The sequence below is a fragment of the Nesoenas mayeri genome (assembly GCF_963082525.1).
Source record: "Nesoenas mayeri genome assembly, chromosome: 2".
Classification (NCBI taxonomy): Eukaryota; Metazoa; Chordata; class Aves; order Columbiformes; family Columbidae; genus Nesoenas; species Nesoenas mayeri.
Genome location: NC_137543.1, coordinates 102,762,176 through 102,834,264, shown reverse-complemented (window position 1 = coordinate 102,834,264; position 72,089 = coordinate 102,762,176). Strand labels below are relative to the sequence as shown.

At 40.2% G+C, this 72,089-nt stretch overlaps 1 protein-coding gene across 1 annotated transcript; it reads left to right on the top strand.

The window, feature by feature from the left end:
* Window positions 1-25,454: 25,454 nt before the first annotated feature.
* On the top strand, window positions 25,455-70,035 carry TPPP (tubulin polymerization promoting protein; the record flags this gene model as incomplete). The annotated part of the gene is made up of 3 exons (XM_080340573.1): window positions 25,455-25,765; window positions 56,371-56,524; window positions 69,841-70,035. The coding sequence occupies 3 exons, from the start codon at window positions 25,455-25,457 to the stop codon at window positions 70,033-70,035; spliced, it is 660 nt and encodes a 219-aa protein (XP_080196699.1).
* Between the last annotated feature and the right edge of the window lie 2,054 nt (window positions 70,036-72,089).

Genomic DNA, 72,089 nt, shown 5'->3' with positions numbered 1-72,089 from the left:
ATGCTCTGTAAGGAGCTGTACGGATCATGTACAAGTTTCCAAAGCTCTAAAGTGGGCTTAACTGAAGAAATACCTTTGTGCAAAAGCACATTCAATGGTTTTTTCCATGTGAGATACTTCTTCCCTTCCCCACCTTCCCTTTTTACTTAAAATCGTGCTCACACTACCTTTGACAGGAGTGTCCTGAATTATGCCACACTGTACATTCTTTTTCATAGAAATAACAGGAAAAAGAGTGTTAAGCTATGTCAACCCCCTTAATTTCATCATGTCAGAGAAAAGTGTTGCCTTCTTTTTGCGTTCAGTGTTGTCTTTGTGGGTTTGGGGCTTTTTCAATATTTTAGCTTTAAATGAGTTCTGTGGAGAAGTAATAGACATGCATTTGTATGTTCATTTTATTATTGAACATTAATATGCTGAGGGCATGATCAAGCAGATTACATTCCTTGCTTTGTTGACTTTGGGAAAGACTCAGGCTGTCACAGACTGGCAGTCAATTTGTTGGAACAGCAGCTTTACAGTATGGCATATTGTACTTTCAAATCACTTCTAAATTGGTTTATAGGAAAAAAATGAAGAATTGACCGCAGCATTACCTTTTCTCTTATGGACCTGTGCCCAGAAGATGTGGGCTCTATTTCCCATTCCGTTTTATGACTGTGACAAAGTTACACATGCCTCAGCTGTAATAAGTAGCAACCATAAAATGCACAGTGCTTTTCATAAAAAGACTAAGTTTTCAGTAGCTTGTAATTTTGAAATAGTTTGGACTGAAATCTTATATTAGACATATTTCAGCCACTAATAAAACTCGTTCATAAGGGCAACCTTGCAGAAGAGTTTGGCTCCTCCACTGTTTAAAGTAGAGAGGGTCATTTGCCCATGTTACAAGTTGTACTTTTTTCTTTTTTTTTTCTTTAGAAGACTGTATTTATCAATACTTTGCTGTTTGGGGAAGTGAAAAATTAGGGGGAGTTTCCAGATCCTAGAATAATATGTTTTGTTTATGCTAGAATACATTTGCCCAATTATGAGACATCAGTTTCTAAATGTTCAGACGACTTGCAAAAGCTTGAAACTTAACACAGGAAGATGACCATGGGCTACAGGGGCTGAATTGGCCTTTCTCTGATGGTTTGGAATCCTGGTGTGCTAATTGACAGCATATGGAGACTTTTCAGTTCTCCCTCCTCTGTTTTCATTGGCACTCTGGTGCTATGGGACAGGGAAGCTTAACTGACTTGAATACAGAGGTGAAACTAGTAGAAGACAATGAAACCCAGGAAGAATTTAAGACTCCAGAGGTAGCATGCAGTTCTTCTGCAGTGTATGGGTTATATGTGTATGGACCCCTCTCTTGATTCAGGGGTCAGAACCAATAGCCCTGGTTGTGCAGTTATCAATGTACCCCATCTTTCCTTCCTGCCATGAGAAGCAGCACAAGAGTGGATTATCAGACTGGTGGCCATGAAACACAGTGCTCTAATTAATTATACAAAAAATTATTCTGGACATGAATAACAGGTGGAAGTGTTCTGAGACAGGCATTATGTAACCTGAATTTTTTAGATGCTTCTGGGTGTCATTCAAACTATGAAGAATGGCAGTGCAAAGTTTAATGGCTTTGTTGTACATCCAAATATTTTACAAAGATTTCTGCCTATAATGCATGACACTGTATTTATTTTTAACTTTTTTTTTTTTCCGTGGCACCTTTCTACCTGGCAGACCAGTAGTGCTGTTAAAAAATCTTTTTCGCTTGTACTTAATAAACCAAAGTAACATTCTTTTAAGCCAATTATTAATGAATCATTTGCTTACAGCAGAATATAAATATTCACAGAGCCAGAGCTTTTGAAACTGAGTTACACAGCTCAGTTGAGATGTTGGCTGCTAAATCACAGCTTTGAATACATTCTAGTCAATTGTCTTAAGGACTTTGATGTCCTTATAAACCTGAAGAAGTAGCCCCTCTGATTCCAGTTATTCTCACATCTCTCTGCCTTATGAGACAAATTCGTTTTCCTGGCTCATGTGAGAAGTTCTGCTACTGTAATAAAAGAGTGTGGGAGCATATAAAAAAATTTCCAATGTTGAAGATTTTTGTTGTTTTGTTTGATAATTTACTACTAATGGGTTTGGTGGTTATGGTTTCATTTGTTTGGTTGGTTGTTTTGTTTAGTTGTGTGGTTGTTTTTATTTGTTTGTTTGGTTTGGTTTGGTTTGGTTTCCCAATACATCAAGTATCCCTCTGCATCTTTGTGATACAATCAGAGCAGTAGTTATTGTTCTTCTCCTAAATGGGATATATACCCAACATAAAAGCACAAAGCTGACAAATTACGTACTGCTTGCTCTGGGTAACTCAACTGACATGAATTTAGTGACCATTTAACCATGAGCATTTAAATGTGATATGAGACTATTCTAGGAAATGCCTGATCCCATGCTGGGATCTGGTAATGCAAACAGTGCAACCTTGTTGTTTGTCAGACTTGACTTGTATGGCTGCTTCACATTTGAATGTCCTCTAGCAGTCCCTGCCTGATTAACTTCAGTTTGATGCCAAATATATTTTATTATTTATACCTGTCTGCTCTTATTCACTGCAGGAGTTCTACAGTCCTAGAGCAGAAGCAGCAGACCACTTTTCCATGCCCCAGATATTCCCATTCATTGTCTGACACAAAGTAACTGACTTTTAGCAGTACTTTGACAGATGAGTGTATGAAATTGACTGTTTGAGATGTGAATAGATACGCCACTAGGACGTCCTGTTACAGTGGTGATAGAAGTAGAAGTCGTCTCCTCTAAGCACCTGAAGACAAGGGTCTCTTTCTTGATCAGCTTCAGCAAATTTGACAGAGTATGCGCCTCTGCCTTGAGCGTAAACAGTCTGCACCTCTATTGGGCAGCAAGACCTACTCTTGCATTAGCTTTCATTATCAAGCAGAAAATACACTGATTTTACTTTAGTTGACTGTTTGCTTTGTATTTTGTAGTTGCTTGTCTTTTCTTTGTAATAGATGAAGGCCTAAATTAAGAGTGGGACTCAAGTATTTGAATACTTCTAAGGAATAACCACTAAGTGGCAAAATACAACTTTAGAGCTAAATCAAGTAATAACACAAAATATGAGAACCTTTATTGTATTTGGCCCTTTGTTTCTTGTCATGTTGAGCCACATGCTATCTAAGCAGTACAGAACAAATTCATTTTTCAGAGAATGTCCTGAGTTGGAAGAGACCCACACAGATCACTGAGCTTTGTTTTGCAACTGACTTTTCTATGGCTTTATTTAATTGCAGTACATAATAAAGTTAGGGAATCACAAATGAAATGTTAACTCATTTTATACTAATGTTAAGATTCTTAGTTTTAGCAGGGCCAGAACTTCACATGTTGATTCTAGGCTGAATTACAGTAAGTCCACATGCAGTACCAGTGTCTATTCATGCTGATGGGATGAACTCCGACAAAGTTCTGTTTGTCCTAATGCCACTAGAAAAAGAAACTATCACAACTAAGACTGTTGGACAGGCTTATATTATTGTCTCTAGCCAAGAAAAAAGATGACAGGTGGTAGCTGCTTGGATAACAATCACTTAGTTTTAACACAAATCTATGTCGCTTATCACTTCATTTCCTAGTCAATGAACACTTGTTAACAGTAGTCTGTTATAAAATGTCATAGTAAAAGAAGAATTCTTACTTTTACACAAAGAAAATGCTTGTGGAATTTAGTGCCAGGGCAGTCAGTGACATTTGAGGTGAACAAATGCGGGAGTTTAAGAAATGCTTCATATGTTTCCACATCTCCTGACACAAAGTAATTTAAGTTAAACTAAACAATAATATACCCAGCTTCTCAGATTCTAGCAGCTAATTGCTGCGAGTACCTGAAGGGCTTCTTCTGTTCTGTGGGCAGATTTGTAAAGTTTTTTTCTTTCATTTTGACTTCCCCACCTCTCCCTGAAACATTTGAGAATGTAGGTTGCAAGAAGAAGAACAGGGCTGAAAAAGTATTGCACTAAGCAAATAGCTTGACATGGCCATTTCCATATAGAACCACAGAATCATTTTGGTTGTAAGAGACCCTCAGGATCAGCGAGTTCAACCATAATCTAACTCTGGCACTAAACCATGCCCCTAAGAACCTCACTTATATGTCTTTTAAACACCTCCAGGGATGGTGACCCAACCGCTTCCCTGGGCAGCCTGTTCCAATGCCTGACAACCCTTTCCCTGAATAAGTGTTTCCTAATATCCAATCTCACCCTGCCCTGGCACAACTTGAGGCCATTTCCTCTTGTCCTATCACTTGCTACTTGGGAGAAAAGACCAACACCCTCCATGCTACAACCTCCTTTCAGGCGTGATTTATACTTCTCTTGAGAGTATTTTAGGGCTCTGAATAACTGTTAACAGTTATAACAAAGACAGAGTGAAGTTGGGACTGTATGTAATGAATTGACTAAATGAGCAAAAAGCAACAACATATATTTCAACAGTTAACTGAGGGAAAAAGAATTCCAAAAATTAATAAGGCTGCAGCAACTACTTTAGTCTTTGTCCATTGTATGAAATGATACAGGGTATAGATATTTAGAAGTGTTTAAGTTCCGTGGGCTTTTAAATGTGCCATCTGTAACTATGAAGTAATGGCTTTAACTACGAAGTCACTTCACATAGAGCTAACACATTCAGTGAATGAAGGACCTGCCTTAAAAACTTTTTGTCACAACATTCACATCACTGAATGCTTCCCTCGTAAAGTATTATTTTTTTTCCTCTGAAGTAATGGCTTTGTGCTACAATAGCTCTATGCCTCTCAGATATCCTTCCTGTAAAAGGGATTATCCCAAGCTTATGGCTGCAAAACAGATGCAGAGGGAGAATGTGCATGCTGCTAGCTGCTCTAAGGAAAGTCTGTACAAAATACACTACTGGAATCCAGGTTTCTTAAATCCTGATCCAAATTATTTGATCTGCTGCAGAAGTTTATCCTTTTCCAGAGCTGTTCTGCACTGCTCTACTTCACTCCTTTTCAATTCTTGGTAGGTGGTTGGGGAAGATAATATCATATCATATCATATCATATCATATCATATCATATCATGTTAGAACAGCATTCCATCTGAAAGAAAGCATGTGATAGAGTACTCCCAAAAAGGGTCTGTGTGCAACAGAGAAGAGTGAGATAGGCTGTTTTTAGCTTTGTAGCTTCTAAAGTTTTGTGTGGTCTGATTCAAGTTCAAATTTTCATCAACGTTTTTTGATGGGAGTTTTGGCAAATAAAAATAAATAAGGAATTCTATAATGGTCAGGCATTTGCAGGACTGTGCTCTGCACTATTAATGTGATCAAGTTATTTCATTAACACATGTGCACGTCTCCTGAACTCCGGCTTCTATATTTGCATGATTATATTATGAATTCATATTTCAATAAAATTGATGAGCAGCACTGATTCCATAAACATAATTAGATTAGGTTCTACACAAAGCTACAGGACAGCACAGCACAATGCAAAATACAGAATATCCTAAGTCAAACTTCCTGTGCATGACAATGGCCCTTTATGCTTGTTTACATACTTGAAATTCTGCCACATCATTTATACAATTAAATATTCCTTGTAATTTTATACATTAAAAATATATTTGCACTGCTAGTGGGATTCTGGCAGGTAGCTAGTTTTGCCTTCCTGTAAATGACTGAGACTAGACACATAGCTGTATATTGTACATGTAAATGGACTATGTGTAACATAGCATGACATTGACAATACGTATGGTCCACATACATGTACAAATGACAATATATTTTTTACTATTTCTGTAACTTGAAAAATTGTACTTGATTTTCACCAGATGAAAGACTGGAGTAGACTTGATTGATTTTTTTCTGTAAATATTTCAATAAGTGGTTAAAAAGTGCAACAAAAACAAAAAAACAAAACACCCTATTTTTCCAAATGAAGTGACTACCTGGCATCATTTTGATGGAAGTTTCAACCAAGTTAATACTCCTTGATTCACACAAATATTCTGATTAAAACTTACAACATTTGCAAATTACAAGCAAACTAAAGTGACCTTCAATAACAATAATGTGAACTTGGTCGAAGTGGCTTAATGTATTAACAAGGGAGCTGCCTAAGCAGGAGAGAATTCTCTGTCTTGTAGAGAACTATGAAAGGAAGGAGAAAAAAAGAAAAAAAATATTGAAAATAACAAAACCTTTGAACAGAATTCATATGAGGATAAACATTATAGAAATAACAGGGATGGGCAATAAGTACAGAAACTTGAAGCTGCATCAGCTGCAGGAAGCAGATCTGCATCCCACCCAGAAAACCTTGTCTTGAAATGAAAGAAGAACTGGCATGTTGGCTGATCAAGAGAATGAAGTAGGGAAATATGAAGTTTTATTTTTAACAGATCTGTATACTTCTCCTAGTGTTAATTAAAATCAGTATTATTCTGGAATCCAGCATGAAATTTGGTTGTGCTTTTCTTATTGTGAAGCTCTGAAAAGGAAAACCACGGGGCCAGTTTTTCTACTTTCTGTTGCCATTCACCCAGTGGCAAGAATGTTCAGTCCTTAAATTTGGGCTTGTAGGAATTTTGCATTCTGAAAGTCCCTGCAGGACCCAGGGTATGGCCAGTGCCTGCATTCTGCTCCATTCCTGGATTCCAAGGAACTATAGTCCTGCTGCAGTAGCTTGGGAATATCTAAAGAGAGTGTGTCAGGGAGAATGACACTTGATCAGCCATGTTTTCAAATGTTTATTTAGAAGAGCAACAGGGAATTTGAAATGCTAGGTCACACTGACAAATCATCAGGTCAGTTCACATGTGAACTCACATGTGACCTTCCACCAGGGCTTTTTCCTAGAAGAAAAGATAACATCCTTCAGTTACAGCTATAGCCTACAAACACAGTTGTGCTAACCTCTTGGGAAAATGCAGCTAATCTTAGGATAAAATAGTGAGATTTCAAGGTCATGGTCAAGGGTTGGGGTTTTTTTTTGTTTTTGTTTATTTGTTTGTGTGGGTTTTTTTGTTTGGGTTTTGGATTTTGATTGTTGTTGTTTTTATTTGTTTGTTCAGGGTTTTTTTTGTTGCTTGGTTTGGTTTAGGTTTTTTTTTTTTTTTTTTCCCTTGTAGTGGAATAGACTTCCAGAGGAGATTGAGCTAATCAAGAGTTGGAATACTCTCAAGATTTGCTGTGAGGCCCTATTCTGTGGCAGAGAATTACTGTCTTGTCAGTGTAAAACTAAATAGATTATTTTCTGGACCGAGAAAAATCATTCTTTGTGCGGGGCTGAGAGAAGGCTTCTGGGAGCTCTAGGGAATTCATTGTAAAGTGTAATTGTATCCTTGTATCATGTAAAGTAAGTGTACTGAATGCTGCAGAAATCCACAAGGTAGATGCATGTTGGCATTAACGTGATTTTATTGTTCGAATAAATGTCAAAGGCATACATAGCAGTTGATGATGGCACTCTTGAGTTAAAAATGAAAATAAATGCCGACAAAGAAGAACTGCCCAATCTCCCACTTCAAAATATGGAAGGAGTTAATCTGCAGACAGGAGTAAAATGAATCCATAGTTACATTGCTTTATTAAGGTAGTGTGATCATATAGTGGGTTGATCTTGGCTAGCTGTCAGGTGTCCACCAAGCCACTCTTTGTCCTTCCTCAATAGGAGATAGAATAAAGGCTCATTGGTCAAGATAAGGAAAGGGAGATCACTCACAGGCAAAACAGATTCAACTTGGGGAAATTAGTTCATCACCAGTTAAGTAGAGCAGGGTATTGAGAAACATGAACAAATTTTAAAAGACCTGCCACCCACCCCTTCTTTCATCCCTGACATAACTTCACTCCTAGCTTCTCTACCATCTCCCCCCTGAGCAGTACAGGGGAATGGGGAATGGGGGTTGTGGTCAGTTCATAACAGTTTGTCTCTGCTGATCCTTCCTCCTCACACTCTTCCACTGTCCCAGTGTGGGGTCCTTCCCATAGAAGACCATCTTCCATGAGCTTCTTCAATGTGGGTCCTTCCCACAGGCTGCAGTTCTTCACAAAGTGCTCCAGTGTAGGTCCTTTCCAGGGGGTGCAGTCCTTTAGGACCACACTCCTCCAACATGGGTCCCCCAATGTGGTCACAGGTCCTGCCACAAAACTTTATCCAGCCTGGGCTTCTCTCCATGGGGCCACAGGTACTGCCAGGAGCCTGCTCCACTGCAGTCTCTTCACAGGGTCACAACCTCCTTCAGGGACCATCTACCTATTCCTGTGTGGGGTCTTCCATGAGCTGCATGGTGGATATTTGCTCCACCATGGACCACCATGGGCTGCCAGGAGACAACATGTACATCACCATGGTCTTCAGCACAGGTTGCAGATTAATTTCTGCAATGGTGCCCAGAGCACATCCTGCCCCTCCTCCTTCAATGACCTGGCTGTCTGCAGAGTTGTCTCTCTCCCAGCTGCTGCTGTTGTGCAGCATTTTTTACCACTTCTTATATATACCACCACAGCATGCTACCCCTGGGCTTAGCTTTGGCCAGCTGTGGATCCGTCTTGGAGCCAGCTGGAACTGGCTCTGTCTGACATGGAGCCAGGTTCTGTCATTTTCCCACAGAAGCCACCCCTGTAGCACCTTTGCTACCAAAACCTTGCCACATAAACCAAATACAGATAACCTTAAAACGGGCTTTTGTGATTTTATAATACAGCTTTATAAAACTTAGTTTGGGAGCTTGTCCTGGTTTTGTTAAAAACAAGTTCCTCTTTTAGTGAATTTTGCCTGTCAGCTAAAGCCTTCATATTAACTGCATTTTCCTGGAGAGCCAGATACATGTTTTGGTAAACATAGCAATGGAATGCAAACTTATTGATAAGCATGGATGGACATCTCGCGAGAGGGGCAACAAGAAACAAGTGACCAAGAAACTGACCAACTGTGTATAACATTCCATTCACGTGAATACTTCATATAAAAATGGGAGATCACGAGGATCTCGTCCCTTTCCCCTTTTGCCTTTGCTTTTTCCCTTCTGCTTATGGCCGACATTAGGAGAGGATCTTGCTAGTCGTCCCTGCGAACTGAGGCCTAGTGAGAGACTGAATCCAGCTCTGGTTGGCTGCAGAGTCTAATCCAGGACTTCAGGTGCCGGCTCTGCAGTTGCTGAGACTTTCAAGATTGGTTTTGTATATTTTGTATTATTTTCTCTATTCTTATTAGTAGCATTAGTAAAACATTGTTAATTTTTCCAACTCTCTTCTCTCTGTCCTTCTTTTCCTCCCAATCACCTGTCCTGAGTGGGAAGGGGGGAGAGGGAGGGGCAAAAGGGGGAAGTGGGGGGGAGAGGAGGTTAACAATACATCTGCCAGGGTTTTATTGTCACCCCACAATCTAAAACCTCGACAGAGCTGTAAAAGATAAGTGTCTTGAACAAGAAACATCAGTTGAAGAACAAAATAAAACATTTTTTCTCTTCCCCACTGTGGCCCCTGGAGGGTGATCTACCTAGCAGATGGTGAACTGAAGGATGGAAAGAAGACGAGAGAAGATTAGGTTGGCAGAACATGCTTGCCCTGAAGTATCTTTGATTTCTTCTTAAGACTCATTTGTCTTTACCAAAACTGGATGATGGCACATTTTCAACAGTACACATTCAGGACTGGAAACTAAATTCATAATTTTAATTAAACTAAATTGCTAAATTAAACCTCTATTTGAGGACAGGGGTCTTCAAAGCGTGACCAGAAATTAAGTGTCGTTATGTTATTTGATGAAAATCCCATCTCCACATACTACATATAGCACAAAGCCACAATGGCAAGCAGAGGGCATATACCACCTCTCTAGGAAGCTTCTTCCTATTCTGGGAATCTTGTGATTGCACAAGATGTCCTATGGCATGTTTAGGGGACAAACCAAAGGCAAAGAAATGGAGGGACCATGGTGTCTGGGAGAGGAATGAATGCAGGTAAATAGAGGACTAAAAGGACAAAAAGGGTTGCTCGTGTGTAAACAGGTCGCTGGTCAGTACGGTTATCTGGCCATACCCTGCACCTGATCATTACCTGCTGTCCTGCCTTCTTAAATTCCATTTCTAAATATTTTCCTAGATGAGGGGGTTCTCTGTTCTGTGTGGATGTGATATATGAGGCTCTAAGTGTCAGCAACTGGAGTTAAACCATGGACTATAGGGCCTGCATATCACCAGTGTCATTCATTGGAAAGACTGGAGTGAGTAAAAACAAGTGCCAACAGACTGCAGTGTGAATCAGGGGTCATATGTGTCTATGGTGCAAGCAATTAGACCAAGTGAGAGTACAAATATCAAGCCAAACTAGGTGGAAATGAGATCAAGAGGCGTGGGCACAAGGTGCATCTGTGGGAGTGAGGCAACTGGAGAAGCTCGCATCCAAAGGGACCAGGAGGTCTATGCTGAGTGATGAAGAGGCTGTAAGACCTGAAGGTCAACTGAGACACTGCATGTGTATGTGTGTGTCTGTGCAGGGGGCAACTGGCTGGGTGGACTGCGTGTCTAAGCTATTGGGTGGTGTGTGCCTGGTTACTGGAAAGGTCCACAAAGTGCACGGTTATGTGCTGTTGTGTGCAAGGAAATCTGTGCCAGCAGCATGAGTGGGACTGTGACAGTCTTGGGACTAGTGTGGCCAGACGTCAGCAACTGCGGAGACCTGGGATCCATGGCCATTTACTGGATGGACTGCATGTCTAAGCCTAGCTACTGAGAGATCCACAGTGCATGTGTTTGTGAGTGAGGAGGTCTGTACTAGCCATTGGAGTAGGGCTGCTGGCTCTGGGGGCTCATGTCTAGGGTACAGCAGCAGGGGAGATCAAGGATCCAGGTACCTGCAGATCCATAGTGTGTGTTTGTCTCTGAGCGAGATCTGTACCAGCAACTGGAATTCTCCCTCACCTCCACAGGTAGATTGTTTTAACTGGATTCCAGCACAGCAGCTGTCAAGTTATGGTCCACCAAGCTCTGCCAGGTCATTGGAGTCTGGTTACAAATGAAGGTATGAGGATGCACAACAAGAGTTCATTAGATTTCTGCTGACTCCTGTGCTCTAAGATTTTGCATGGGGTTACTCCAGATTAGGGTAGGCCTGCTCCTAGGCCAGCGGCAAGCTAAAGGAACGCGAGGTTTTATGCAATGCCTACTGCACTGCACAGCCCAGCCTTCCACGTGATTTTTATTTACTTTATGTCAACAACTACAGCTTAAAGCACAACCTACTAGCAATCCGGACCAGACCTGCCAGAGCTCGAGAGCCCACAAAGGACTGCGGTGCCACTCGTTCTCCGCTTCTCCATCGGGAGTGGGGAATAGGATGCTCGGGATGGCGGAAGCTGGGAGACCTGGCCTCGACTTCCCCGCCAGCCGGGGAGGAGGGTGACGGTCCCGCCCCGCGCCGCCCCCGCTCCCGACTAGGGGAGCGCTCAGAAAGCTATCAACTCTTGGCCTCTCCTCCACCTGCCCTGGCCCACCTGCTGCCCAGCACCCGGCAACACGCAGGGAGGAGCGGGCAAAAGCGCCGCCAGGCGCAACCAGCCATTTAAGGCAGCAAAAGCAGCAGCTGCTCCTGCGTTATTCATTACCGCAGGCTCCGCCGGGGGCGGGAGCGGCCGCGCGCCGGACAGCCCGCCCGGCCTATGGAGGCGAGCGGCGGAGGGGCGGGCAGGCGGTGCCGGACGCTTGCCAATGCCTGGGCAGCGAGGGCGGAGCTTGCCGGAGCTGCCGCGCCGGCTTCACACGGGCTCTCGGTAGCGCCGGAGCCTGGGGCAGTGGCAGCTTGGGCTGACGGGACCTGCCGCCACTCGACAGCCGACGGTGAGTGGGCACCCCTTTCGGGGCGGGTGGGGGGTGTTTTTCTTGCCCTCTCCTGCCTCGTTAGCGCGTTGGCTGATCTATTTCTGTTCGGTTAATGAAGGCGCCGGGGGAGGAGGGGCTGGGCGTGCTGGAGGAGCTGCCCTGGGCTGGTGGTGCCCGCTGCTGCCGCGCGACCAGTGGCCCGCCCCTAGCGGAGGGGCGCACTGCGCCCTGCCTTGCTGCGTGTGGCTATTATGTAACGGCCGCAGGGGGCTGCGCTCGAGGCGGCGGCAGTAGCAGCTTTCCTCCGCAGGATTAACCCCCTCGTTGTCTCCCCCATTCTCTGCGTCCCTTCTGTTCTCCCGCAAGAGCCTCAGGGAAGCGGCTGGACCGGCAAGGAGAGGGGCTCGGTGCGGAGCTGCTCTCCTTTACCTGCCCGGGGGGATGGGCCCCGGCACCCTCATCTTCCGCCGCCATTGGGGAGGGGAGACGCGGCCGCAACCTGCGCGGGGTGGGGGAGAGTGTTTTCCCGCTCCTGGCGGCACTGCCGCGGTAGATCGGTGGACGAGCGATGCTGGCGCCTGGCTGTGGGCGGCTGGCAAGCCGGGCTCTGCCTGTGGGCGTCTCCCGGAGGAGCTAGGGGAAAGATCCACCTTGCGCACACACCAAACGTTCTGCTATTAGCCATTATCTAGATACAACAGCAAAGCCTCTGCAGCTGCTTCTTCGTGTTGTTATGCAGAACAAGCGGTCCCCTTTTATGGAGATCGATGGGTGAAGACGATTTGCCTTTTTTTTTTTCTTTATTTTCCTGAGTGCCCGAGTGTTAGCTGAAGGCTGTCTCCGAAAGCTGCTCCTATACAGCGTCCTCCATGAAAACTAGCATCAGGTGTGGGAGACTGTTTAGGGACTGCAGTTTAACACCCGCAGGTATTAAGCCAAGTGCAGTACACACGGGTGAAAAAAACTGGGAGCAGACAAAATTCCGTGAATTAATCTGTGACTTAGGCTACATAGATTGAAAAAAAAAAAAAAACAACCACTTCCCAAAACAGCAGCGGTTGCAAGTGTTTCTTGAAGCTTGGGGAAAACCTTTTGTACCTGGCTGAGAATCTTCCACGGGAAAGCTGGGTGTATCCTACACGGTGCTGAATGCGCAAGTGAAAAGTGTGTGTCTTAAACGTTCGCAGCTTTGAATCTTGCAGTAGGTGCTGCTGACAGGCGATCTCCCATGTTTTGCAAGGTCTACATGAGTAGGTTTAGGGGGAAAAATTCTTTCAGATTTTACAGAGGAGTGCGTAACTGCTTATGTTTATTTAAATGGCAAAGAGAAGGAGGGGCAAAACCAACCCCTAGCCTGAAATGAAACACATGGGATGAGGCAGTTTTCACTGACTTCTACTGGGCTTTCACCCTGTTTTATTAACTAATATAATTAAATAGCATGATTTAGAAGGTTGGCAAGTGTTAGCATGATAATGAAACGGGTTTTTCTTCCTGTGCTGTGAAAACTTGGTGAAAAAACAGAGATACCTATATACTTTAATAGTCTCAGGTTTAAAATAGCATGGCTGTTTATCAAATGTGTATTATTTATTTTTAACATGTCAGTGGCCATTTTTTAATCCTTTTGTGATGAGCCACTCATTTTTCAATATTTTTTTTTACAGGCCCTACAGCAACTCAACCTCACCCCTCCAAAAAACAAAATTAAATACTGCTTTGAATGCTTGTATATCGGCTAGGTCACAGTCATATGCCTTTAAATAATCCATCGTTTGTAACTGCTAAAGTGTATGTCCAGTATTAAATCATTGTACAGTGTTATGGTTAGACAGCATGCTGTGTAAGGATCAAATTGCAGATAAAGTTCACATAGGCATCTCCTTCAGTGCTTGCACTTGAACCTTGTAAATGTAAGAAAAGATCTTTATAAATGGAAATATACATCCAGCAAGTAGTTGTTTCTGTGCCAAACTTAAACTGGATTTGCTGTGGTGAAAATAATGTATTTTAATTAATTTTTATAGTAGATATATTCATTCCAGTTACTTTCTGTAGGCAGCTGTATGATAGAAATTATTTTTAGTTCTTATGCCTTGAGGTTAATTTGAAAAAAAGCAGACTCTTTAAGGAGGGAGGCAGGCAGTTATGTCAATTTATGTTAAGATTAGTGTATTCTAACTATAGGTAGAGGCAATTAATTGTACTTACGCATCTAAGAATGCTTTAGAGAATAAACCATACAATGTTTAAACATGATAACTTGCTTTCAGATGATAAGCTAAGATGAAAATTAAAATAATATCAGATATTTTTCTTATTTTGCATACTTTGATTATGTGAGTCTTCAGTGTGAGAATGTAACTGTGTTCACAAGCCTGTATCACTCTATGAAGAAAAACTTAAGCAAAGAACAGTCTTTCCTGTGGTGTAGTCACTCAATGATGTCATGTCCTTTCTATTTTACATGCATACTGCTTGCAGACCTTGCATAAATGAAATGGACTCTTTTCAGCAAGCAACAAACAGGTTTTTTTTCCTTCCACCCATTTTTATGTTGTGCATAACTGAAATTAAATGAAGGTATATAATTTTCACCCCTACTTTTTCTCTGCCGTGATGGCATGATTACTTTGGGCATAAGTACTTTCAGGTGCCTCTGTCAGTTAGCTGAAAAGAACTTTGCTTACTGTTTATATTGCCATAGTGTCTAGAAGCTGTGATCAGAGACCTTAACTAATGTGTAAGGTGCAATATAACTGTGGAATAACTTGGGCCTGGCCCCCAAAATATGGTGATTCAAAATGGAACACCACACTGTAAGCAGTACAAAAAAGGGAATGCAGCTGTTGTTAAGCAGCTTACGTTGGTACGTGTGTGTGCATTATTCAGCTGTGGATTTTATCTTTCTCGTATGTTAGAGCAAAGGGGAATGTAGGTCTCAATATAATACTCTCACAGTTCTCTGGCAGAAGTTCTGGTATCAAAGTGCAATCTCGGGGCATGTGAATAATGGCTTCGGTTTGGGGGACTTTTAAAATGTGTTTAAGTTGACTAAATGCTGAAAGTTGAAATAAAAATTAAATAGCCTGAAGATAAAATGTTTTTCATTGGGACAATGTAGATTTTTTTTTTTTTTTTTAATTTTACCATTCTTTAAATTTAAGGTTGTTCTTTAAATTTTTGAAATGAGAGTTTTCATTTCAAAATCAAAGCATTATACAGGAAAAATTGCTTTGCCTTATTCCTCAATGTTTTCTATAAGCTGTTCTAGCTCTTTCTTCCTCTCATCTCCCAAACCCACAAAAAATATGTAGTAACAAATACACCTTCAGAAGAAAGAAATTTCTTAGTGAATTCATCACTCTGCCCAACCTAAACTGCCCATACGTATAAGTACTGCAAGAATTTCCCATTTTAGTGTAGTCTGGTTATTAGAATACTTTCAAATAGTAGTGAAAGTAACTGTATATTGAGAGGCTGTTATTGGTAAGACCATACATCAGGGCATAAGGAGCACATGGCCTGTACATGTGGTACAGGACAAGTATGCATATTCTGCCAGGTTTCAGGACTGTTTTTCTGACTGGACGTTTATCTGAAGTGCTGACAGAGCAGAACAGACTGATTTTGTGTGTGTGTGTGTGTTTGTTTGGTTTGTTGTTGTTTGTTTGTGGGGTTTTTTGTTTGTTTGTTTTGGCTTATATCAAAACAGATGGGACATTTTTCTCTATTGTTGGTTGTTACATGTAGCGGGTGAGCAATTCAGTTTGCACCCACTAAGAGGGAATTTTAACTTTGTCGGGGCTCTAAAGCAGATGTGGAGAAGCCTAGGTTCTTGCTCTTGCCAGTCTTAAGGTTCTGTCTTCTTTTCCTCCTCATCTTTCCCCTGCCTCATAAGTGTCCTGATACGAATTTAACCTTGTCCTGAATAGAAACCTAGGAGCTAGAAACCAAGAGGACACAGACCAAAGCTTTAATGCATTGTGTGATAGATGAAAAGACAAAAATGAATCTGCAGTATAACTGTCTTAAGTAATCATACGAAGTTCATTCTTAACCAGTTTGGCTAATCTCAAGAATATGCTTGTGTGTCAGTGTTCCAGTATTGGAGCATTCAGCAAAATGAGCACAGAGGAACTTAAAAAAAAGGACATAACAGTTTTTATTTGAATCTGAGTGTTGCAGTCCTAGTTGAAAAAAGTTCTTAAATGCACAGTTCAGGAATGGTGTTCTACTGGATCAGTGCTGAGGAAATTCTTGCAATGGAAATTCAGATGCTAAGAGGTCTTGCTCACGAAAGTGTTATTTTGTTGATGACTCTGCTTATTTTCAAACCAAATCTGCATCTGCTTGTCTCATCTGATCTTAGCTTTGGCAGGACCATTACCCAAACATTTCACCAGACAGGAGCTTATAGGTGTGAAAGAACTTACTGATGATTTAGCAAGGCAAGTATATTGTACTGAGCTCTGTGTAATTGAAAAACATCTCAAAGGTTAATTTTTTTTTTTTAATTCAGACAAAACTGAAGCAGCAGGCTTGAAGAACATTAGTAATCTTTAGACAATCTAATCTGACTCATCTATTAGTTACTTTCAGTTAGTTATCCAAGACCAATAACATATATTTGATAAAAATCTTTCTTTCAGCGATGCTTGACTAAATATATCTTCTTTAAGGATGTAAAGTATTTGTAGCTATTCTTGGAAGTTACCTTTAGTGTTTCCAACGGTCGATTACCTCTCCCTAAGGACGTCTTATTTCTAATTTGCACTAGCATAACCTGAATTTTCAGCCATTGAGTTTTTTTCATATCTTTGATAGTAAAGAGCTGTTTAGCATGTGATGCAGTTCCTCTACAAAGGCATTTCAGTACCTCACTCAAGTGACTTCAGTCACTTGACAAATTACATTGGTGGAATTCTTTTAAGTCTCTATAGGTGGTACACAAGCCCCCCTTTCTTATTGGTGTTTGAAATGATCTCCTTGCTGTACAATCTCTGATCTCATTTCATGGGGTGAATCTTCATTACTCGTGGCTTTGCAGAAATATTTGGAAAGGGTTCTATGGAAGTTCTGATTAGTAGTCTGCCCTGGGTGGGGATGGCAGGAGGGGACATTGTCTAGTGTATGAAGAAATGGGGCAAAGCAAATTCTACAATTGTAATATTACAAGTTGGGGAACCTGTACTCAACTAATCCTAAAGTGATTATAGGCCTAGCGTGCTACTTGAAGCTGTAAATTAAATGTATGACTACTGCGGAGAGCAGCCGTTGTCTTCCAGTCTTTTTGGTTCTGTGATTCCCAAGTCCTTTTTTTTTTGATAGGCCATGAAAAAAAAACCTCATCTAAACAGATGAGGCTCCTCTTTTGTTGTGCCTTAATCAGCACTTCTGTGAAGGCTCTTGCAGACACTGTCTTGTACCCTTGCCTGTGTGTTTATTTGCAGAATATGTGTCCAGATTATTTCTTCATCTGCCAATGATAACAGCCAAACAGAGCTCAGAATGCATAATTAGTAAGTGAAATCTTCAAATGGGCTAGTCATATAATGGAAAAAAATGCACAGTAAGAGTTCACCAGTACCTGAATGTGTGGTGGATGCTTGTATTTATGCTTTTGCCTTCATAGTTGAAACCTTGATTTCAGTATATTGTAAAGCTAGGTAAGAGTTATTTAGTTACGCAAAGAGTTGTTACGTGGTTTTAAGTGTTGTCAGGTGAACATGTGTCTTTTAGAGGAAAAACGTTCTAATGGAACTATTGCTGATAAAGGTGCATTTATCTGTGTATAGGTGCTTCATTTATGCATATATAAAGAGGTCATATTTTATTAAGTGGTTCTTTGGAACAGAGAAATGTAATTTACTAAAAACTAAACTTAGTTTTGTATATAAATATGTGATATTGTACCAGTAACTATGTAGGTGGATAGTAATAGTTTTTAGAAATAGAATAAATAATCTCTCTACTTGATAATGTATTTTCTAAGGTTGTTCCTTTAATGGCATGTATAACTTAATCAGGGTCTGAAAGACTATTTGGTGAGGAGGAACATTGAACAACTTGAGTAATCACCTTTTTTGTTACTCTTTGTGTGTCCTGCAGAAGGTTGTAATGTAGCTGTATGATCTACCCAACTTTCTCCTTCTCCATAGTGCTAGAAATGAGTATATTGTTAAGAGAAATCAAGCTTCAGCCATGTAGTTCCTCATAAAGCCTGTGAAAGGATTTAGTTTAAGTAAAGATGGGTTTAAATGTAGATAAAGTTGTGTTAGCTTTGATGGGTCTGCAGTGTTTTCTGCTCATTTTCCTTCTGTGTTATATTCTAGGGAAAATGGATGCCTCTCATTCACCTGAGCATCAAATGGGGACAAATAAGCCCAGAGCAGAACTCAGAAGAGATATGTCTTAACTCTGATTCCTACTGATAGCTGTAATGGAAGTTTAAGGGAAGCTTTAAGAGCATTCTTCAAAGCCTTGCATTTTATTAGGAGGATGTTGCATTTCTCCAGCTGTTTATCCCTTCCCTCAGCTTGGATGTTTATGCAAAAATGTGGGAAAAATATTCCATCTGCTGTGCTTTGTCTCTGCTGTTTTTATTTGGCATAAATAATTACAGACAAAACAAGTGAGAATTCCCTTTAATGGTGATGCTGTAACATTTTTTAAATGTGGGGAAGATAGATCAAGTACTAAAATAAAACAGATGCAGTTAGATAAATTAAAATGTCTTGCACAGTTTGATAGCATTATGGATCCAATTCACTCATAAAAATGGCACTTCTCATGCTCGTGGAAAAGTTACTTTTTTGCTTGAATCGGCTGTAGGGTCTTAAGAAATTTTGGTTGGTGGCTAGCTGTGGTGCAGTGGATAGGTTTTACCAACAGTGCAGAAACATATCTGACAAAAATGGTACCTTAAGCACTTGCATGCTTACCAACACTTGATGTGCAGTAAGGATTAGCAGAAGAATGGAAGGTAAAAACAGATAACAACATAAAACTCATAAAACTACAAGGTTGTGTGCCTGTGGGCAGAATTCTTTGTAGTATTCCTATTTTCTAAAAGACAATCACCTTTCAGGTTTAATACCATCTAAGAAATAAGGAAGGCTGGTGGTTTGGCTAGGCTGAGGAGCTGAGAATGTAGGTGTGGAGAGGCTGAAGGCAATGCATTTATAAGAGAATGGCACAGAAATAGGCCTTTTTGTGAGGTTAAAACAAGTAAAATTGTTAATGTTGACATATGGGTTTTCAAATCTTTATGTAATACTGGACTTATCTCAACTTGCTGGCTGTATTAACTGCATTGCAAGGGGTCTACCATCTCTCTCTTTTCACCCTACTGTGTTTCTAGTTCTCCATAAAATCAGTAGGTTCCTGGCTACTGTTTTCTTGAGCATTCATTCAAATGTGAACACATACATGAAGTGCTATCTGACTGAATGTAGAATCCTGTTTTTCTTGGGCAACTAAATACATGTATAGATGCTTTTGCAGATTAGTCTTATATTTTCCCCACTTTGGAAGGTCAGGGTGTAAGGAAGATCAGCTGGATGAAATTCATCCATAAGCTAGGAAAAGCCTGCATAGTCATACTTGGCTTACCAGCTCACAAAAATGGAATAGAGTGCTTGAAAGATTTTGTTTGTTTGTTTGTTTTGTTTGGTTTTGTTTGTTTGTTTGTTTTTGTTTTTTTAACCTGCTGGTAACATTTTGCAGATAGTAGAACAGTATCTTTGCACATAAATGTAGGGTTTGTTCTGTGGATTACCTACTTTCCCTTCTCACTTACCAGATCAGGCCCAGTCAACATGGCTTTATGAAAGGAAGGTCCTGTTTGACCAACCTGATCTCCTATGACAAGGAGACCTAACTAGCAGGTGAAGGAAAAGCTGTGGATGTTGTGTGCTTAGACTCCAGTAAAGCCTTTGACACCACATCCCACAGCATTCTCCTGAAGAAACTGGCAGCTCACAACTTGGATGGGTGAACTCTTCATTGGATAAAGAACTGGCTGGGTGGCTGGGCCCAAAGTGTTGTGGTGAATGGAGCCAAATCCAGTTGATGGCTGATCATGAGTGGTGTTCCCCAGGACTCAGTATTGGGGCCAGTTCTGTTTACTCTCTTTATCAGTGATCCGGATGAGAGGATTGTGTGTATCCTTAGTAAGTTTAGAGATGACTCCAAACTGGGTGGGAGTGTTGAATGTTGGGTGGCAGGGTTGGAAGGCTCTACAGAGGGATCTGAACCGGGTGGATCATTGGGCCGAGGCCAGCTGTATGAGGTTTAACAAGGCCAAGTGCTGTGTCCTGCACTTGGGTCACAACAACCCCAGGCAGTGCTACAGGCTTGGGGAAGAGTGGCTGGAAAGCTGCCTGGCAGAAAAGGATCTGTGGATGTTAATCAACAGCCGGTTGAACAGCCAGCAGTGTGGCCAGGTGGCCAAGAAGGCCAACAGCATCATGGCTTGTATCAGGAGTAGTATGGCCAGCAGGAATAGGGAAGCGATTGTCCCACTGTACTTAGCACTGGTGAGGCCACACCTTGAATCCTGTGTTTACTTTTGCCCCCCTCATCATAAGGACATTGAGGCACTAGAGAGAGTTCAAAGGAGGGTGACGAAGCTGATGAGGGGCCTGAAGCACAAGTCTGATGAGGAGCAGCTGAGGGAATTGGGGCTGTTTAGCCTGGAGTAAAGGAGGCTTATGGGAGACCTTATTGCTGTTTACAACTTCCTGAAAGGAGGTTGTACCATGGAGGGTGTTTGTCTCTTCTCCCACGTAGTATGTGATAGGACAAGAGGAAATGGCCTCAAGTTGTGCCAGGGGAGGATTAGATTGGATATTAGGAAAAAAATCCTTCTCAGAAGGGGTTGTCAGGTAGTGGAACAGACTGCCCAGGGAAGTGGTGGAGTCACCATCCCTGAGAGTGTTTAAAAGGCATTTAGATGAAGTTCTTAGGGACATGGTTTAGTGCTAAGGTTAGGTTAGGTTATGGTTGGACTCAATCCTGAGGGTCTCTTCCAACCAAAATGGTTCTATGATCATGGACACAGGAGGTACAATAGAATTGCTGAGTGGCAAGGAGGTTGCAGAAAGACTGCCTGGGTAATCTCTATTTTGAATTACATCTTTGTAATTATTTAGGATACAGTTAAGGTACCGTCTCCGCTCTACTTTCTGACAAAAGCTCTATGGTGTGACTGTAAGCAAAGCAGAACCTTGGACTGCATAAAAACAATAGCAAAAGGAATCGTAGAACAGAAGGGAGTCAAGGACAGAATTTTTAGATTTTTACTTCTTAGTTTTCTGGGGCACATGGTAGAAGACGTTAAGAATTTAGGGAGGAATCAGGGCTAAAATTGAGAACTTGAGCAGATATTTCATTTTAGGCCTACTTTATCCAAGTTACAGTCTTTAGGCTCAAGATGAAGAATTTGCACTGCAGACTTAGGGTTTTAGCTAGAGGATGACCCTGATGGTCAGTGTAATCATAACTGTGGAGTTGTATTGCGAATTGCATTGGAGCTAGGTGTTGCACATGATAAATAAGGTTGGCATATGTGAAGGCAAGGATTACAGGAAAGAGTAGATGTTAGTAATAGCATTATTGCATTGCAACTGTGCCATTGTGCTGTTGAGGCTTTTCTCCAAGTTCAGCGGTCTGCTGAACAGAGGCTTGCTTGATGCTTGAATGCTTTCTACCATTAAAAAGTTTGAACTGAAAGTTTTCCTTAGTTCACAGGACATTTGACCTCATTTTTTGACCAACCTTTCTTGGTTAGTAAATATTCTAAAAACCCCTGGTTTTGTAATACTTGCTGCAAATAAAAGGAATTCGGCTTACATTCAGAGGGAATGTTCCTAGCCTAGAGGCAAGCTAGACAAAGCAGATGAGAAAGTATATGATATAATCCAAAAAGCTAGACATTCACACTTTTGATAGTGGTGGTTTGGTTTTTGGTTTTTTGGGTTTTTTTTAACATTTTTTGGTGTGAAGATAGTAAACTGTGTTAATACATTTGCAGCTAGTAAGACTGTATTTTCTCCCTAGAGGCAGAATGCTGGTTCTTCAGAGCACTCTGTACAATCATATACCTGCTTTATGTGGTCTAATAACTAAAGCAGTGTACAGTATGGGATGGGTCCCAGGGCCCTCATTATGTTCTGGACTTTGGCAGCAGAACAGAAATGTTTCTTCATCTCTCTGCTTTGGTTTCCCTGTCTGTGACATGGCAGCATTGCTAACTTCTGTTATAAATACTAAGCTGTCTGCACTTCTTGAGCAGATTAGACATGCACTAGTTCTCAGAGACAGAGAAGGTACTGCAGTGAATTCTGACTGCATCAGATACATGCATATTCTGTAGAGTTGCCTAAGCTGCTGAAATTGTTAGCAAAAATACTCTGGGTTTAAGTAAGTCTTTGGGTCTTCCTTGTTGGTGCTGGGAGATTAATTACTTCTAAGAGCAATTCCCTCAAATCTAAAGCAATGCTGTACCAGAATTCCTTCAATATGTTGACACCTGGAGAGGATGCAGATAAGTGGAAGTGTAAATTAATATAAATCTTTCAGTAGAACTGACAGTTGGTCTGTACTGAGGCTCTGGGCTTATTTATATGTACCTAGTATTCATGAAGCTACAGAGAACTGACAGCCAGAATTCACAGAAACAATAGCTGCTTGTCTCATAATTATTATTGGAAGAATCCAGGTTAATACATGACTTCATCTAGGGGAGTTTTCTCAGCTGTCTGCCTGCAGATGAGTATGTATTGTAGTCTCTGGCAAAAGAAAGTTTGATATGAGAATACTTCTTTTTCTAATGGGTTAGGCATATGCTGAGAACATAGATCTGTACTTTCAGTCTGGTTTAGCATGAGTTAGTCATGACCTCAGTCAGTTTGATCTCTAGCTTAATCTCTGTCTTCACCAATATCTCTGTCTATATAATGTGCTGTATTATCTATTGCAGAGTGAGAGAAGGGACCAGAACAGGTATTTTTGTTATACTAATATGACACAGACTATAACACAACATACCATAGCATAACACCTAGTTGTCTAAATATTCAGTTGATTTCTGGAATTCTGTTTTTTTGGGACAGTTGTTCTTTCACAAGCCTTCTGAACTCTAGCATCTGCTTATACCTCTTTCTTAATGTCATATATGGCTGTGTTTGGTGATGTGGACCTGCTAGCTTGGAGCCAGCAGTATTTGGAGAGATTGGGATCACTGGCTAGTCCCACCTTCCTTCCCTGTGCTGGCTCTGGAAATGTGGTATCTAATTGTGTACATATTAGACTTTCTGGATGGTGATGAAAGGTGTTTCTTTGGTTAGCTGTAATTGTTGTACTCGGCATCTACACAGCTCATGCTTTTCGATAGCAGCTTAATTTTGTTTTACAGAATTTAATAATTGGTATTTTGGAGTAGTCACTGTATTTTGTCACTTCCACCTGTCACCCTGTTGTGGCCTGTCCACAAATTACTGTTAGCCTTTACTTCAAGCAGAAGCTAGCATGTACCTTCTGGTACCTTTGTCCTGGAAAAAAAAAGGGTGAGGAAGACTCAAGACTGCATTTGATCTTGAATTTTTGGCAAACAGGTTATTCTGTATTTCTCACTGGAAGATTATTTCTTTAACATAGCATGATCTCTGTCCTCATCTCTTATCACTAATAAAGATACTGACCCCATTACAAATCTGATTTCATGTCCTGTGTTCTGCAGTTCTTTACCTTTTCATAGAGTATATTAATTAATATATTTCTCTTAAGAGCATGTTGTTTGTAGTGTTAAGAAACAAAATTTTAAGTTAAGGGTAAGTCAGTATTTTCATAAACCATGTAGCTTTTTAGTAAATTTCCTGCTATTACATGGGATTTTAACAAACTGTAATTATGGTTCAATAAGAAAAGGCGTACCTATGAAAATTTTGGGCAACCACAGCAGAAGCCTAGTTTTAATCTACCCTTGACTGCTTTAGATGGTGAGAGGTTCTTTGAAATTAGTCTGCTTTGCAAACCAGATTTCACCATTCAAAGCTGAACCCTTTTCTGTAGAGCGTGTCCTGTTCCCCCAGCCCAGAAATACTTGAAACACCCCAATACAATGTTCATTTACTGATGTCTGAGAGAACTAAGTCTATTACTGGCCTTTCTAAAGGCCAAATATGTTCTTTAGGCATTTTTCCTATACCAAGTCTAGAAACTAATTTATTAGTAACTGAAAGTAAGTAAAAAATGTTTTCAATAGATACAGCTATCATATTGAAGACAGTAGTATGGACAAAAAATAATTTAGCCGTTTTAAAAATCACACAATTCAGGAAATCGGAACCCTTTCAAGTGTGGGTTTCAGCTCATGATTTGAAATCACTACTTGCTTTTTTAAACACACTTCTGCTGTGCTGTACAAAGTTGAGTTATGGCTATGGGTAACATGGGATTAGGCAAAGTTGGTCAGCAAGGTACTGACGCTGACTAAAGAAATATTTTATTTCAGGAGATACTTAAAAATATAGGTGTGTGGCTATTTTTTCTGGTTTCGGATGAGACAAGACCAACACAGATGTTTTCTTGCTTATAGTTTGTAAACTGTTCAATTGTTGTATCTTTCAAGGATATTTACATTGAATATAGATTCTTGACAGAATTGCTAAGAGCAAGAGGGGGGGATTGGACTAGAAGATCTTTTGAGGTCCCTTCCAATCGCAAACATACTGTGATACTGTGAAGAGAGGGCTAGCCCAAAAAATCTCTTGGAAGATTGATAGATTGATTGCTTCTATGGCATGCTTCTGACACGTTAGGGCTTTTTTCTTTATGAAGACACCTGAAAATAATTTTAGTGTTCTGCTGCTCTGTTTAAGGTTTCTTTTAAAAAAGGCAAACCTATCCTACATGAACATAGGGTAACCTGAAAGTTATTCTCTGCAGTAATGACATCCCTTCTCAGTGCTTCTGCATCATCAATTTAATTCCAAATGAATTCTACAGCTACAGTTCTTTGAATATAAACTTGAGAAATAAATGGTTTTGTTAACTAGAGAGACTTATCTAAGCATTTCTGAGGCTTCCTTACTTGTTATCCCCTACATTATATAACTTTAGTAGTATAGCATTAATACTTCGCCACACTTTCAAAATATTCATTTTTCAATTAAAAAAAAATAATAAAGGTATTTTTATTTTTCCTTTAGAAATAAAAGTAGATAGTAATGCCCACAATGCAAATGGCATACTTTTATTCAAATCAGTAGAGTGACAATTGCCATTAAATAAAGGAACAAATACCAAGTCTTCTCTTATAGGCTGACATAATGACAGTGCAATTAGGTTTGTGCCTTATTTTGGAATGTTCCTTCCTTGACTTTTTTTTTTAATATGCTAGATTTTTTTTCTAGATGGGCAGAGTTACACAGTTCTATGTATTGACTGTTTGATGGTGGAGGGCACTGAGTTCTTGCTGACTGGGTATACCACTTATTCTTCATACGTTATGACAGAAACTGTAGCCTGTAAGTAAACTAGTGCAAGTTAATGTAGTGAGTTTACTCTTCTCTTCTTTGTAGCACAATGGCTGACAATAAAGCGAAGTCAACAAAACCTGTGAATAAGACTCCTCCAAAGTCTCCTTCAGACCCAGCAAAGGACCGAGCAGCAAAACGATTATCTTACGATTCAAACAGCTCCCATGAGGGAGCTATGGCAGGAGAAATAAGTGCTCTGGAAGAGGCCTTTAGAAAATTTGCCATCCATGGTGATACAAGAGCCACAGGAAAAGAAATGCATGGGAAGAACTGGTCAAAGCTATGTAAGGACTGTCATGTGATAGATGGGAAGAATGTGACAGTCACAGATGTTGACATTGTCTTCAGTAAAATCAAGTAAGTTTATTTCTGACAATATTTCCTTGTCTCCCCAGCATGTTTTGTAGATATCATCTAAATTTATCTTCTGTTGCTTACAGATGTTGTGAGGCACCGTATGTGTTTGCCACAGTTGATCCTTTTCTTTTTCCTTATACTGTGATGCTTTGTCTGAAGATACAGCTTTCAGCTTCTGTCATGCTATCTTAAACTGAGTTCAGTGTCACAGGTGTTATGCCATACAAAGAGTTATGATGTGATCAAGACAAATGCAGGGTATTCAAAAAACCACTTCTTTTGAACTGCAGTAAATGATGTGAATGTTTCTTGAAGGATATCTGAGTGAAGTCAGGATGTAGTTTTGTATCTTGCCAAAATTGAGCCACAGAGGACAGAGGTTAAGGTGTACTAAAAGCCATTATTCTAACAACAGTCCTGATGTCCAGCACACCACCTACTCAAGTTCAGAGTGTAGGGCCATGCCAAACAGATGATGAATTTGTGATGCAGACTGATGGCTGTAATTAGTTGGTTAGGATTATCTCAGTGGTCCTAGTTGTGAGCAGACTGGAGCTTTAGTGAAACTTTCTTCCCAGATCGAAAACATAGGCAGGCTTGATCCAGAAACTTGTCACATCCAAGGGAAGACATTCAAATGTTCTGGCATATTCTGTATGAAGCCCCAAATATTTTTATTTTTTTTGTTCTTGCATTATGTGTAGCAGTGCGTCATTTTCACCTTCTCTCTCCCTTGGTATCTGATGTGATAGCCTTGTCTTTTTACCTTTTCATTACCGCAGTAACTGTTTAAATAGTCTCTGTCAAGGGTTTAGATTGTGGGGTGACAATAAAACCCTGGCAGATGTATTGTTAACCTCCTCTCCCCCCCACTTCTCTCTTTGGCCCTTCCTCTCTCCCCCTTCCCACTAAGGACAGGTGATTGGGAGGAAAAGAAGGACAGAGAGAAGAGAGTTGGAAAAATTAACAATGTTTTACTAATGCTACTAATAAGAATAGAGAAAATAATACAAAATATACAAAACCAATCTTGAAAGTCTCAGCAACTGCAGAGCCGGCACCCAAAGTCCTGGATTAGACTCTGCAGCCAACCGGAGCTGGATTCAGTCTCTCACTAGGCCTCAGTTTGCAGGGACGACTAGCAAGATCCTCTCCTAATGTTGGCCATAAGCAGGAGGGAAAAGAAGGCAAAAAGGGAAAAGAGACGAGCTCCTTGTGATCTCCCACGTTTATACAAAGTATTCACGTGAATGGAATGTTATACACAGTTGGTGGTCAGTTTCTTGGTCACTTGTTTCGCATCGCCCCTCTTGCGAGATGTCCATCCATGCTTACCAATAACTTCACATTCCATTGCTATGTTTACCAAAACATGTATCTGGTTCTCCAGGAAAATGCAGCTAATATGAAGGCTTTAGTTGACAGGCAAATTCACTAAAAGAGAAACTTGTTTTTTAACAAAACTGGGACATTCCACCCCTTATAATATGCCATTCACAGAATACTTAAACCTTATCAATACAATCTCTCAATACAATCTAATTAATAACTACTATATATATATATATATATATACACACACACGTACATCTATAAACAGGAGTAATTAATCTTAATCAGTGGACCTTCCTTTGAAAAGCTTCATTAAGTTCATTTTGTCAAAACAGTCTCCCAGGGCAGGAAAAATGGTACAAGTGCATCTCATGACCACTGTTTTGGGTTAAAGACATCAACTTTGAAGAAGTTGTCAGGCACCACTCAAAGAAGCTAGCTCTGGTTTCATCATCACTGTCTCGATCTGAAAGACACTGATTAAACACTGTTAGTATGGCAGTTCACATCATGCAGTTCAGTATTGAATATTTTCACCTAAAATCAAATCCCCTTGAGGTACACACTGAACTTCTCCATCCTTAAGCATCACCCACCACGTACTGCCAGGTCCCTGGGCAAGAACAATCCCACGAATGGGCTTGCCTTTGCCTGAGGCAGGAGTAACCCAGACTGCCTTTCCTAATGTATTTTTCATGTGTACTACAGGGACCTTATCTCCTTCCACAGTACTAAGAATTTCTGATTGGGCAGGCCTGGCTCGATTGGTTGATTCCCTAATATTGACCAACCAAGTGGCTTTTGCTAAATGTGAATCCCAGTTTTTAAAGGTTCCACTACCAAGTGCCTTTAGTGTAGTTTTTAACAAACCATTGTACCTTTCAGTTTTCCCAGAGGCTGGTGCATGATATGGAATACAATATACCCACTCAATACTGTGTTCTTTGGCCCAATTGTCTATAATACTGTTTTTGAAATGAGTACCATTGTCTGATTCAATTCTTTCTGGCGTACCGTGTTGCCAAAGGACCTGCTCTTCAAGGCCCAAGATAGTATTTCGGGCTGTAGCATGAGGTACGGCATATGTTTCCAACCATCCAGTGGTTGCTTCCACCTTTGTAAGTATATAACACTTACCTTGACGTGTTTGTGGAAGTGTAATATAATCAATCTGCCAAGCTTCTCCATACTTTAACCATCACCCCCCATACCATACAGGTTTTAACCGTTTCGCTTGTTTGATTTCGGCGCAAGTTTCACATTCATGAATAACCTGTGAAATACTGTCCATAGTTAAGTCCACCCCTTGATCGCAAGGCCATTTATATGTTGCATCTCTACCTTGATGCCCTGAAGCATCATGGGCCCACCGAGCTAGGAAAAGTTCACCTTCATGTTGCCAGTCTAAGTCCACCTCAGCTACTTTAATCTTAGCAGCTTGATCTGCTTGTTGGTTGTTTAGATGTTCCTTGGTGGCTCGACTTTTAGGCACATGAGCATCTACATGACAAACTTTTATAGGCAGGCTCTCTAGCCGAGCAGCAATGTCTTGCCACAGTGTGGCAGCCCAAATGGGTTTACCTCTGCGCTGCTAGTTGCTTTTCTTCCATTGCTGTAGCCACCTCCACAAGGCATTTGCTACCATCCATGAGTCAGTATAGGGAGAAAGTATTGGCCACTTCTCTCGTTCAGCAATGTCCAAAGCCAGCTGGATGGCTTTCACTTCTGCAAATTGACTAGATTTACCTTGTCCTTCAGTGGCTTCTGTAACTTGTCATGTGAGACTCCACACAGCAGCTTTCCACCTTCGATGTTTTCCTACAAGACGACAGGATCCATCTGTGAACAGTGCATACTGCTTATCAGTCTTTAAAAGAGTATTATACGGTGGTGCTTCTTCAGCACGTGTTACTTCCTCCTCATCTGGAGGCATCCGAAAGCCTTTACTTTCTGACCAGTCTGTAATCACTTCTAAGACCCCTGAGCGATTGGGATTTCCAATTCGAGCTCGTTGCGTGAGCAATGCAATCCATTTACTCCATGTAACATCGGTTGCATGATATATAGAGGGAACCGTCCCTTTGAACATGCAGCTCAGCACCAGCAGTTGAGGTGCCAGGAGGAGCTGTGCTTCAGTACCGATCACTTCTGAAGCAGCTCGAACTCCTTCATATGCTGCTAGTATCTCTTTTTCAATTGGAGTATAGTTGGCCTCAGATCCTTTGTATCCTCAACTCCAAAAACCAAAGGGTTGACCTCAAGTTTCTCCTGGTGCTTTCTGCCAGAGACTCCAGGTAAGTCTATTATCTCTGGCTGCGGTGTAGAGCACATTTTTAACATCTAGTCCAGTCTGAACCGGTCCAAGGGCCACCACATGAGTTATCTCACGCTTAATTTGTTCAAAGGCTTCTTGTTGTTCAGGGCCCCACTCAAATCGGTTCTTTTTATGAGTCACTCAATAGAGAGGGCTCACAATCTAGCTGTAGTCAGGAATATGCATTCTTCAAAAACCTACAACACCCAAGAAAGTCTGTATCTCCTTTTTATTAGTAGGTGGAGACATTGCTGCAGTTTTGTTGATCACATCCATTGGGATATGACGACGGCCATCTTGCCACTTTATTCCTAAAAACTGGATCTCTCATGCAGGTCCCTTGACCTTGCTTTGTTTTATGGCAAAACCAGCATCCAAAAGAATCTGAATTGTTCTCTCACCTTTCTTGAAGACTTCTTTCGCTGTGTTGCCCCATATGATGATGTCACCAATATACTGCAAGTGTTCTGGAGCTTTACCTTGCTCCAGCGTGGTCTGGATCAGTCCATGGCAGATGGTAGGACTGTGTTTCCACCCTGGGGCAAGCGATTCCACGTGTACTGGATGCCCCTCCAGGTGAAAGCAAACTGCAGCCTGCACTCTGCTGCTACAGGAACAGAGAAAAATGCATTAGCAATGTCAGTTGCTGCCTTTGACTCCAGTTCAAATTGCAGTTCTAGCATGTCAGGCACAGCAGCACTCAATGGTGGTGTAACTTCATTCAGGCCATGATAGTCTACAGTTAGTCTCCACTCATCACTAGACTTCGGCACTGGACAAATTGGGCTGTTAAAAGGTGAGCGAGTCTTACTGATCACGCCCTGGCTTTCCAATTGACGGATCAACTTCTGGATAGGAATCAAAGAGTCTCGATTGGTGCGATATTGCTGGCGATGCACCGTTGTGGTAGCAGTTGGTACCTGCTGATCATCAACCATCAGCAGTCCTACAACAGAAGGGTCATCTGAAAGACCAGGCAAATCAGACAGCTGTTCAATTTCCTCAGTGTCCACAGCTGCTATACCAAATGCCCACCTAAACCCTTTTGGGTCCTTAAAATACCCTCTCCTGAGGTAGTCTATGCCAAGGATGCATGGAGCATCTGGGCCAGTCACGATGGGATGCTTTTGCCAGTTTTTCCCAGTTAGGCTCATTTCAGCCTCTACAACAGTCAGTTCTTGGGATCCCCCAGTCACTCCAACAATATTGATGGATTGCGTTCCTTTATAATTAGAAGTAATTATTGTGCACTGAGCGCCAGCGTCCACTAAAGCTTTGTACTCCTGGGGGTGTGTTGTACCAGGACATCGTATTTGTACAGTCCAATAAACTGTTATCCCTTTCCTCCACCTGGTTGGAGGCAGGGCACCTCTAATTTCTGTTTTGCACAGTCTCTGGGTGTGAATTAGAGGTTCCTTCAAGAGCATCAGAATCTCTTCTGCTCCTTTTGTAAACTGGAGCAGCCACCTTCCTAGGAGTTTTTCCTTTGATCTCACGTACTCGTTCCTGAAGTTCTGAGATAGGTCTCCCATGCCACTTATTCATGTTCTCTCCCTGCTCATGTAGGAAGAACCACAGTGAGCCTCTTGTTGTGGGCGGCCTCTGTCCTCTCTCTCGAGATTGGAAATGCCTTCTCCTAATAGCTGAAACATAGGTTTGTGCAGGTCGTGAATGGTACGTGTCTTCTCTGAGTTCTTTGATTTCTTGCAACAGCTTTTCAAACCAGTCATCAGATTTTTCACACAGTTTCTCCACAGCAAAGACACAAGCCTGTAGAGAGCCAGCAAGGCTGTCCTCAAAGTCTCAGAGCTGCTTAATCACTTCAGTAATATTTTGTACACCTCCAGCTGACCAGAGCATTCCTGCCAATGACTTAGCATATGCAGGTGGTGCACTTTGTACAAATCTGCGCCACAGAGGTCGTGTACAATTGATTCTATCTGGGTCCATCCCCTCTTGGCTGTTTGGTCCAAAATAGATGATCTCACTCACAGCTAATTCTCTCAGGAACTGGATATCTCTCTCTATAGTATTCCATTTCCCTAGTGTGCATATACAATCTTCCTTGTAGGGAAATCTTACTCTCATAGCTGCCAGGAGTCAGCTCCAGAGGGTAGTGTCATTAGGGTCTCTTGAAATTGCCGTATCAATGGTGGAATCTTTTGACAGGGATCCCAGCTGCCTGGCTTCACCACCCTCCAATTCAATTGTTTCTGCTCCATTGTCCCATCATTGGAGCAGCCAGGTTAAAATATTCTCGCCTTTGTGACGACTGAAGTCTTTTTGCAGATCTCTCAGCTCACCTGGAGAAAAGGACGGAGTGGTGGTCACTTCATCTCCTCCCTGTCCTGATGATGCCCCTTGGGTTGATGTTGGCCCTGTGCCATCACCTGCTGCATGGGTAGTCTTTCTAGTGACTTTCTTTCTAGTGGGCAACTGATGCTGATATGGGTTCACCATCATTTGATTCATTTCCAGAGTCTAAATGACTGTCACAGTGATTGCTATGATTACATCAGCAACAGTGACCAGTGTGTGAAGAAGGCAGGCCTGCCTTGTTAGCCTTTGAGGCTGGAGAAGTAATGTTATCTGCAGCGACCGTGGCAGGGGAGCTCTGCATAGGAGCCGGAGCTTTAGCCTGTGAAGCCGCAGTTTGAGGGGGCAGTGGCTGCAGTGGCAGCTTTCACTGTTTTGCTTTTTCTCCAGCGGCTAGGAGTGCTTTTTGCTAAAGCTTCCGAATACGCACTGCAAGTCTCAGGACTAAAAAGGGATGCAAACCTCCTATTGAACCTCATTTATCTTAACAGTAACACAAACTGACACACATTCAGCAAACCAGATAACACCATCACAGTTCTATCAAAACTCCAAGGATATTCAAAGCTCTCTAAAACATTTGCAAACTGTCCTAGTGAAAAAACGAAAGTATTGTTAGTCAGCCTTTCTAAAGATTCGCTCGACCAATTAGCAAACACATAGCTGTACTGCTCTCTTATCTTTCCCGGAGGCTTTTCAAGGTAAAGCAGAAATGAGGAGAAATTCATTAGCGGCTGCAGTATAATGAAATAAACCAGTGCCAAACCACATAGTATCATCATAACCATCGTCCAGTTTCTTGTTGTTATGTAATGAATACTTCAATTCAAAAAGAAAGCCCAACACAGATATGGGATCACTGAGCACAATGTAGAAAATAATTGATACAACTTATGCCGTAACATCTTTAAATCAATGTAATTCACTTTGCCTTAATACCACTAAATAATGTCCGAAGCAAACAGACATGAGTATCACAACTCTGAGTTGGCACTGTGCCAAGAAAATTGAGAGCTATGTCAGAGCAGTAGAAAAGCCAAAAATCTCCAGATTTGCCCCTTTCTCTTGCCCCATGTTGGGTGCCAATTATCTGTTGAGGGTTTAGATTGTGGGGTGACAATAAAACCCTGGCAGATGTATTGTTAACCTCCTCTTCCCCACCACTTCTCCCTTTTGCCCCTCCCTTTCCCACTAAGGACAGGTGATTGGGAGGAAAAGGAGGACAGAGAGAAGAGAGTTGGAAAAATTAACAATGTTTTACTAATGCTACTAATAAGAATAGAGAAAATAATACAAAATATACAAAACCAATCTTGAAAGTCTCAGCAACTACAGAGCTGGCACCCGAAGTCCTGGATTGGATTCTGCAGCCAACCAGAGCTGGATTCAGTCTCTCACTAGGCCTCAGTTCACAGGGACGACTAGCAAGATCCTCTCCTAATGTCGGCCATAAGCAGAAGGGAAAAGAAGGCAAAAAGGGAAAAGAGACGAGCTCCTTGTGATCTCCCACGTTTATACAAAGTATTCACGTGAATGGAATGTTATACACAGTTGGTGGTCAGTTTCTTGGTCACTTGTTTCGCATCGCCCCTCTTGCGAGATGTCCATCCATGCTTACCAATAACTTCACATTCCATTGCTCTGTTTACCAAAACATGTATCTGGTTCTTCAGGAAAATGCAGCTAATATGAAGGCTTTAGCTGGCAGGCAAATTAACTAAAAGAGAAACTTGTTTTTTAACAAAACCAGGATAGTCTCACACCTCGTTGTGTTGAAGGACATGCTTTAAGGAAGGTCCTTTAATTGTACTTGTAGCTTGTATGAATGTTTATTTGGCTTATGCTCTCAACTGTTGTGGTGTAATGTTGGGGAGGACATGCAAACTGGAGTTGCTTACAAGGGTAGCTGAGAAAACTTGCTAAAAACACTGACCATTTAGAGTGCATCAAAGCATAGAAAGGCAGTGAATAAAAGGACCTTGATCTTGAAAGGCTGTCCAGTGTAATACACATAGTTAGAATGATATTACTTATTTGATTTTTTTCTTTGTTTTTTTTCACCTCAGAGATCTTATCTAGATAATTGAAAACACTATGTATGCACACTTCAGCCCTCTTGTTTTTGTATCAGTCCACTTTCTCTTTGAGTCCCTACTTTTATTTTTTGGAAGTTGTGTTGCTGGAGTTAGGTATACTGTCAGTGAACTAGCTTATTTGAAATGGATGTTTAGGGTATAGGGTTGCTTGTTTCTTTCTTGATCTATGATACACAGTGCTGGCATTTATTTTCAAATTTTCTTTGGCTTTCATCAACTTAAAAATTTCCCTGTATTTGTCATCACAGGAAATAATAAAAAAGTCTTAGATCTACTTTCTCATGTCAGTATCTGGGCAAGTTAGTGATAGAATAGCCCCATTATATGGCATAAACAATTGTGCAACATTAGCAGCTATAAAGAAGTATCAGCTTTGGTGCCTGCTGAGGTATAAGGAATCAGGTCCTGTTGTGCAGGCATGAGTTTTGATGTGGTGGGGACCTGAGGCTCAAGGGTAATGTTGACATATTCCCTTGTGATTGTTCAGTATTCTCAGCTCAGCTGGGGGGTTCTTGTGTCTGCCTCTGTGGGGAGGTACCTGTTCAGCAGTTTCTCAGACCTTTCTTCCTGACCGCTATGAAGTGTTGTCATTTCTCCTGGAAGAAACATACCATCTTTTCTTCTCTCTCTCTAGTATTTAATAGTTTAGAAGTTAAATGCATCAAATGCAAAGGCATTTTAATCTCGTTTATTAATTACTTGCTTACCTATACTGTACATATAATATATTTTATATATTCTTCTCTTTTAAAGTTATTTTCTTTTTAAATTGATATTGCTTAAATGGCAGATGGGGAAACTTACTATAGCTGAGATTTGCTATCTTTATCAGGAAGATCTGGTTTTCATGTGCATGCTTTTGGTAGACATACTTAGGTATACTTCCGCATTTTATTAAATATTTATTCTTGAGAGCATATGTCAGCAATTCTTTTTAGTCTAGATCACATTTATTTCATCTATAGTATTTTATGTTTTAACAAGAGAAGATTTAATGGCTGTAGTTACTCAAGTATTAGCAATATACTGCAACTTAGGAGGCTGATGCATAGGCTGAGTATGCAGGGTTTCTCAAGCATGTTCAGACAGCTGCTTTTCCTTGCTTTCTCTTTTGCCTCATGTTTAACCCTCAGCTAAAGGATAATGATAGATTTGGTGATGCATTAAAATAGGCATATTCACAAAATATACTTTACTCATTTCTGTCTTATAAGCAGCTTTTTCCCAGCAGAGCATGAGGCTTTTTGTCAACCCTTCTGTGTTGAAAGAAAAACATTGAAGACTATTAAAGAATCTACAGTTCCTCAGAAAGTGCCAGGTACATGCCTCAATAAGAGTTATGCGTATAGGTATCAGAAGGCTCTGTACTCCACTGTTGCTTTTATGTTCTTCAGCTAGACTGCTTCTCACAACATGGACTTTGGCCTGGGGTTCTTAGGGTTAGCCATAGTGGTTCAGTCAGATGGGGCTGATGGATCTTGGCAGTTGTAGTCTGGCCAGGGAACACACCCAAAGATAAGAAGAGATGTTTGTCAGGATAAGAAGAATTGGTCTAATTGGTCTAATGCAAAGAATGCACAGTAGTACGCATGAAAGAAGGACTGATAGAATTGTATGTTTGATAAGAAAAGATGTGAATTGGGTGATCTCCCCCCAGTATTTTTGTTTAACAGTAATTTGTATGTTCTTAAGGGTCTCACAAATCTTTCCAATTTGGTGGATTGTTACATAAACTGTTGTGTGTTTAAAAATTTGTTTAATGATGTATTTTTCTGCTTTTTTTTTCTTCTCCTCTATTTTTAAAACCTTTCTATTGTCAGTGCAGAAAATACATTAAATTAAGTAGTAATGAATTTTGCAATGGAATTATTTGAAATGAAAAGCCAAAGCCCACTTGTGAGAGCAGCCATGTGTATGAATATAAGTTGCATCCCTGGACATCAGAGAAAAACCACCTACGTTTATGCTAAATATTTGGATTGCACTAGTGCGGTTAGGATAGACTGCCATTTTTATAAAGTTTGAAAAGTTTTTGGGTTTTTTTAGGTTATAAAAATATACAACAAAGACATCTCACATGATATTGTTATCTTTCTATGCATGTTGTACCTAGAAAAGCAAAAGAAATTGTGAGGAGTGAATTACGAAGTTTTACAGTATCTTATAGGAAGAAATCTATTAAAAATGCAGCAAAACCAACAAAAGTGTACATAACTGTAAATGCAGTTACATACTAAGCCTTCCTTATTGTATTTTATAGTTTCACAGCCAAAACTTGAAGTTGGACTCTTTTCTTCATGTGTTTATGGGACTGCATACTATGGTAACACTATGGTTACAGGATAAACTTCCATTTCAAAGCTAGCTCCTTGCACTAAGTTATGTAAAAATCTCATTTGCTAATTGGTATCAAGATAGCTTTTTCTCTTTAAATGGCAAAAGGAAGCAATGCCTTATCTGAAAAGCCTGCTTACATAGTTTTTGTTTGTTTGTTTTTTAAAAAAAGAAAGAGCCTGAAAATACTCAGTAGGAAGTATTTTTTTTAACTGGCCCATAAAGTCACAGTCACATTCCATGAGAAGGAAAGATTTCATAAATTACTGTATGTGAAATTTTTATGACAGGACCAAACCAAATATTTCACCATTTTTGCAATGATAACATTTTCAATCTCCTTTTAGCTCAGGCTTTTGCTAAAATGTAAGGTTTTAGTATAAATATCTTAGTAATATTAGATAATTCAAAGCATTTTTCACATACTATCTGAACCTTGTATAGACATCTTTATATTGGGCAAATTAAGAGTGATAAGGCAATCTGAGTCTACTGAATTTTGAGACATACAACTTGCAGACATGCAGTAGCATTTGAAAATGAATGGTTTTCATGAGAATGGGAATTCCATGGATATCTTTTTAGTAGCTGAAACAATTGTCTTCCTTCTTGGAAGTTTTCCTCATCAACTGGCTATTTCTTTTATGTTACTGTTCCAGAGTTGTAAAATTTTGTAGGCTGTGTATCTTGTGCTTGCAGAGTGCAGATATGGGTTCAGTGAATCTTGTTGCCTTGGAGAAAGCAAGCTCATTGGTGACACAAGAGAAGGGCACAGAAGTGTTCTGCATTTGGTATGAAAAGCAACATGTGACTGCATTCTTCTTAATCCAGTAAGAGAGTGAGACACAACAGTCTAAGAACTTCAGGGTTTTTGTATTAAGGAAAGCAGAATACCCAAGTAGAATAGATGTTACTGATCTCTGACCAGCATTATGGAATGTTGCCTTAAGAACTTAAATTTCTTTGTTTATTGGGGTCAACAACTGCTCTGGGAAACTGGATATGTTAGCTATGCCATACACATACTCCACTTGTTGTATGTAGTTAATATGGTAATAGTAATAGCCCTGATATAAATACCTCTGCTCTTATTTTAGAAGTGTTACCACTAAACACTGCAAGAATATTGTTTAAGCACTGCCATAAAACTGCTAATTCTATGACATTATTAGATAGAAAAATAAAAATATTTCTGTTTACACTGGCATGTTACTATGGTTGCAGGCAGGCCTGGGTGATGTCAGGCCCTGGATTCATTGTAAGCATTTATTTAGGTAGTTGTCTCCATGGAAACATTTATTTGTTTTGATGTTACTATGTGTTAAATTTTAAACAAATTTTTGTGGTTCTATACTGGATTGTTACTGAAGACTAGTTAATCTACAGAAGCCTTGTAAATATACCTTACTCCCCATTCTCTAAAATATTTTTGGTAAAAGATCATGTGAAAGCATAATTGTCCTCTCAAATTCCATTAATAGTTTCTTATATTGCTTTGACATGTTTTCTTGTTGCTGAGGAAGCCATGTGTTCTAAAGGCCAGAAAACTCTCCTCCATTTTTTTGAGAAAGGAAGGTTTTGTTCCCATGGAGAACCTTCACAACACACTTTACTGTGCCCTGACTTCTCAGCAGTCCCGCCCATGCTCTACCCTTAGTACATCTTGCAGTCAGCTGTTCAGCCTGGTTCCCACAGTCTGGATCAGTCAGGTCTCTGCAGGGCTGCTTCCACCTGAGGCGAGCTGGGTCTTAATTCAGCAGTAGTTCACCACTGCTGTAGGACTGTGGAAGAATTAAAATGGATAATGTTTGCTTTAAGCAGGTGGCAAGATAACTCTTGGCAAGAATGGGTACATGCTTTCCCCATTTGTCAACTATAATTATTGTCCTTTCTTTTTATTGAACAATTACAATACTTCTTGCCTTCTGAATGTATGTGAAAGGAGTAAAACTTTGACACTTGCACTCATTTAAAACAAATATCTCTCCTTGAGGTTTCTCTGAAACAACTTGTATTTAACCGATTTTACTGAAGCCTCTCCTAATTTTTAAAAATATCTGAATAGGTATGGAGTGGTCTTTCTATATAAATCGAGCACAAAGTAGTTGTAAGTTGTGTTTTACTTCCCTACTGGAGAAATTCTTTTAATGGTGACACAGAATCTGATTTGCATAATCATACATTATGCTCGAAATAGCTGTAACAGTTAACTTGTGTACATTAATATATCTGTGTTACAAAATGAGTTTTAAGTGGATACAGAATGGCATGTGGAGCATAATCTGTGCTAAAAATTATCTCCCAGGCAAATTGTGAAGTAGTAGAGTTATAGACAGAAATGTAGGAAAGTTACAAAAGAAACTTTCCTACATTTCTGTCTATAACTCTACTACTTCACAATTATTCCTTACCACATCATCTGTATGTATCATCAAGTATTCATGTATGTACATATGAATGAATGGTTTCATCAAGTAGATGATTAATTTCGCAGATGATACAGAATGCTGCATGATATCATACAAAGTTAGCTTGCTATTTCCTACAGCTTGTGGCATATGCTGCTTATAGACTACAATGACTTCTAGTGGTTTAGAGTAGAGGTAAGACTCTGACATGAGATCTTGTCTTGTGTGTTTTTAGAGGGTTTTTAATTACTTTTTTTTTGCGGAAGTCAGCCTTATTGCACAATAAATTAAAATCACCTATTTTTCATTTATAAAAGCAATGAATCAAAATCTGGGAGGGAGATGAAGACCAACGTGAGAGGTTTCTCTAAGTACACTGGTAGCAGAAGGTGGGTTGACTACTTGGTGTGGCAGGGGACCTACTGACAAGGGACAGGGAAAAGGCAGAGATCCTCGAGGAATTTTTTTGCCTCCCTTTTGAATCAATAGGGCTAGCCCTTAGCATTCCCCGGTCCCTGAGCCTGCCAGCAGAATCTGTGGGCATGAAGCAGAACCCACAGTAGAGGAAGACAGAGTAAAGAATGACCTGAGCCAATTAGACATACGCAAGTCCTTGGGACCAGGTAGGATGCATCATCTTCAAATGGCTGTGGCAGCTGGGGGAGGTTCCCAGTGACTGGGAAAAGACAGATGTCACATACATCCTCAAGAAGGGCAAGAAGGAGGGATGCAGTTACCTACAGGCCAGTCAGCATAACTTCAACCATGGAGGCTGTAAATTAACTCCTCTTGGAAGGCCTTTCTCAACACACAAAGGATGAGAAGGTGCTTTGGAGCAGCCAGTGTGGATTTGCCAAGGGCAAGTCATGCCTGATCAACCTCCTTGCTTTCTTTCTATGGTAAGATGACTGGCACTGCAGACAAAGGGGTGAAGTATACCTTTGTTATGGCAAGGCCTTGGCCCCAGTTGCATCATCACCAGGTTGGTGAGCTATGGGCTGGATAGCAGGCTGACAGTCTAGGAAGCAGCTCTGGTGGTTGTAATAGACAACTGACTCATGAATGTGGGTCAGCAGCAGCCCTTGCAGTGAGTGAGTTAGGGCAGCATGGGCTGCATGAGTAAATGTGTGGCCAGCAGGTCTGGGGAAGTGACCCTTCCTTTGTTTGGCACTTGTGAGACTGTATCTGGAGTGCTGTGCCCAGTCTGGGGCTTCCCTGTGCAAGAAAGAGAGTTATACACTGGAGCAAGCCCAGTGCAGGGCCACCAAGATGGTTGGGGGCTGCTTACGGTATATGATGACCATGGCAGGAAAAAATTATGTATCATTCTTTATGTTCCTGTACAGAGAATAGAAACTAGTTTGGTGTTCTGAAGTTAGAGCAGAAATGTTACAGGAACAAAGCATGTGTTTGACTTCTAAAATAAGGACATGAGCTAGAAACCCTACATCTTGTAAAGAAAGCTAATATACCATAAATGTTGTAATTCTGTTATGTTTAATTTGCCTGTGTGTATAAAGCTACCAAAAGAATTAAGATGTGGTCTGTTTAGGATGTGATGCTGGTAAATGGAAGCATTTGATGCAGTTTTTCGTCTTCCTTCAACTTTTTTGTTTTTTAAAGATAATGAGTTTACTTGGGAGACCCCCATTCTTGTGTTCTTTCAATTTTCTAGAAATTTAAGAGGACTATTTTACAGCTGAATCAGAACACATCTCATGAAAGACTGGTTGTAACGTTAAGCTGAAGAAGGTTTCCCCAATGCCCCAGCTTAAAAACCCAACAACCAAAGACAGAAACACAAAAAAACCCAACCAAACAAAAAGCTAACAAACAAACAAAACCCATGTGTCTCTACTGTCCTCCCTGTCCTGTTTTGTCTTCACCACCAACAGGAATGTAAAACGCTTCCTCAGAGAAGTCTTGGCATATTTTTTTCAACTTTGTGGAAAGCCATGTTAATCAGCCTACTAGATCCCATGATTTGTAGTTGCCTGGAGTCTTGAAATGCTTAGTAGCTGGAGTCTGGGGCTAACATTACATTACTCAAGACTGAGTGTGCAACACCTGATCTGCCCCTTAAGGCTGTACACTGGGTCTTATCTTGATGGAGTTGGATCTGGGCCAGGCAGGTTTAAGTTATTGATTTGAAATTGTTCCTGGGAGCAATGTTATATACAATGCACCTTCTTCCTGTGTTTTGGTCTAGCTCTAGTCAGACTACTAGTTGGCTAGAAGTTTTAGATGCTATATATGAGTTAGGACTTGCAGTGTTAGGAAACCCAAGTGGTATTACCAGAAGCCACTTCTTTGAAAGTCATCACCCTGATTAATTAAAAGTGCTGTTACTTACTGCTTTCTGGCTTTATTGCAGTTGCTTACCATTTTCTTGTGTGTCTGTGTGCACGCTAAACTGGTGAAACATAATTGAAATTATTTTTTTTCTTTCATCATCTGGTAAGACAGAGTTAGTGCTGTAGACCTGTTCATCTCTTTGTTTCTGCTGATACAGCAGAGCATTGTACCACTTAGTGCAATTTGTGTTCATGGGCACCAGCAGCTGCAGAACAGTGGTGATCTTTGACACCAGGCTGTGACTCTCGTGACACATGACAGCACTTGCTTCATTGCCCAGTTGTCTTGGGTCTTTATTCTGTGTCCCTCAGTTTCAAATAGTGTTCAAGAAAATAAGCTGATGAGAGGAGCAGTTGCTGTGCTGTCAGTGGCTGTGTTTTTCTTTAAAAGCTACCAGTCGCATCCTTTACATAGCATATATAGTTATAGAAGTATGTACAAGGATAAGTTGTTTTTGTTTCAGCTAACAACAGATACACAGTGATACTATAGCATGATAGCATTACACCACAACCAAAAAAATCAGTATGAGAAAACAAGATAGGTCTGTGCTTATTGTTTGGAATCTAACTCTGTTATACAAGATCTCCAGATATGCTAATTGTGCTTCCCAGTTCAATACCAATTAACCCTGGATTTATCATCTTCATATCTGAGGTGTTTGTTATTCAGTGTGGGGTAGTGTTTGTTAAGCTTCTGAATGGAACTGACAGTGCTGAGAATGGAGAGTTTATCTGACCCAGGAAAGTGTGGAAGGTAATACAAGAGGCTACTGACATGAGGATCATAGAGGAGAGGGTAGGCAGCACTTACTCATCATCACATGCAGTCTGTATTTCACACAAAGTTGTTGTGTGCTCATTTTTTTGAAGAGCGAGGATCTGTGGTACGGGGTGAATGAAAAGTGGTGACTGCACTGTTTATCATCTTGTCCAGTTGCTTCCATGTGTATATATACTGCTGCCCACCAAGCTAGTTTCTGGCACTAGGGGGAACATGGTGAAACCTATTTTGGTACTCCTTATGCTTAGTCTTCCTATGTCTCAAAATGAAACAGGTAGCTGAAATTTGGAAGAAAGATTACTATTTACATTTGCTTCCTGTGATGAAGGCTGTATGGAAATAGACGCCTGAAACACTTATATTCCAAGGGGATATCAGTGTGCTCTTGTGTGTTAAATACCATACTGCATACTATTCTCATTTGGCAGGGTGTCAGTGCAAGGTTTCGCAGGTTTGCTAACAGTATGCATTGATTAATGTTTACAGCTCTGCAAGAGGGTGTCTAGGGAGACGTTTTTGAGTGTTTGGGGGGGTTTTTGTTGTTTTTGTTTATTTTGCAAAAGAAGTGAACAGGTGAGTTGGTATTCTTAAAAGAGCCTATGGATAGATAAAGAAAGAAAAAGTGAGTGCCTTGACATTTATAAGGTCTTACTTTTTCATCTGAAGTGCTTTTTAAGTTGAGAGATTTCAAATATAAGAAAACAATAGGACAAGGTACTGAAAGGTAACTGTAATGAAAGAAAATGTATACCAAATATGGTAGCTCATAGCCACTCTATTAGATTATATTCTTGTGTATATACAAAAATAAAGAATTTTGGTATTTTTAAGCATTGTATTGGAAATACGTGTCAGAGAAAAATGGTTATGAACTGTCTGTGATTTGAGTTTGGGACTTTTTATTTTATGCTAATAGTTAAAGATGAGTGATGTGAATGTAAATCTCAAAGTAATGACTATAATCTGATTAAACAGTTTTTGCTCCCAGTAGGTCCTGGTACTGGTTTAAAATGAACAGTGAAAAGTATTCATTGTAGTAATTCACTGAGAGGACCAATACATTTACCATATGTTTCAGCAGCTCATTCTTTATTAAGACAACACAAGTAGCACTAAGCTTTTGTAGTAAAAAGAAATAAAAATTATGTCGTTACTTTTACAGAAAAGCTGAAACTGTGGTTTCCTTTTCCAGACAGCTTGCTTTGCTTTCATCACTTCACCTCACATGAGAGTAATGGGAGAGCTTTACATTGTGCTTAAGTGAATAAGTGGATGGCATAGCTGGGAAAGCTGTTGAACTAAACTGCACAGAACTAGCTTGATTTATTTATTTATTTATTTAATTTTTTAAAATATTTTAGGCAACAGACTGTGGCCTATTGGGTCTCATCTAGCCTGATGAAGAAAGCTATAGATACTGAGGGTATTGAGGAGTCAGTTACAGAAGCTGTTTGTTTTCCTGCTGTACTGATAAGTTGAACTCTACTTGTTAAGCTAACGGCCTGGTTTTGAGTTTGAGCTGCAAATCCAGCTGACTGCAACTTCAGCCAGCATTGGCCATTTGGAACCGTTTGTCTGATTTTAATAATTAATTTTTTTTTTAGTCCTGTGTTCTGTCAACAACAGTACAGTATCTCATGCATGCTTGGGAGATTGTTCATTTTACTGCCCTGGTAGATGCTACACTGTGCCACCCAGTCACTGGCTTCCTTAACTTTTAGTTCTATGTCTTTAAGTACTAATCAATGAAAGGCACAGTGCAGATGGACAGTGAAGTGACAGTCACCTGAGGTAAACAGTAAAAGTACATAAGAGCTATCAGACTTAAGGGCTACCCATAGAGAACTAGATTTCTTTAATGTTAGGGACACTGACTTGATGTTATCTACCATGACATTTGCACTTTTTGCAAGCATTTCAACTCTGCTTGTCAAAGCCTTGAGATGAAGAAGATGACAAGATGTGCTTTCTGGAGACAGTTATCCAAATTACTTAAGTGTTGATTAGTTTCCTGTGCTTGCTACAAGTGTAATCTCTTAATCTTGGAAGAAGTCATTTGCTTAACAACACAGCTTCTCTAACGCTAAAGGAGTTGTAATATTGACTGACCTCTCAAGAGTGTTGTTAATTGTCATATGCTGTTTTTTAAGAAAATAAAGCACTTAAAATTTGCCTGATTTGTGTTTACTCAAAATTCTGGCCAGCATTTCTGCTTGTCATCTTCATCGAGCTCTGCTTGAAAATCTGTGAGGCTTTTTGGAGTTTTGAAGAGTGAGAGGATTTGACTTCTGATGCCTCAAAGGGTGGTGGGCAACCTACCTCTGCTGCAGGGTAGAAAGGCACAAAAATACATTAGTTTTTGTAGCTGTGGTTTCTCAAGGCTTTATTGACTTATATAGGTGTAGGGTAATGTGTTCAGCAATGCATAAAGCTTGCTTTAGTAATTGAAGCAGAGCATTAGCTCAAACCAGTTGCTATTGAGCTCCTCCTGGTTTTGCTATCCTTACTGTAAGAAGTTAACTATGGATGCATGCATCAAGTACTTAAGCTAGTTTTAAATTAACTACTTGTATAAACATACATAATATAGACGTTTTGTAATAAAAATGATGAGCATGTAACCATGCAAAGATGTTTGCTGCTTATTATGAGGGGTTTCTACAGCAGAGCTGCATAGGCTGGTATGTGTGGTGCATGATGTAGACCTTAGCAGTGTATATGTACATGGCATTGTCTTAATCTGTTGGTTTTATGTCATTCTATTTTCCTGCAAGAGTCAGTTTGCAGTTTTGCTTTATAGGCTATGAGGATATACTTACTTGCTTATGAACAGCAATCTACCCTACAGGCAGTGCTAGTGGCATGTGAGAGACCAGATGTTGAATTAGCTCCCACAGAAATTAATCAACAACCCTCATTCAAAAGATTTTTATATTGCAAATAAATGAGAAATAAGAATCTGGTAGGTAGGACAATCTTATGGCATATTCACTGCAATAAGAGCAGAAAATTCTAATAGTAATTGCACCATTAACTGGCCACAATTTAGAACACTTACCCTCCTGTACCAAATGTTGTAGGAATGGGTATTATTGCATTGAATATCCTTCTTGCACCAAAATACCATATTGTCAGCAAATGACAGTTGGGAGCAATACTTGACTTCTTTGGTTCAGCTGGTAAAATCAGTGGCTTTGAAGCAAATGTCAGCTTCAGAATTGAGATAGTAATTCAGGGAAAAAAATTAGAAGCCTTATTTACTTAATATAAGTAACTAAGAGCTGCTAGGTATTGCTAATGTAAGAATGTAGTAATTCCTGTTTGAAAATGGAACAGAAAGCACTCTTTATACAAAGCAGAAGTCAAGAGGACAGCACATATTTAGCAGTTTGTGTTCAAAAGTTGAAGAGTTGTGACCTTACAGAGAATGCATATAAGATGCATTTAGGAGGAGTTTGTATTGATTTTCAAGGCTTCTGATATTTGGTATGGCTTTTTACCTAGTGAGGCTTTTTCTGGTTTTTTGTTTGTTCTTAAGGAAAAGCTTAAGATATTTTGAGGTTATTAAATGCTGTTGACTATTCAGTGGTATCTGGTCACAGCAATGTTGTTCAACTGGACTGACCTAAGGACTGCTTCAGTTTAATCCTAGCAGGTCCTGTGCCCTGATGGACTTTGCACCAGATGTAGGAGGCAGGCTAAATTTGGCAGAAATTTTCACTTGTAGTTCAGTAATTCTAGCTGCTTTCTTAGTTCAGTCACTGAAGTTATGTTAGACATCTCCAAAACTGTCAGATCCCAGCACTGGCTTGGTACCTTCCTTCAGTAGCCGTTGATCTGAAGTTACAGATTTCCAGAAGAATGTACACTTGTTCTTTCACAGTCTCCTCTCTGCTTTCGCGATTCATTCCAACATCTTGGAGGTAAACATCTGTTTATTGTAAACTTTTGGATGTTTTAAATACAGCTAGTGCTTTAAATTGAGAGAAGTGTGATGTGAATGAGAGAATATCTGTATTGGTATCAACTATAGTAACTTTCTGCATTTCTTTTGGATTGGTTTCAGGTGCACATGAGTCAGCACTGTAAATACTGATAAACAAACCTTCAGTCCAGGGGAGGAGACTGGGTCACTGTCTATTTATAGCTTTCACTAAGTGCCAAGACATCATTGGCATGGACTGTTCTGCAGATTCTGTGGTACAACCGATACTTCCATTAATAAAATAAGTTTGCCTCTTTGGACATGGAGAGAGGATCAATATCTCTCACCCCGAGGAGGACTGCCTCAGAATTGAAATGGCTTATTTCTGAAGCTGGGTGTAGCTTTATTGTAAATACTTGTTTGGCAGACTTTGGTAGACTTACTTTGGGATTTTTAGCTTTCATTTAGTATTTTTATCAGGAAATTGATAGAACTCTGTGGTTTGCAAACCCACTGTTTGGTTTTTGTTTTGGTTTGGTTTTTTTCCCCTCTTCAGTTTTTGCTTTGCATACATTGAATTATTTAGATCTCAGCTCACTTACCATTTGCAAGATGTATTGTACTTCCTGCAGATGTTCCTTATTATGATTAGTAGGGGAATCTTGATTCAGGTTGATGGTTGCCTTTTCAATTACTGCAACTTTGTGTTGGGATGGGAAAAGCATAGAGGTGGCTCTTAAGGTATATAAAGTAAGTAAGTAGGCAGATGCATTAGCTATTTTTTCCCTAAGCTATGCAAAGGTACATATCTCCACAAGATATTGTAAGGAGAAATGATAGAGGCATAGCAGAGGAACTTATTAAATAATATTCTCTGCATTGGGAGTAACTTACATATGGAATTGTCTTTAGACTAGTAGATCTGTGGAAGAAATGAGGTGCCACCTTTCTCATATGCAAGTGTTACATAGCTTATGCTGCTGTATAATTTAGCCTGAAGACCTCCCATCCACATTGACAGCTACCCTAGCCCCCAGTTCTGTTTCTGTAGGAAAGAGAAATTTGCTACTGGAGAAAGTAATACGGAGGGAAACAGTCCAGAACTGGTACTTGACTAAAATGCATGTATAACAGAAAAGCAAGTATTTACCCCTCAATTTATTTACACCTCTGTGACACACATGAGCAAGACATTGTTGAGAATGTTGGAGTTTTAACACAAATTTCAATCTCCCATACAAAGAACACAGAGAATGGGAAGGCTGGTGACCATCTGCATATTCAGAGCTTTCTTGTGACCATCCAATTGTCCCTTTCATGCAGGAAGGTAATCTTCCAGAAAGGGAGGCACGTGCAGTTTCTTTGTTATTTAGGTTTTCCATCTTGTTTTGCTTGAAAGAGAATGTGATATTTCAGCTGTGTGTGTATCTGCAGTCCAGAGTCTCCTTGCTTGAAGGCTATGATTTGGTCCTCGGCCTTGGTTATGATAAACAAATCCACACATGTTTTTACTTACCTGAATGCATCTGACCTCTCAGAAGAGTTCGCTATCATTGAGCTGTCACTGCGTTCAGAAATTGCTTTCACGCTTATATGTGAAAAGATTATAATATTTGACATGGAAAGAATTCCAACCCTGCGAAATCCTTTCAAAACCTGGAATGTTGCTGTTGTAAAACCGTCTGACAATTATATTTTGTTATTCGGACAGTCTGATAAAAATCTGTTGGTTTTCCTCTAATAGAAAGTCCCACCATGGTTTGCATGAGACTGTTCTAGCTTCTGTAGTAGCATTTTTGGAAGCAATGAGCTGCTATCACAGTCCTCAAATACCTCAAGCCATGATGCTTAATGTTTAAATTATGTTTCAGAAATAGCTATGCAAAGACACTTCTTATGTATAGTATTAAATAGTACTATATTTTTCTCTCAAAAAAACCCCAAACCAGTATGTAACTGGAAAAAAATTATTTAGAGGGTTAAGGGAGAATGTCTGGGAGCTGGAGGGGAGCTGCATACAGCTATCAGCTAGTGCTTTCTAAATTTCTTGGTCATGAAATATGAATAAACTTTCTGTGCCTTGGCAGTAGGGTCATTAACAAACAGCTGCAGTGTCTGAATAATAGAATGAATATGTTTTACCTGAATTCAAGGTTGCTTTTTCCATTACTTTCCCTTTTTCTTTAGTTGGTGACTTTTTTTCTTTATACTGAACAGTGTAACTTCTGAATTAGGATGGGAGTTTTGTCAGAGGCCCCACTGGAACAGAGTGTTCCAGACATCTTTCCATATAGGAACAAGCAATGAAATGTTAAAATTACACTTGTAGTTTTACTTGGGCTTTGTAGCAACTTTAAACCATGTCCCTGCAATATACAGCCTTTGTCTTGCCACCATCTTGCATTGCTCATTTCTTGATGCTCTGATGTGGATTGGCCCAACATAGGTGAAATGGACATTTTGGTAGCTATAAAGATACTGCCTGGGAATTAAAAAGGCTTCATAAATTAAATACTGGAAAAATTTGGATCTAGGATTTTGCTGAAACATCACAAAATCCAAGGAGGAAAAAAAAAAAAAAAGAAAAATTTTAGGAAAGTTAGCACATAAGTTTGGTTGGTTATGTTGTTTTTTGGATTTTGTTGTTTAGTGTTTTTTTTTTTGGGGAGGGTGTTTTTTGTTTGAGGTTTTTTGTTTTTCTTTTTTTTAGTGTAATTTTAAGGAAAAACTGAGAGGAGAAATACTTTCGGATTATAGGTTGCTAGAAGGAAGCGTGGATCCTCGCTTCTGTTATGTAATGAGTTGGATCTAGCTATTTGTAGAATCATTGAATATTTTGGGTTGGAAAAGGCCTTTAAGATCACAGAGTCCAACTGTTGACCTAGTGCTGCCAAGTCCACCACTAAACCATCTCCCTAGGAACTGTATCTACACATCTCTTGAACACCTCTGGGGAGGTGACTAAACAACTTCACTAGGCAGCCTGTTCCAATGCCTGACAACTCTTTCCGTGAACAAATTTTTCCTGATACCCAATCTAAACCTCCACTGGTGCAACTTGAGGCCATTCCTCTCATCCTATCACTTGTTACTTGAGGGAAAAGACCAACACACTCCATGGTACAACATCCTTTCAGGTAGTTGTAGGGAGTGATAAGTTCTCCCTTCAGACTCCTTTTCTTCAGGCTAAACAGCCTCAGTTCCCTCAGCTGTTCCTCATCAGACTTGTGCTCCAGACCCTTCACAAGCCTCAGTGCCCTTCTCTGAACTCTCTCCAGTACCTCAATGTCTTTCTTATAGTGAGGGGCCCAAAACTGAACACAGTATTCAAGGTGGGGCCTCACCAGTGCCAAGTACAGTGGGATGATCACTTCCCTAGTCCTGCTTGCCACACTATTCCTAATACAAGCCAGGACAATGTTGGCCTTCTTGGCCACCTGGGCACACTGCTGGCTCATACTCAGCCAGCTGTCAATCAGCTTCCCTAGATCCCCTCCTGCCAGGCAGCTTTCCAGCTACTCTTCCCCAAGTCTGTAGTGCTGCCTGGGGTTGTTGTGATCCAAATGCAGGACCTGGCATTTGCCCTTGTTAAACATCAAAAATTGGCTTAAGCCCATCAATCTGCCTGGTCCAGATCCCTCTGTAGAGCCTTCCTACCCTCCAGCAGATCAACACTCCCACCCAGCTGGTGTTGTCTGTAAACATACTGAGGGTTCACTCAATCCCCTCATCCATATCATTGATAAAGAGATTAAACAGAACTGGCCCCAGTACTGAGCACTGGGGAACACCACTTGCAACCGGATGCCAACTGGATTTGGCTCCGTTCACCACAACTCTTTGGTCTCTGCCATCCAGCCAGTTTTTTACCCAGCAAAAAGTACACCCATCCAAGCCATGAGTAGCCAGTTTCTCCAGGAGAATGCCATGGGAAACATTGACAAAGGCTTTACTGAAGTCTAAGTAGACAATATCCACAGCCTTTCTTTCATCATTATTCTGTTCATTGTGCAGTAGTCTAGTTTCAAGGTCCAGTTCTTACTGAAAGCATATTTTAAGCTCTAATAGCTTGAGACTTGATGAGTTAAGATCTTACCATTAAGTCCTATTTAATACTGCCATTGATCTTTGACCTTTTGGAGTTGTGTTTGAATGTTGTCTGAATCAAGTAAGATGTCTTATAATGCATTTGTACAATATCTTGTCCATGGTAAGCTACTGAACTTTACTGTTCTGGTCCTCATTAATAGAAATATCACTGTCTTATGTAACTCTTTGATTTCTACTGTGGCAATTTCCATTTACTTTCCTCTATCAAATGCCACATCCTGTTCGTTGTTAAGTGGTCTCACCAAATAACTTGTTTTCCTTGAGTGAGAACATAATCAAAGCATAGATACTGCATATGTAAAGAGAGCAGTAAGGAAGGTTATGGGCTAACAAAAGCCTGATGGGACTGGATGCTAACATGAAAATTCATTTGGTTATGTCTGTTTTCCTATTGCTGACCGTCATGTATTTATACAAATTCAGGTTAGTAATATAACAGAAGTCCTGGAAAATAGCTGATAATCTGAAAGCTGTCCTTGAGAATCTTTTTCTTTTCATGCTTAGAAAACATTTTGTGTAGTTTCTGTGGATTAACTGCTTGCGATGAAATGCTTTCACTTTTCCTTAGAGGATGTTTGGCCGTGCAGCATTGGCCTTGCCCACAGTCATGGCTTGTGACAGTATACTTCCTTCTTTTCAATAGTGTTTGTGTTGGACATTGTTTTGTTCCATGTAGACTGGTCTTCTTTTTAAACGAATATTTTCATACAGCTGGGGAGGATGTATCACAATAAACATAGCTGTTGGGGTTTTTTTCTGGGACATGAATGAGATGTGTCAGCTCATATGGGGTTGCTGATGAGCTCCAGAAGGATGCCTTATCTGTGTTTCCTACTTTTCTTTCCCTGAGTTATCAAGCAATTAGTTCATTTGCACTGCTTTAAATGGCAGAGAAAGCATGAGTGATGTTAGTTCTCTGCCCTGTCCTTCCAGCTGTATTGCCTTTGCCATAAGCCTGTGAACTTCAACAGCAGAAAGAGCTTTTGAAACTGTAGTGACTGTATTGACTTATTCATCTCTCTGAAAGATAAAATGCTAAGTAGTATTATGAGAAAGTAGCTTCTTATCACTACCTTGTGTAGTAAGCACATCACAGCCTGGTGAAGACTGACGGAATGATTAGCTATTGAGAACTGTTAGTAAATCTTCAGCTGTCTTTAACTGCTTTCATTTATTGGTATGATGCTGACTTAATGAATGCTATGACATCATCCTCTTGGATTTTAATATTTTGGATGAGCTCAGCAGTGTCCCTGGCAGCTGTGAACTGTATTAAGTTGTTACACTGTGCTTAACAGTTTCTGTTCCCTTGCCCTATGATCTGTGTGTGTGTGCCCAGCCTAGTGTATATTCTCAAGATGACAAGAACCAAAGAGAATGGCAAATAAATTGAGCCCTCTGGAGAAGAAAACAGCATATCTGCAGAAGCCTGATTCTGAGGCAACCGTCTTCTTATGTCACCACTGGTTTGTCCCCTATCATTTGGGTCTAAGACCTGTCTGCAGCCTCTCTTGTTTTGCTGACCATTTCTTATATATTTCTGTACTTTGGCTAACTGCTCTGCGGCTGTCACTCACCCTTGCTATGTCCTTTAATGTCTAACTTCTACCTGAGTTGTGCTGACAAAGAGTGCTAGTCTTTCATGTACCTGAAAGGTAGATTTCTATGTTACTGAGCAACATGCTCTGTAAGTTTCATGTCATTTATTGGATTCTTTCACAGAAGGAGACAGTATTCTAAGGATAAAAGCACTTTTATCCATTTTGTGTGTAGGGTTATTACATTCTTTGTGTAAAGTCAGGGGATTGACAGCCAGATATATTCTTTTTATGATACCAGTTAACAAGGAAAAGTTGAAGTCCTCCCAGACTACTTGGTAGCACATCTTCCTGTCTTTTCAAACTCAGGTACATACCTGTCATGAGAAATGCATTTGCAGATTTCTTCAACGTATGTTGAGGCATGTGCTTTCTTTATGCTTCACAGAATTTTCCAAATACTTCCTTTACAGCTTTTTATCAGCAGCTAACCATTACATGGATTTTTATTCTTAAATATCCAGATGTAACATTATTTTTGCTCTCTAACTGGGGAAAAAACAAACAAACAAACCTCCAAATGAGTAGATTCCGATTCTGCTACTCTTTCTAAGCAAATTTTATTTCTTCTCCTAAGCCCTATATAATCATCAGACCTACTTTCTATGTGAGCTTTTTATTTTCCACATCCGCCTTAAGTCCCATTAATGTCTTTAACCCCCGCAACTCATTCTGGGGTTTGCTTTCCTTTGGAGGCTTTTACCTACTACATGTTTTTGCCAAGTCATTTTCGTTCTCCAGTCACCCTCTTCATTCCCTTCCCAATACAAAAACGAATTTTCACTGTGAGTGAAGCACATAGGAAGGAAATGCTACCTAAAATAAAGTCAAGAGGAGGAAAAGGTTAAATTCAAATAGAAGAGAGTTTTCATGACAGAACCCTAAAATATTTAGGTTAAAATAAAGCCTGGTAAAGGTATTTACTTCTGGTTTAGAGAGCTGATGAAGTCAGTCACTTGCTTCAGGTTTTCAAAGTGTGGCAGTTCACGAGCTGTCTTAGTTTCAGATACTTAGAATGAACTATGTGCACTCTGCTTTACCCTTGCTCAGTAATGAGACAAAAAGTACCTGGAGGAAACTGGCATTTCCACCCTCAGTTCCTAAGCGAATGATGTGTGTTCTTCTGCCCTTGCTGCCCATTCCATGGCTCCCAAAAGGTTTCTACAAGTCATGGCTATTTCTGTGATATCAAGAGACCGTTTTGCAGTGTGTTTTGCATGACGCCTCTCTAGTTGCTTCACACTCCTGGAATGATGAGAAAACTGGTGATGGCATTGCCTTGTGATTGTGGGGTATATAAAGTCATTCAGTCCAGGTCCTTATAGCTGACTTGATCAAGGTACTAGAAGTTATAGACTAATTGTCAAAGTCATCTGAACGTCTTCTTTGTCAGTCCTAATCTTTCCCTCAAGGGAATCCACTTCTGGTAAACAGCCATGCACTCAAACGTGCCTGTGCTCTAGAAAAGACCACTGCGTTAACTGAAGATCTCTGTTGTATGTTCTTCCTAGGATCATTCTTCTGGGGATGTTTTCTAGAAGGATATTTACTTTCCTAACAATTTTCCAACTTAGTCCTGCTTGCATCGACATCCAGATGTCTGATTTTGTTATCCCAGTTCTACCTGTTAACTGGGCAGAAGTCTCTGGTGTGATACCTCAAGTTTTGTTTCATAAATTGGTTCTTTTACAACCACCTTTCTTTAGAGCTATAGGATAATGCAGTGCAAATAACCTGATAGATTTTTACACAAGTCTCTGCTTTGGGTTAGTAATACATTGTTCATTTTTAACCAAGAAACTCTTCTCTTTTGCATTTGTAAGCTTTTTACATTGTATGTCTAAATTTTGCAATTTTATTCTTTCTGGGCAGTGAGTGCACACTGCCAGCTCGTGCAGTTTTTCATCCACTAGTACCTCTAAGTTCTCTGCAGGGCATTTTTGTGGACCTGGAGGCGACTGATCATGATGTAAATCAAGAGCTATGTGGGTTTGTTGACAGACTTTGCCTCTGTCATTTCTACCTATTGAGTCTCTTTTCTCCTCTACATTCAACCCGTGACTGTACAGATGGAAGACAGGGTAGGAGCATGTGGTCCTGCTGAGTAACAATGTTGACAGCAGCTGCTCAGAGCTCTTTAAGCTCTTTTGCTCTTTGAGACCTGCCTCGAGAGACAGGAGGGGTTGTATCATGGCTACTTGGTCATTTAGATGTTATGGTACCTGGCATACATGCACCATACATGCCATACCAAAAATGCCAGAATGTGTTGCGAGTTAATCAAGAGTTATGCTCTTAGGGTTTTCCACAAGATGGACCATACCTTGCAACTGTGGAATTTTTGAGTTAATGATCATGCTTTTCAAATGGGTTTGATAATATCCTAATAGATAGGAGGGGGAGAGAGAGGCTGTTTTTAGTGTGTAGAAAAAGATAATGAATTTTAAAATCAAAACTGCTTTACTAGGAAACTTTTACTTGGGATATAGTTCCAAAAATTCCTTTACTCCCAAGCCTGCTTTTAGTGTCGCTCCAACTAATGTTTTTTGCTGGTAAAGAATATCTGTCATTTTTGTTTTGGGTCCAGCAGCAATACTACGTTGCTTACGTATATGTTACACCTTAAGTTGGAGGGGGAAAAGAACCAACTCCCAGTGACAGGGAAAATATCAAATGTGAGAGGTAGCAATGGCTGTGTCTTAGACCAGGAGGGTATGTTCTTTGTTCCTTTTGGCACCATTATTTATGTAGTTTTCCTTTCAATACAGAGGGAAAAAAATGGTCATGCTCTTCTATTTGATAAGTGCAGAACCAAAAATTCTGCATATGTTAATAAAAGTAAAAGGAGTCAATGTGAACTTCAACAGTTTTTGCTGAAAGTGGTCATTCTCTGTGTGATGATCCTGACTGATGATCCAAGCCAAACTCTAGCAGTCCTGATTAGAGATTTCAGGTAAACTATGTGCTACAGAAAATTGCATTTGGAAGGTCTGTATATTAGACTTAGCTTTGTGTCTCTAGTGAACAAGGGCTGTAGTGTGGTGTTATGCTGAAGATTTGCAGATGCCAATGCCATCTTTTTCTAAATGAGAGGCAAAACAAAATGAAGTCCTGACCTCTTGAGCTGGTTAAAAGTTACTGGATATGTTTCATCAGAAGAGGGATTTTAACCCTATTAATGAAAATCCTGGACAAATTCCAATTAATTAATTGCAGTTTATTCCTTGTGTCTTTCTGATTAATGAAATAGTGGATTATATTCTTCATTTCCATTGCCATGATGTTCTTTTACTAGGTAATTCCCTGAGATACTCCCAGCATATGCTTCACCTAAAGCAGAAAAATAATTGCAAATGGCAAAGTTTGGTCAAAAAGCAGATAGAGTTTATTTCTAGGTAAAATAGGGACTGTGAGAGATATAGGGGTTTGCTACATGTTGGTCTGTGTTGAAAAGGATACTAGTAATAGATGGTATGTAAATGGTTGTGTTAGTGGTGTATTTTGTTGTGAATAACTGATTTCTCCTTGTGTTAAAAGCCTGGGATAAAATTTAATTTTATGTTTAATTAATTGAAGTCAGAGTCACATCCTAACTGTTGGTGTCTAGAACTGAGAAATCTCCCTTCCCTGTTTTGTTAGTGGAGGCACCCTCTAGCTGAGGAAAATTTGACCTCTGAAGGTGTCTGAGAGAAGATAGGCAGATAGACAGATGAATTGGTCTTCCCAGTTGCTCTTGTGATGCTTGAATTAAAATTAGATCTCTGTGCAGTTTTTCTAGCCTGAGATTTTTGTTGCCAGTGCGTTTCCTTGATCCTTGCATCTATCATTTGTTCCTGTATAAACAACTGTCACTGTTGAAAAGACTGGTCTGGATTGTGTGGGTGTGGTGGTATTTTTATTTTGGTTTGGGTTTTTTTGTTATTTTTCTGATTTGCTTGAAATGCTCTCTAAATTGATGTAAAAAGAAATACTTAAGTGGTAAACAAAACTCATGTAGTAGCATGTTTCCTAGGAACAGGGACTCTCAAATAATTCTACGACTTTGAAGGTTTCATAATGTCTCCTGCCTAAACTGAATATTTTAAAATGTTAGAAAACAGACTTTCATTGGCTCCCCTTTTAGTTAAACATGTTTCTGGTGAATGCTGGGTTTCTTTGTAAGAGTTTTATCAACTGAACCCTTCAGCCTGATGGATGTAAGAGATCTGCAGGAGTGACTATAAATAGCTGTTTGTAAAGTATGATTTCCCACTCAGATTTTGCACTGTACACTGCTTTAGCAAAATCTTCTCCATTAAATGTAGTAGTAATTTACTAGTGTGGAAATGTGGGCTTCTTATTAGTGAAAGCAACAGCAAGTCTTCAGGTCTGAATTTCTGGGGGATTTATGAGTTTATCAGACTGCTATATTGTGTTTTCTGTGGACCTTTGAATGTTTACAAAGGTGATGGTCTAAGAAGAAAAACATACTGAATTTAAATGCATCACTTTAAAAATTGTCAGTTGTTAATAGAGGAGGAATTTCAAGTTTTTAAATACTTTTCAATAGTTTGCTTTACACAATAGTGTTATTCTTCATTTACCTGTAAATACATTAATAGTCACCTATGATTAATACTTTAGAACCAGTTATTCAAAGAGGAAAAAAAATATTAAATAACAAAACTCCCTGAAGATGCTTCAGTTCTTGTCTTTTATGCATGCGGGCTTTACAAGTGATCAACTCAAAGGAGACTGTTTGATTTGATGACCCACAAGCATTCTCACAGCGGGCCAGGTCCCTTTATTTCGTCTTTATTTCTGAATGTTCCTCAAGTGAAGTTTCTGAAGCACTGCCCTACTGATGTACATAACAAAGAAAGTGAAGTTTGTGGGATATGTTTTATTTGACACCTTAAGTGGGCTGCATATGGGTCTTCCTGTTCTGTTGCAGTTTTCTGTTGTTCACTGTAGTAAACTGAAACAATTCTGCACTTCTTAGAATGCTTGTTATGCTCTCTGGTAATTTCTTTCAATTTTTGTGCATTTTGACAGGGGAAAGTCTTCCAGAACTATCACTTTTGAGCAGTTTAAGGAAGCTCTTCAAGAACTCTCCAAGAAGCGATTCAAAGACAAGAATGATGAGGAAGCAGTTCAAGAAATATATAAACTAATTGAAGGAAAAGCACCAATTATATCTGGAGTAACGGTATGTTACTGATTAGTGGATGGAGTGTAGTGCTTGTCCCTTGTTCTACTGCAGCGTTGTTGAATTCACCTGCTTCCCATTACAATCCACAAATCCAACAGGCAACAACTGTGCCAAGCTGAGTGGGAGCAAGGATTATGCAACAGCCAAATATTGCTCTACTGTGTATTCTTGTGTGGCACTGTCGTTGCTTCTCTTAGGAATTGTAGTACTACCTAGCAGCACGATCAGGAAAATTCAAGGAGAGCTCTAGTGTGTGGTTAGAACACAGAAATGTTCATGAACGAGTAGTGTATCCAAATCAAAAATATTAAAAGGGAATTAAATTTAGGACCTTATTAAACAGTTCTACGATGTGTGAAATGCCAAAAGACTAAAGCAAAGATGTCTTAAAATATATTTAATGCACCATGTGAATCCCAGAACACTGGTTATCTGGGAATAATTATCATGTGGTCTGGTCTTTATTTTTCGTTTGTTTCAAGCCTGTCAGAACTATAATGTTCTTTCCTTTTATTTTTTCTTCTGTTTTTAAACATTGGCATTAAGCTTTATATATGAAAAGGAAGTTATAAAGCCTAGTATACGTGAGCTTGATTGCCCTTTTAAATGCTCAGATTAGGCAAGCTTTTACCCTGTAGTTTACAACATACTGGAGTGTTTACCATCAACTTCAATAGTCCTGTCAGTTTAGGTCATCTGATTAAAATTTGTGGATTTTCCTGAATTTTAGCTGGACAGCTCTGAATGAAAATATAATTGTAAATAATCTTTCGAAAAACTTGTTCTGCACAAATGAACAGTGGAAATGTCAGTGGGAAACAGTGTCAAAGGCTTTACTAAAGTCTAGGTATGCAATATCCACAGTCTTTACCTCACCAGCTAAGCAGGTCACCTTGTCATAGAAGGAGATCAGGTTGGTCAAGCAGGACCTGCCTTTCGTAAACCCATGCTGATAACACTGTCATTTCTTGATTGCTGTGCCCAAGGCAGCCTCTGACCATCACATTGCCTGCAAGTCCTTCTCTGTTCACAAACAACTGGTCCAGTGGAGTACCTTCCCTAGTAGGCTCACTGACCAGCTGCCACAGAATCACAATGTTAGGGATTGGAAGGGTCCTCCAAAGGTCATCTAGTCCAATCCCCCTGCTGGAGCAGGAACACCTAGATGAGGTTACACAGGAATGTCTCCAGGGGTGTTTTGAATGTCTCCGGAGGAGGAAACTCCACAACCTCCCTGGGGAGCCTGTTCCAGTGTTCTGTCACGCTACTGAGAAGAAGTTTCTTCTCATATTTAATTTCCAGTTTGCACCCATTGCCCCTTGTCTTACCATTGGTTGTCACTGAGAGGAGCCTGGCTCCATCCTTGTGACAGTCACACTTTACATATTTATAAACATTAATGAGGTCACCCCTCAGTCTCCTTTTCTCCAAATTAAAGAGACTCAGCTCTCAGCCTTTCCTCATAAGGGAGATGCTCCACTCCCTTAGTCATCTTCGTGGCTCTGTGCTGGACTCACTCAAGCAGTTCCCTGTCCTTCTTGAACTGAGGGGCCCAGAACTGGACACAGTATTCCAGATGCAGTCTCACCAGGGCAGAGTAGAGGTGGAGGAGAACCTCTCTCGACCTACTAACCACACCCCTTCTAATACACCCCAGGATGCCGTTGGCCTTCTTGGCCACAAGGGTATGGTGCTGGCTCATGGTCATCCTGCTGTCCACCAGGGCCCCTGGGTTCCTTTCCCCTACATTGCTTTCCAACATGTTGTTCCCCAGCTTATACTGGTACCTGGAGTTGTTCTTGCTCAGATGCAAGATTCTACACTTGCTCTGGTTATATTTCATTAATTTTTTCCCTGCCCAGCTCTCCTACTTGTCTAGTTCTCACTGGATGACAGCACAGCCTTCTGGAGTGTCAGCCACTCCTCCCAGTTTTGTGTCATCAGCAAACTTGCTGACAGTGCACTCTATTCCCTCATCCAAGTCACTGATGAATAGTACTGGTCCCAGTACAGACCCTTGAGGGACTCCACTAGATACAGGCCTCCAATTAGACTCTCTGACTAGACTAGCTAAATAGACTAGCCATGTCAGGAAGTTGTCTTTCACACGCTCCAGGAGCCTCCTAGACTGTTTCCTCTCTGCTCTGTTGTATTTCCAGCAGACATCTGGTAAGTTGAAGTCCCTCATGAGAACATGAGATAGTGATGGTGAGAGTATTCCTAGCTGCTTATAGGACATGCAGCAGGACATACTTTCCAGCACATGGACAACCATTAAGATGTAGTAGTAGTCTAGAGGACTACCATTAGCACATCAGAGTCCTCGGCTACAGAGGGAGGAGCCCACTATCCATGTACAGTGCTGCAGGGTGCTCCTGCCTCTCCCCGGAGGTCAGGGCAGTGGTGGCCTCTCTTGTGGAAGATGTGCTAGGGTCAAGGCCTGAGATTCCAGATTAAGGAGGAAGTGGTAGAGGATATCTAAGCTACACAAGGTGAGGAAGGAGCGACAGCTGGAGACCAAGTGGATGGAGACTATGAAGATGGAGAAGGCTGGAAGCTTGTGACTTCTTGCAACAAGAAGTCATCACAGATCTGTTCCAGCTACAGATGTCCAATTTCAGAATAAGTATAGTACTCTAGATGTTGGTGAGGATCAGCGAGATCCATCAGAGTCAGTAGAGTGTGAACTTAGTGTCCAGACAAAAGGGGACAAAATGCGTGATAATGTCAGCCAACACTAACTGACACTATGGGGACATGCAGGTTCTTTTAAGGATCCTTGGTAGAATGAGAACTGGACACAACTTCATAGTTATAATTAGACCTTTATTATTATAGAAAGATTTTCATAATCAGTGTAGCTTATCATTACACAGAATTTCTAGTAATTAGGATAGCTTTCCTATTACCTAAAGTTGCAGTTACATATACTTATCAGTCACCTGGACCCTCTGCAGGTCACATCAAATTCTTAATAATCAGTGCAGAACAGAATAATAATAATCTGGACTCTGCCTTTAAAAAGAACACGAGTCAGTCAGTACTCAGAAGAATAGTGGTTGAGGGGATGTCATAAAGGTCGTCTCATGGTACTCTAGCCCACAGTGAGGGTGCTCCCCATTTCGTCTTCTATCATGGTGTGAGCGTCCCCTCTATCACACCAGGGAGCACAAAAAGCCTTAGCAGTCTGTCTGCTGTTGGATCAGCTTCAAAAACCTTTTAGATTAGTTGATGTATTTATACCTATGTTTGGTCTATACACTTTTCACTAGTGGATTCTGAAGAGGCTGCCAGACAATCAATATACAATAATTTTGGCTGCAGGAGACAGCAAGTTGTGGATGATAATGGCTGCATAATGATCTTTGTATCTTCCTGTCCATTGTGTCCTGCCTACATGTTGCCCTTTCTTTGAGCTAATGGTGCTGCTCCCAGCATACATCAGGCCTTAGCATGAGCTGTGTTAGTCAAAATCTGAGCAAGAGTTGAGTGAACAGTCACAAGAGTCATCCCTGACCACCAAGGGATCACAACTTTTGCCATCCAGAATATCTTATGTGCTATTATACTTCCCTGTTCTGTAATGGGTGTTGCCATACTCCGGCAATAGCGCTGTACCAGGTGTCAGGAGCAATGGCTACCAGTCACAGATATTTACTGGAGATTCCTCCTGTGGATGATCAAGGCATGTATCTTCAACCCCACCTATGTTTCAGGAGTTTTGTTGTTTGGCAGGTGCTAGGATCTGAGATTGTTGCAGATTTACCAACAAGATTTGTCCAGACTTCAATGTGGACCTCTTCTTTGTGGGTACCAACAGTACCACTCCAGAGGTAACCTGGAGCATATCAAGAGAGACTACAGAAGTCCAGAGGCAAGAATGAAGGGTATGGAGCTCTAGTCTTGCCTTCCTAATCCTTACAGGGAGGAAGAAAGCTTTGGTAGAAGTGTACTACACCCAGATTATCGCTTGTGTTGCGGACAGGGCTTTGGCTTCTGTGACCAGAGGAATGAAGGCTACTGAGAAGGGATGGAACAAATGTAACTAAGAGTGTCTTTGCAAACTAGGCTTGCTAATCTACTGAGGACAGTGTTAAACTGGGTATGGAAGGTTACCATAACCTGAAGAGGCATGGTCATAACGGGTAGAGCAGATGTGTCTACATGACTAGCTTGACTTTGGGTCCATCTCAAATGCCTGTACACAAAAGCACATAGCGTGGGGCACAAGCAGGACAAATTAGTTTCAGAGCTATGACCTCACTGGGAGTGTGGAGGTGTGGTGGGACAGCTCTCCTGACTGGAGTGCTACGTTGGATGGATAGAGGCTCTTCAGGAAATACAGTGCAGAAAATGAGGAAGAGGGATTGTGATCTGTGCAAAGGCCTTGCTTTACTGCATCTATCTTTGGATTGGGGCAGGTGATAAGTGAGTAGAGAACTTGCAAGTAAGGAGCAGTGTACAGACCTACTGATCAAGAAGAGGAGACAGATAAAGGGTTCTTTATTCATTTGGAAAAAAACTCACAACCCAAGCCTTGTTACTCATGGGTGACGTTAATCAAGATTAAAGTGACTGGAACCAAGCTCTCTCTAAGATTTCTAAAATGTATAAATAAAAACCCCTTTTAATATGGATGATTGATGATTTGAGGAGATACTCTGGACCTGTTATTCACAATCAAGAAAAACTGGTTAAAAATTTAGGAGCTGAGACAGCCTTGGCTGCAGCAACTAGGTAAGTGTAAAGTTTAAGGTCCTGAGAGGAGTGAGCAAGATCAACAACAGAATTACAAACCTAGACTTCAGGAGGACAGATCATGGCCTCTTTAGTTTCCCACAGGAGACTGCCATGGGGGGCAAAGGGGCCCAGGAGAACTGGTTGATCTTTAAGATAGCTTCCTCAGAGCACAAGATTGGTCCATTCCCATGTGCAGGAAGTTGAACAAGCATGGTAACAGGCCAGCATGAATGAACATGGAGGTTCCACTTATATTTGAGAAGAAACTTCTTCACAGTAAAGGTAGCAGAACACTGGAACAGGCTCCCCAGGGAGCTGCTCCTCTGGAGACATTCAAAACACCCCTGGAGACATTCCTGTGTAGCCTCATCTAGGCTATCTTGCAGCTGGCAAGATAACTCTTGGCAAGAATGGGTACATGCTTTCCTCATTTATCAACTATAATTATTGTCCTTTCTTTTTATTGAACAATTACGATACTTCTTGCCTTCTGAATGTATGTGAAAGGAGTAAAACTTTGACACTTGCACTCATTTAAAACAAATATCTCTCCTTGAGGTTTCTCTGAAACAACTTGTATTTAACCGATTTTACTGAAGCCTCTCCTAATTTTTAAAAATATCTGAATAGGTATGGAGTGGTCTTTCTATATAAATCGAGCACAAAGTAGTTGTAAGTTGTGTTTTACTTCCCTACTGGAGAAATTCTTTTAATGGTGACACAGAATCTGATTTGCATAATCATACATTATGCTCGAAATAGCTGTAACAGTTAACTTGTGTACATTAATATATCTGTGTTACAAAATGAGTTTTAAGTGGATACAGAATGGCATGTGGAGCATAATCTGTGCTAAAAATTATCTCCCAGGCAAATTGTGAAGTAGTAGAGTTATAGACAGAAATGTAGGAAAGTTACAAAAGAAACTTTCCTACATTTCTGTCTATAACTCTACTACTTCACAATTATTCCTTACCACATCATCTGTATGTATCATCAAGTATTCATGTATGTACATATGAATGAATGGTTTCATCAAGTAGATGATTAATTTCGCAGATGATACAGAATGCTGCATGATATCATACAAAGTTAGCTTGCTATTTCCTACAGCTTGTGGCATATGCTGCTTATAGACTACAATGACTTCTAGTGGTTTAGAGTAGAGATAAGACTCTGACATGAGATCTTGTCTTGTGTGTTTTTAGAGGGTTTTTAATTACTTTTTTTTTTTGCGGAAGTCAGCCTTATTGCACAATAAATTAAAATCACCTATTTTTCATTTATAAAAGCAATGAATCAAAATCTGGGAGGGAGATGAAGACCAACGTGAGAGGTTTCTCTAAGTACACTGGTAGCAGAAGGTGGGTTGACTACTTGGTGTGGCAGGGGACCTACTGACAAGGGACAGGGAAAAGGCGGAGATCCTCGAGGAATTTTTTTGCCTCCCTTTTGAATCAATAGGGCTAGCCCTTAGCATTCCCCGGTCCCTGAGCCTGCCAGCAGAATCTGTGGGCATGAAGCAGAACCCACAGTAGAGGAAGACAGAGTAAAGAATGACCTGAGCCAATTAGACATACGCAAGTCCTTGGGACCAGGTAGGATGCATCATCTTCAAATGGCTGTGGCAGCTGGGGGAGGTTCCCAGTGACTGGGAAAAGACAGATGTCACATACATCCTCAAGAAGGGCAAGAAGGAGGGATGCAGTTACCTACAGGCCAGTCAGCATAACCTCAACCATGGAGGCTGTAAATTAACTCCTCTTGGAAGGCCTTTCTCAACACACAAAGGATGAGAAGGTGCTTTGGAGCAGCCAGTGTGGATTTGCCAAGGGCAAGTCATGCCTGATCAACCTCCTTGCTTTCTTTCTATGGTAAGATGACTGGCACTGCAGACAAAGGGGTGAAGTATACCTTTGTTATGGCAAGGCCTTGGCCCCAGTTGCATCATCACCAGGTTGGTGAGCTATGGGCTGGATAGCAGGCTGACAGTCTAGGAAGCAGCTCTGGTGGTTGTAATAGACAACTGACTCATGAATGTGGGTCAGCAGCAGCCCTTGCAGTGAGTGAGTTAGGGCAGCATGGGCTGCATGAGTAAATGTGTGGCCAGCAGGTCTGGGGAAGTGACCCTTCCTTTGTTTGGCACTTGTGAGACTGTATCTGGAGTGCTGTGCCCAGTCTGGGGCTTCCCTGTGCAAGAAAGAGAGTTATACACTGGAGCAAGCCCAGTGCAGGGCCACCAAGATGGTTGGGGGCTGCTTACGGTATATGATGACCATGGCAGGAAAAAATTATGTATCATTCTTTATGTTCCTGTACAGAGAATAGAAACTAGTTTGGTGTTCTGAAGTTAGAGCAGAAATGTTACAGGAACAAAGCATGTGTTTGACTTCTAAAATAAGGACATGAGCTAGAAACCCTACATCTTGTAAAGAAAGCTAATATACCATAAATGTTGTAATTCTGTTATGTTTAATTTGCCTGTGTGTATAAAGCTACCAAAAGAATTAAGATGTGGTCTGTTTAGGATGTGATGCTGGTAAATGGAAGCATTTGATGCAGTTTTTCGTCTTCCTTCAACTTTTTTGTTTTTTAAAGATAATGAGTTTACTTGGGAGACCCCCATTCTTGTGTTCTTTCAATTTTCTAGAAATTTAAGAGGACTATTTTACAGCTGAATCAGAACACATCTCATGAAAGACTGGTTGTAACGTTAAGCTGAAGAAGGTTTCCCCAATGCCCCAGCTTAAAAACCCAACAACCAAAGACAGAAACACAAAAAAACCCAACCAAACAAAAAGCTAACAAACAAAACCCATGTGTCTCTACTGTCCTCCCTGTCCTGTTTTGTCTTCACCACCAACAGGAATGTAAAACGCTTCCTCAGAGAAGTCTTGGCATATTTTTTTCAACTTTGTGGAAAGCCATGTTAATCAGCCTACTAGATCCCATGATTTGTAGTTGCCTGGAGTCTTGAAATGCTTGGTAGCTGGAGTCTGGGGCTAACATTACAGAGGAGGAAGAGAAAGGGTCACTTGTCAAGACTGAATGTGCAACACCCTTAAGGCTGTACACTGGGTCTTATCTTGATGGAGTTGGGTCTGGGCCAGGCAGGTTTAAGTTATTGATTTGAAATTGTTCCTGGGAGCAATGTTATATACAATGCACCTTCTTCCTGTGTTTTGGTCTAGCTCTAGTCAGACTACTAGTTGGCTAGAAGTTTTAGATGCTATATATGAGTTAGGACTTGCAGTGTTAGGAAACCCAAGTGGTATTACCAGAAGCCACTTCTTTGAAAGTCATCACCCTGATTAATTAAAAGTGCTGTTACTTACTGCTTTCTGGCTTTATTGCAGTTGCTTGTTGTTTTCTTCTGTCTGTGTGCACGCTAAACTGAAGAAACATAAAGGAAATCCAGATTTTTCTTTGAAGCTTGATCTTTGTTCCTGACTTTCTGTAGGATGTTTTGGTTTGGTTTTGTTTGTTTTTAATGCATGTGCATGTATCCCCATTAACTGAAAAATCATTTTGGTATGGAGTCCTGGTATAATCACCAAAAAAGGCAAAACTTTCCCTTTGAGAATTTTTTTTCCCATTTCATAGTCAGTTTTAGGTTCTCATTCTTTACAAAGTTTCTGGATGTCACCAGCAAATAAATAGTTTTTTAAATCTTTCTAAAATTTGTAACAGTACTGATTCTGAAGGCTTCTAGAACATTTTAGTTACATAAACAAATCTCTATGGCAACCTTTTCTAGGAAGAAATACTATTACATACTGAAGTTTTATGGTTGACGGAACAAATACAGAAAGCCATTCGCTTTCAGTGAGGAACTGAGGAAGGATGATTGCCATTGACAGAGTGTTGCCAGGAAGATCGTGGCTAAAATGTGTATACCCTTTTGGTAAGGAGATATATTAGCACCTTACATACTGCCCATCACAAGCATTTTGGGCAGTGCAAACACTCCCAGCACACTGCTGCTTTTCTACACAGGAGTACTGTTCCTGAGTTACTGGTTATTTTGAAGAGCAGCATTGTATTCTGAATAGCTAGCACCAATTTTTGCAGCTCCCCTCATCAGAGGGTTAATATAATTGATTTAATTTACCGTGTGAGTTAAGAAAATGTGATAGTTTGGGGAAGAAAAAAAAAGGGGGGGGGGGGATGTTGGGGGAGTAATGCTTACAGTCTGACATTTTGTTAGGTAATGTTTGTAAGTCAAACCTGAGTCTTTGTCAGTGATGGCAAGCAGTGGAAAGAGGTGGGGTGCAAGCCCTCAAAAAGCTAGCTGAAACCCCTTAGGGTGTTCTTCAGGCAAATTGTTTCAGTAAAGGCAGGAGTTCATTGTTAAAACCATTGCACTTCATGTCTGTTTTGAATGCATTATATTCCTGAAGTCCGGTAGCTTCTCTTGCTGCATTTACTTCCCAGTAGTTGGTTCTGGAGAGCCTTTCTGGGAATGGTGCCATTTGTGCAAAGGTGCATGGCGCGCAGCTGACAAGAGCTTGACACGAACTGTACTGGCTGCAGAAACTGAAGCAGTGTAGCTACAAATATGCAGTGATGCACTGATCTGGTTGTGCAGCCTGTTGCATTGAACCAGGTCAATGCTCCAGCTTTCTTGGTATTGGCTTGGTGTTTTAAACTGCGTGCTTTATAAATAGATTATAATGACTGCTGACCGAAAATCAAGAACACAACCTTAGCAGCACTGAATTGTTTTCCTTCTTGTCTCAACTTTGTTCTGGAAGGAAAAGTCCTGAAAGGGTTGGGAATATTTCAGTGTTGCACTGTCACCCTATTTTCATTATTGTGGCACAAGCTTCACAGGATGCTTTTAAGCCTTTGATGCCAAAGTTGAGGTAGAGGTCCTGTTGAGTCCATAAAGGTCATGCTAACTTTACCATGTTGATGCAGTTTCTCTGCTGCAAACAGGCCAAGCCAGTGCAACAGCAAGGCTTTTAGTGGATGTATTTTTCTTCAGCAAATTACAATATTCTTCTACAGTGATGTTGATGGAATGTATATTCTTGATTTCTGTGCTCTCATTTCCTTTTTATTGTAGTTCCTTTCAGTTCTATAAGGATTGATAGTACACTTCTGAAACTTACTCTGATTCTTAAAACTGATAAAATTGAATGTTCTACTTGCTCTGCAAACTGCTCTTTGATTCATCTTTTATCTTGAAGTAGAAGGCAATATCTGCCCGAGTTAAGAGGTATCTTTCATAAGAAAGGAAGGAGGCATGTGGCATTGTTGCTAAGGGTTTAAGAGTTTACGAAGACTATACAGCTTTAACTTCCTGTCTTTCGTATGAGGGCTGTTTCAGAGAGAGAAGTTGAAACATGGGTAATTTGGATGAGCTGTTAGATGTTTTGGTTTCTATCCTGGTCAAACTGGAACAAGTTGCCCAGAGAGCCTGTGAAATCTCCATCTTTGGAGATATTCAGGAGTTGACTGGTGAAGTTTCTGTGCAGGCGCATTTGAGCCTTACTGTGAGCAGTTTATGCTAGATAAGGACTCGTATGCAAAGGTTCCTTCCAACCTAAATTATTCTGAGTATGATTTTGAGTGTTGATAATCTCCAGGGACAGAGAATCCCCAGTCTCTCTAGGTAAGCCATTTCTGTGCTTGACCAACCATAGTGGTGAAGAATTTTTTCCCATGTCTAGTTGGAATTTCCCATCTTCCAGATAGTGTCATTTATCTTTTTTTGATGTTGTTGTTCCTATGTACTTCTGAACTGGACCTATTTCTAATATAAAGCCTCTGAGGACAGGAATAAGATTTGCCTCTCCTTTTTTTTTATTCTGAGTCTGAATAAACACCCTTTTCTCACCTCCTTGTATGCCACACGCTCCAAGCTCCTCACTGTCTTAGCAGCACTTCTCTGTAAACACTGACACAAAGTGGGAGAAGTACTGAATTGCTAATAAAAAAAGCATGATCATCTTAAATTAGCAAATCTACTGGTCTAAAATTTCCTTTATTTCCCATAACTGCTGCTTAGACCATGCCCTGGTCTGATTTTCTCAGTGAAGTTTTGATCTGAGGAGAGTTTCAGTTGAAAGAGGTGGGATGCATACGTGCCTTTTCTGACTCATCTGAGATGTTTCTATGAATTTGGAGGTCATATGACCACATCTTTGGTTGGAAACTGACTATGAAGGAGCATCAGCCATTTTTAAGAGATTTTTCTTAAGGTTATGGGGAGTGCAGTGGTCCAGCAAAATACCAGTAAAAACACAGGCTTGGCAAATGAACAGGTCTTTTGTCACTGATCTCTTCTTTGGATAGAGGCAGAGACACTGAAATGACAGCTGCTGGCTTGTGTTAAGGGAAATAACTGAGTGAAAGGAAGAATGGTCAGTCTTGGAGAAGTCCTGATATTTTTGAAAAGTACTTTTGATTCATTTGGTGTTTCAAAATGAGTTTATAAAGCGATTATATTTGATTCTGTTGTGCTAAGTAAAACTTTACTCTTAAAGAGAGATGGGGTTGTTTAATCAAAAATAAAAATTTAAAGTTCATATTCATCCTCTGTGATATGCAGACTTTGTGGTTAACTGTTTGTGCAAATAAGTGAAGGAAAATGGAGGCTTCTGTGGACTCACAGAAAGGAAAGAAGTTGGATTCCATTTATTGACTTCAGAAAAATATAACTAGAGAGATTATACAACTTACTCTAGATAGCAAACAGTTCACAGAATCACAGAATGGTTGGGGTTGGATGGGACCTCTGGAGTTCATCTTGTCCAACCCACCTGCTAAAGCAGATTCACCCAGAGCAGATCATGCAGGAATGTGTCCAGGCAGGTTTTTAATGTCTCTAGAGAAGGAGACTCCACAACCTTTCTAGGCAGTTTGTTCCAGTGCTCTGGCACCCTCAGTTCAAGTAGAATTACTATATGAAAAGGCAATTATTCATCACAGGGTGCATTACTTTTTAATTAGCTCTACTGTGAATACAGGTTTCCTGGTTATAAGGTGCTAGAAGGCCAATGTGGACAAGAAAACTGTATGAATTAAGAAGCAATACAAGTATTGTCTTAACTTCAATATAGCGAAATAACCACTTCTGTAAATAGTATTCTGAGACTGCAAGGCAAAACCCCCTAAAGACATTTAGCAATGCTGTTTTGAGAAGGGAATACTCCAGTGGTAATTTTCTTTCAGAGAGTGACAGAACTCAGACCTCCACAACACCTTTTTCCTCAGGGCAGTATGTGAAAGTAACACAGCAGTGCAGTGTTGTATGTGTTACATGTTGGGCATATTTGGAGGAAAAAAAGCAGAAGTTTACAACCTGAGATTCTCATTAAGTAGTTATGTATATGAAGAAATTCCCTTAAAACAGCTTTTATTTAAATAGTGTGAAGGACATGTGGCTTTCCATGGTGTACAAGTTATAGCATTTGTTCCCAGTCTAACTGAATCCAAGTATCCTGTTCCTCTTTGAACAGATTTAAGCATCTTTCCCAAGTCTCTGATCTTTTAATGTTCAGCATTAAAAGGTATTTGACATATGTTGTCCTATGGAAGAGCTATGTGTTACTTTGAAAGCCTGTTTATTAAATCTCATTAATGAGCATTTATTTGCGCTGAGGTTGAGTAGAGGGAGAATGAGGTTTTTGATAAAAGATAGGTTTCCTAGAGCATTTACTTTGCAGCAATGATGCCCATGTCACTTTTGTATCTAAAATGCACTGTAACAGGGTGGCATACATAAGAAAGATACCCAAATTTTTTCAGCCTTTGTTCATCTTAGCTCCATTTCCACTACTATGCAAAAATCTTTGGTATTTTCCGTTCTGATTTTAAAATGTAAACTTAAGGATCCAAGAGCCTGCTCCCAGTCCAAGCACACAGCTTAGCATGCTCCTATACTGTCTGTGAAATGACTTTTTCTTTCTGTTTGTGTAGTCACATTTTCTTTGTCTTGATGGCAAACTTTGATTATTTTTTTTTTTTATTGATTTTTTTTTTTTTTTTTTTTTTTTTACGTAGCCCAATACGCCTCAGTGAAAGCAATGTAGCGGAAAGTCTTAGCTCAATGCCATTTTCTGGACTGCTAGTTTGCTAACATTGAAAACAACTTTCAGACCTTCTGCTAGTTTGTTGCTTTTCTCATGAATCCTGGAGTTCAAAATAAATTTCTCTTGAAGCAATGAATTCTAGCTGTATTCGTTTGGTTTTTGTGTATTGGTGGATCCAGGCTTAATGCTTGGATGTTGACATAATGGATTTTGAACATGGCTGTTCCCTGTCACTTGTTTAAATCTTTGGTGCTTAGAACTTGATTATTAATTAGAAGTATCTCATATTGAAAGTCTTTTCCAAGAGTTTTTGACATAACTTGCACTATTTTGTTCTTGGCTATATGATTATTGTTGTTGTGCATAATGGCAAGAAACAAACTTTTTTTTTTTGTATCATTTTGCTGGGATTAGATATTTATGTAGTCTCTATCATTAGCAAGATTTAAATGTTGGTAGGATGTACAAATTTCTGTATTAAGAATAATTGATTTCTAAGGTGGTTTTTTTTGTTTTCTTTCTTTCTTTCTATAGAAAGCCATTTCATCTCCAACTGTATCACGCCTTACAGATACATCAAAATTCACAGGCTCTCACAAAGAGAGGTTTGATCCCAGTGGGAAAGGAAAAGGCAAAGCTGGCCGAGAAGATCTGGTGGATGCTTCAGGATACGTATCTGGCTATAAGCATGCAGGCACATATGATCATAAAGTACAAGGAAGCAAGTAAGGATGAGAGTTTACAACACAGAGGGGAAAAAGAGAGGGCAAAAGAGAATATATTTGTAAGAATGATGTAGATGAATCCCACATGTTTTGGTTATTGTGAATGCTAAGACTATGTTGTCAAGAAATTTTCAGGAACTGGAACTGATTTCAACATCTGCTGAGCTACTTGCAGCACAATGCCACTTCATTACATTCCTCATGTGTATATTGGCAAAAATAAATGTATTGGTACAAAAAAATACAGCATTTTATTGAGCTTTAGATAGAAAAACAGAACAAAAAAACCAACCACCACTACCATAGAACATCTAAGTCAAGACAACTTTATCACGTTTTGTCAATTCAAGCAAAAGATCTCAAGCATTCCTAAATGTCCAGTTGCCCTGAGGATGTCAAACAGAACCTCTTGAAAAGTGGGTCTTTCATAGCAGTCTTTCTGAAGAATATCCCATTATTTATACAGTTTTATTTGACTACTGTTTTGGAGCTTTTAAAAAATGTCTTATATGGGATCTGGCACTTTCCTTAAAACATTCAATAATATACTATTGGGGAGTAAGTGGTTGTAAAATACAAGGTGCTAACCTGTGTTGTACACCACTCATGAAAAACTGAAAAAAAAAAAAAAAAAAAAGCTATTTCTAGGACAATATAGGTTCTAAAGTATTTTATGTTAATAGAAAGTAGTGGAAAATATTAATACTTTCCTCCTGTCTATACTTTGCTTTGTTACTGTGTGTACTGTAACATAGTTCTGACTGGCTGGATTTGGATGGAGCTATTGTACTAACCTGAGAGGTGATGAATGAGACATTACCAAGAAAGTTTATTAAAGCTTTTTGCAGTCTGTTTTCAAGTTTGCACTGCCTCACATTTGAAATGAAGGGGGCATCAAGCTAATTAATGCTTTAAAATATTGGTTATGACTAAACACTGCCAATCAGTTTGCTTTTAAGTGAATGTTATTAAGCACATACATTGGCACATATTCCCTTTAAGCTCTAACATACCTAAGAAAAGTTTACAACCCCTTGGAATGAGGACATTTACAATTAATATCCATGTAATTAGGTGTAGTTTGTCCACAAAAATATGCTGTTATAACCAGGATACATTTTATGTTAGATTTGTTTGAAGCCAAGGGATGTGATTCTCTGTTCACTTTTGTTGCCTAACTTGGGAGTAATTGTATTGATAGGCATGGCTTTCTGCTGCTATAGAAGGAGAACTAGTTCTACGAGCTTAAGGTACAGGCAGCTGAGTGTGACCTGCCTGGGGCCCAGAATGCCAAGCAGCGTAACAGGAATAAAAATAACTCCATTTTTATATTGGTTAAAAAGGAGGGAAAAGGCTGGTCCAATTTTCTGCAAGACCCGAACAAGTACCCTAATGTATTACTCTGCTTTTCTAAAACTATGAAAGATAAGATTTTCAGTATTCAAAATCAGTTGCTAGCAGTTCTGCCGTGCTTTCTTTCCAAAAGAGCTCATGCACTGATTTTCATGTTCAACTCTCAATAAAGGTTAATAAATGTATTGCTCTCCCCCAACTGCATCAGCATCCCACTCAGAGCATTTAAAATGTACTGAGCACTGTGTGCTGTCAGTGCAGGTCAACAGGCTGTATTTGGCCAATGTCTGGAAACAGAGCACTGTTTTTTCAGCCCTTAAACTGTTCATGTTTTGTTTTTCGGACATTGAATGGTAGCCTTTATTGTAACTTTGCCTACAATGACCCTTTGAGCCCATACATCAGCCTGAAACCAAAACAATAACAAAACAAAGGCAAGGACTTCCTTTGGACTTAGAGGTTTGTTTATAATATATTTGGGGTTTTGTTTTGAAGAGGGATGGAAATTTTCCAAAACTTAAGATATGTAGTAAAGATTTAAATGGATTTTGCCATGGTTGGCTCTGGTTACCTGGGAAGATTTTTGATGTATATAAGGATGCTCAGGATGAGAATCATCCAGAATTGCTAAACCTTTCCAGGAGTTACCCATTGTTCTTGAAGAAAAAATTCCATGGAATTGAAGGATTATACATTCCTGTGTTG